This window comes from Elaeis guineensis, chromosome 4 (genome assembly GCF_000442705.2).
Source record: "Elaeis guineensis isolate ETL-2024a chromosome 4, EG11, whole genome shotgun sequence".
NCBI lineage: Eukaryota > Viridiplantae > Streptophyta > Magnoliopsida > Arecales > Arecaceae > Elaeis > Elaeis guineensis.
This window is the reverse complement of record NC_025996.2, coordinates 130,675,775-130,747,863: the sequence shown is the minus strand read 5'-3', so window position 1 is coordinate 130,747,863 and position 72,089 is coordinate 130,675,775. Positions and strand designations below refer to the sequence as shown.

The following is a 72,089-nucleotide window of genomic DNA, read 5'->3' as shown; positions in this document are numbered from 1 at the left end:
GATAGTAAGTAAATTCCATTATTTAATTGTCCAACAAATATTGTAACACCATTCAAAATGATATTGCAAATATTTCCTTTTATTAAAAAATCATAACCGTACATGGCCAAAAGGCCTACAGAAATAATATTTAATAAAAAACTTGGACAATAGTGACATTCACTCAGAATTACATTACGAGAATTGATTACAAGACTCATGATTCCTAAAGCTAGAACTGGAACTTTGCTTCCATCTCCAACATTCAGGAACCTCTCGCCTTCATCAAATCTTCTACTGACCTGCAGACCCTGCATCGAATTACAAATATGATAAGGACTTCCGGTATCCAATACCCAGGCAGTAGTATCACAAATCGAAAAGTTGCAAGGAGTTATCATATAATTACCTTGCTTCTTCTTTGGCCTGTTCGGGTCCAGGGAGGCAATGTATTGAGGACAGTTCCTCTTCCAATGCCCGTGCTTCTTGCAAAAGAAGCACTCCGCCTGGCTCTGGTCATGCTTGCGCTTCTTGGTCTGACCCCGTGCTACTGTCCCAGCATGAGATTGCACCTTCTTATTTTTCTTCTTCTTGTTCTTCTTCCCCTTCCCAAAGGGTTGACGACGAGAAGAAGACCCTCCCACTACATTCACCGACTCCTTATGGAGTTGGTGATCCTTCTCAAAGTTCTGTAGCAACCCCAACAATCCGTGGTAGTTTACTGCAGGCTTTGTCATTCGAAAATGAGTAAAGAATGGGAGGAAGGACTTAGGCAAGGAATTAAGGATCGCATCCTTACCGAGCTGCTCGTGCAGAGGAAATCCCAATTTGCTTAGGCGCTCAATCATCTCGATCATATACAGTACATGATCAGTGACTGAGGCCCCATCCCTCATCCGAGCATTGAAAATAGCACAACTAGTTTTGTGCCTTTCAACGTCGTCAGGCGTGCCAAAGGAGTCATTCAACATTTGAAGCATCTCCTGTGGCTGGGCGTTCTCAAACCTTCGGCTGAACTCGTCATTCATTGCTGCCAGCATAATACATCGAACGGTGGTGCGGTCATTGAGCCACTTCAAGTAAGTGTCTCGGATCGCTTTACTAGCGTTCGGAGCTAGCTCCTCAGGTGCTGGATCCGTTACTACATAAAGGATCCGCTCATGCTCAAGGATGATTTTCAATTTTCGATACCAGCTATCGAAATTGGGTCCCATGAGCTTGTCATTATCTAATAATGACCGGAGCGACAGGGTAGTGGCCATAGCTGCTTAAAGGAAAACGAGACCTCTATTAGTACATAAATTAATACTAAAGACTTGGACTTTAGTCTAAAGTTTTTTCCAATATTTTTACGAACTGGTAGCCTCATCCTCCAATTCGAGAAATTACTTTAATTCCTTAATGGGTACTAGAATCCACACAGACTACACACGAGCCCAACTTTGGTTGGTCAACCCATGTGCATCTATGGGTAGGTTCTTAACCAGTTGTTTCTCTAAACAACTTCTAGTAATTTATTTTGCCCCAGAACCTAATCAGTAGGCTTTGGCCTCCACTGAAAAGATCTGGTTAGGTCCAACCATTAACATGACTTAATTTAGTGAATCGGACCAATAAATGATCAGGCCCGACTTTGGCCGGCCAACCTAACCACCATCAGAAAGACTCAATCAAATTATCATATTATGAATAATAATTCCATTAGCCAATGAGCATCAGGCCTTTGGGCCTCCAATGATCATTGAACTAATGGACTCATTATCATTCACTTAATGGGAGGCTATGACTTAGTTATCATTATAACTTAATCATTTTAGGGACCTAATAATTTTGAGAATTTTATTAAAGAATATTAGAGAAGAAATCATCCAGCCAATTTCAATCCTCCCACTGACTTCACCAAGTCAGATTAAAAAGGATTTAATTTAAGCTGGCATTAGGAGCACCTAAATCAGTCATACTGATTTACCTAATGACATGGGTGAGCTCTAATCACCAAGTGATCTAATCAAAATCTAACTTACCAGACTGGCCAGGTAAGTGAGATCAGTGGTGGGGATTTGCCATTAACTCGTCAATGATCGAATCAATGCGAGTAGCTCCCGCTTAAGAACCACTGGTCAAAACTGCCGAACTTACCTTAGACACCAACCGGTTCATTAGTTTTAATTTTGATCAACTTAGTAAATAGAGCTCCACCGCGTAGCCATGAATTAAGTCCATCTTGGTCTAGTTAAAGACATGGACCCATTCAACTACAACTATTGAAGTTGAGTCTAGAGTATCCTTGACCTAATCTAATTCAACTTTTGATTAGATTTGACCAATTACTCCAATTAGTCCATTTTTTTAAACTAACCTTAGGTCTAACCCAATTATGGACCTAATTCATCTAACCCATTGACCCAAAAGTTTATGCAATTGTCTTAGGTCTTAATTCACAATTCTAGACCTACTAGACAACACTTAATTCTTTTAATTAAGTACTTGGGCTGATGGGTCAGGGTTTGGCATTTCGAAAATAATTTTTAAATTTGAAAGATTTTATTTTCTGTTCACCAAATGTGTTAACTCATTTCACAAACGGGTCAGCACATTTCATAAACAGCAATTCTATTGCTCATTTCATAACAGAAAATAACTCAAAATAAATCATAAATTTTCTTTTAGATCTAATCTAACACATTCATGATAAATTTTTTAATTAAGTCCTTTCGCTGCTTCATCGGCATGGGATATAATTGCATCGGCACCCCTACCGCCATAGGAGACCCCATCGAATGGGAAGAGAGGGCCTTTAAACCCTACTTTTCTCCTATGACCGGACGGCCATGGCAACCAACCCAATTAGATTACTTGCTACTTGGATCAAGTATATCTAAATATACAAATTTCAAAATTTAAATTTTGAATTTCAAATTTCAAATTTCAAATTTTAAATTTTAAAATTCAAATTTGAGATTTCAACCAAATTTCAAATTTCGAATTTTCAATCTTTGAATTTTAAATTTTGAATTTCAAATTTCAAATTTTGAATTTCAAATTTCAAATTTCAAATTTGAGATTTCAACCAAATTTTAAATTTTAAATTTTGAATTTTGAATTTCAAATTTTGAATTTCAAATTTCAAATTTCAAATTTGAGATTTCAACCAAATTTCAAATTTCAAATTTTGAATTTCAAATTTGAAACTTCTAACAAATTTCAAATTTCAAATTTCAAATCTTTTTGAATTTCGAATTTCGAATTTTGAATTTCAAATTTAAACTTATAGATTACACCTTAATCTACTCATGCATATGTATATCATATTCTAGAACTGGCTCTGATACCAATTGTGGCGAAAATTTTAGTACAGGGGCAAAATGGTAATTTTAAAACTTTTTCAAAATTACTATTTTACAGCGGAATTATTAATTAATCTCATTAATTAATACTAATTAACCCTACACTAGGATCTAAATATGATACAACAGCATGCATTTAAATTTGAAATTCAAATTTGAATCAGTAAACGTTTTACAGTATTGTGTTCAGAACACATCACCTTTTGCGGGTAGTCGATCATCGCAATCTGATTACCGTCGGAGGGCTCTGATTGTCACATTGCAGCCACCCAACTGTCTGGCCTCTGCGGATCGTCCACACGAAGCTCCCGTCTGATCAGCTCCTCACGAATGCTAGTTCGTGATTTCACCCTTTTGATAGCAGATGTTGATCGAACTCCTTCGATCGATGTGTGCCGACTTCTCGGATGCTCCGGATCGTCTGCACAGTTACTTGAGAGGCTGATGGATCTCTCTCTGAAATTTGGTGGACTCACGACACTCGTGGCACACCAATCTCACTTCCCGAATCCTAGGTAGAAACCCTAGGGTACACACCAAAAACCCTGCGCCCAATTTTCTCTCTTTTCTTTCTTTTTCTCTCGGAAGGTTTTGGACCTTCACCTTGCGCAAAAGCCTTCCTCATGCCCCAAAGTTTCTCTCCTAATTTTTCTACGCACGTCCCACCTTTCTCCTCTTTTTAAAACAACGTCGAACGTGTCTTATCCGTGTGAGAGGATAAAGACAAGAGGTTACACATTTGAATTCAAATCAAATTTGAATTCAAACGAAAACCAACTTATCCCTATCCTTTTGGGTGTGAGAAGAGAAGGGGCGTGGGTCTTTGTGCGTGGAAAAATTTCACAAGAAACCTTTTCTCGTGTAAGTAATGTGGCGCACAAAATAGATAAGGATGAAAGGGCAAGTGATAAGTTATCCATTCAAATTCAAACATGCTTTGAATTTGAATGGGTAACTAATTAATTTATCCATCTATATGGCGCAAAAATGAGGACGTGGGGAAGGGTTTTACGTGAGAAAAATTTCACGAGAAGTTTCTTCTCGTGAATTCAAATGGGTGCAAGGAAGTTGGGTGACGCAGAGAATTTAAAACAAGGTGGTTTGATTCAAATTGAGCCAACCTAGTTTAAAATAGGTTGAGCACAATTAGACCAAATTAAACCCAACATAATTAGGCTTAATTAGGCTTAATAAAATTCTAATCAAATCAAAAATTAACTAAACCTAACCCCTGATCAAATCAGAGACTAAACCACCTTAGCGATTAGGTCAACATTTAACCTAATCGGGTCAATCCAAACTGAATCCAATTCAATTGGACTTGATCCAAAAATAATTACTCAATCAAATTGAGTTAATTAGTGATTAAATTACTAATTAAACCTCTCATAAATGTTGAGTCCAAATCCGATGGACAATCAGGCATCAGAGATCATCGATATGAAACCCTGATCAAAGAGTTCAAATTTCAAATTCAAAATTTGAAATTCAAAATTTTGACCCCGGTACCCAAAATGTGTGGAACTCATGATTAGAGAATCCTAATTCTCAATCATAGAGTTCCAGATAGATAAGACTCATAATCAACCATCAGATCATAAAGGAACCTCTAATGTGTGTGACCCCGCAGGTTCGAACCTAAGCCGGTAGCACAGGAACCAATTTCTGTACTAATCGAAGTGACCATCTAGCAATGGTACCCGATGATCGGATAGGTCGAATAATCGCAATCGCAACATTCAGAACCTACGTGAATATGGTTACCGTATAATTCATCTCTTTTGACCCCTATGTTTAGGATGACTCAGGGTTAAACTGTCAACCCTGATGATATCATCCAAATCGTGCTCAACTCAATTAGTCCTGTGACTCCTCACTAGGACTACTCTGGCCAACGTTTTGCTAAATTGAAACACGACTATACACAGCTCCTAAACTGGAGTGGTCAATCCCATCTTGACACACGCACCGACAAGTCAAGTACTTGACTACACCCAGCAACCTTCCGTCACTGAATTAGAAATTCAGGTAGTCCAGTACCTAAGTGCAGTGAGTTGCTTGCAAGTCACCGTGGCGGTCTCAGATCGGAGGGACATTTATACCCATATCCCATCGGAGCAAATCTTGACAACAGAAATAGCTCCGGAGTTGGTCACATTCAGTGCAGATGTACCATTACATCTCACCTGTATGCCATACCAGTGTCTCCACACTCTTTGGTTATGAGGACAACCAACCCATATGGCACACAACGACCTATACTCGATAAATATTGTCGTCCTTGGTAACAACGTATCATTTGGTCGCGAACATGTTTAAGGACTAAACGACAAATCCTCCTTTGTCGAGTCTAAATAGTCCTAAGGACTTCACCACAACACAGGAGTTCATTAGAAGATGAAACATTTATGATGAAAAAATATCAAAATAACTTTTATTTATTTATAATTCATGTACTAATACAAAAGGAGCACAACCGTCAACAGGCTGACGATTGGCTTTGGGACACTATTCCCAACAATAAATGTCCCTCCGACCTGAGACCACCATGGTGACTTGCAAGCAACTCACTGCACTTAGGCACTGGACTACCTGAATTTCTAATTCAATGACGGAAGGCTGCTGAGTGTAGTCAAGTACTTGACTTGTCGGTGCGTGTGTCAAGATGGGATTGACCACTCCAGTTTAGGAGCTGTGTATAGTCGTGTTTCAATTTAGCAAAATCTTGATCAGGGTAGTCCTAGTGAGGAGTCACAGGACTAATTGAGTTGAGCACGATTCGGATGATCTCATCAGGGTTGACAGTTTAACCCTGAGTCATCCTAAACACAGGGGTCAAAAGGGATGAATTATACGGTAACCATATTCACGTAGATTCTGAATGTTGCAATTGTGACTATTCAACCTATCCGATCGTCGGGTACCATTGCTAGATGGTCACTTCGATTAGTACAGAAATTGGTTCCTGTGCTACCGGCTTAGGTTCGAACCTGCGGGGTCACACACATTAGAGGTTCCTTTCTGATCTGATGGCTGATTATGAGTCTTATGTGTTTGGAACTCAATGATTGAGAATTAGGATTTTCTGATCATGAGTTCTACACATTTTGGATACCGGGGTCAAAATTTTGAATTTCAAATTTTGAATTTGAAATATGAACTCTTCGATCAAGGTTTCATATTGATGGACTTTGATACCCGATTGCCCATCGGATTTAGACTCAATAATTATGAGAGGTTTTATTAGTGATTTGATCACTAATTAACTCAATTTGATTGAGTAATTATTTTTGGATCAAGTCTAATTGAATTGGATTCAGTTGGGTTTGACCCGATTAGGTTAAGAGTTGACCTAATCGTCGAGATGGTTTGGTCCCTGATTTGATCAGGGGTTGGGCTTAGTCAATTTTTAATTTGATTAGGATTTTATTGAGCCTAATTAAGCTTAATTAAGTTGGGTTTAATTTAGTCTAATTGTGCTTAACCTATTTTGATTAGGTTGATTCAATTAAGATCAAACCACCATTTGAATTTGAATCCCTGCACCACCTTAAATCTCTGCGCCCATTTGAATTCACGAGAAGAAACTTCTCGTGAATTTTTTCTCACGCAAAGCCCTTCTCACGCCCACTCTTGTGCGCCAATATTTGGATAAAGATGATTAGTTAGCCATTCAAATTCAAAGCGTGTTTGAATTTGAATGGATAACTTATCTCTTGCGCATACATGATATTATCCACTTTAGCGCCCCACATCTCACACGAGAAAGAGTTTCTCGTGAAACCTTTCCACGCACAAAATAGACTCGCACCTTCTCTTCTCACACCCAAGTAGATAGGGATGAGTTGGTTTTAGTTTGAATTCAAATTTGGTTTGAATTCAAATGTGTAACCACTTGTCTTTATCCTCTCACGCAGATAAGACACGTTTTGAACTGTTTTAAAAGAGATAGGGAGCTGGGGCGTGCGTAGAAAAATTCTGAGAAAGAAAGTGCGGTGTGAGGAAGCCTTGTGCGTGAGGTGAAGGTCCAAAACCTTCCGAGAGAAAAAGAAAGAAAAGAAAGAAAATTAGGCGCAGGGTTTTTGGTGTGTACCCTAGGGTTTCTACCTAGGGTTCGAGAAGTGAGATTGGTGTGCCACGAGTGTCGTGAGTCCACCAAATTTTAGAAAAAGATCCATCAGCCTCTCAACCAATCGTGCAAATGATCCGGAGCATTCGAGGAGTCGGCACACATCGATCGAAGGAGTTCGATCAACATCAGCCATCAAAAGGGTGAAATCATGAACTAGCATTCGTGAGGAGCCGATCAGACGGGAGCTTCGTGTGGACGATCCGCAGAGGCCAGACACTAGTGTGGATGCGACGTGATGATCAGAGCCCTCCGACGGTAATCAGATTACGGTGATCGACTACCCGCAAAGGGTGATGTGTTCTGAATACAGTACAGTAAAAAGTTTACTGTTTCAAATTTGAATTTCAAATTTAAATACATGCTGTTGTATCATATTTAGATCCTAGTGTAGGGTTAATTAGTATTAATTAATGAGATTAATTAATAATTCTGCTGTAAAATAGTAATTTTGAAAAAATTTTAAAATTACCATTTTGCCCCTGCACTGAATTTTCGCTTCAGACCATATATATTCTGGAGAGAATATAGGGCTCTTACTTTGTAGACACAGAGGCTCAACCTTCATGGGCGCCTGGTAGCCACATCAAAGGATTCGGGAGTATCTTCATGTCGCTGGTTTTTATGGAGTATTTAGAGTATGCGAAATATAGCTAGATTGGGCCCTCATCACAGCCATAGTAAAGCGATGACGTCAGAAGACACACTTTCTACCTCCACATCGGAGAGGCGATGATCACGTTGTAGGATGTTGCTATTCTATGCGGATTATGAATCTATAGGCCTGCCATCATTGGTACAGTGCAGATCATCTAATCGGAGTTGTTTGGGATTAGACCGCTAGAGATAATGTTGTCGAGGTCTTCACTAAGATTTCACTAGCTTCACGACACATTCCACCACTTATCGGATGATAAGATCGTACAGAGACATGCTCGAGCATTCATTCTTTGCCTTATCGATGGTCATCTATTCACCGATAAGTCTGATTCTCACATGCAGTTGTTGTACTTACCTCTGCTACATGGTCTTTATACATGTGGGCAGTTGAGTTGGGCAACGCTACTCTAGCCTTCTTGTATCGTGAGCTCTACAAGGCCAGCAGGCCAGATGCGTGTGAGATAGCTAGGCCATTGGTGTTGCTACAGCTTTAGATATGAAAGCATTTATATATCGGATGGTCAGATAGGGTGCTCCCAAGATAGGAGCCCACCAACCAGCGTTGGTATGTGATGCAGTAGGACATGACCCGTTAGATGAGGATGATGCTAGTTTTGAGGGCCTATTTGACGGGATACAACATGACTAGACTGATCCACTAGGATGCAGGTATGTAACAAGTAGCACTACTTTTTATGATAAATGACTACATATTTTCACACAATAATGTATTAACTTTATTTTGGATAGGTGGAGGACTCGACTAACTAGTGCTAGCAATCCGGTGCCGCACACAGTCATATACTATAGAGATCAGCTTGACCAGCAGTGCAACGATCAGATGGTGTGGGTGCCTTACACATCAGAGATCTTAGCCGCATTGTTCGAGATATGCTGATCAGATCAGTATGTATGGAGGATATATACACCTTTCATTTGCTTCGACATCATGGAGATCTATTGTCTGGAGTGCATGATGCGACAGTTTGGTATGCATCAAGCTGTCTCTCCACTATGAGATACTCGTGATGGCCTCTACAGTCTAGATCGATGAAGGTGGCATCATCATGATTGGGTTCGAGAGTATCGAGAGCATATTGATACATGGGAGCAGCAGGAGGATTTGATTGTGGCTAGTCCACCTATGCTCTCCACTATGGATTATTGTGATCCATATCTAGAGTGATATAGGAGCATCACTAGGTGATTCATATCACCATTGATGCATAAGCAGCTGAGATGAGGTTCCATCCTTGGGGCAGTGTGATGGATATTGTGATAAGCATATTTTATTTTTTATCTCATTTTATTATATTTTTTTATTATACTTATGAATAATATATGTTTATTCTTTGAAACTGATAGTTCAGAAGATCATGTCACTATACTATCGATGATCTTCTCGATACTATATGAGCCATCTCTGCGGATAGACAACTCAGTAGTATACCATCGATGGATGATCCGAGTACCTCATCATGTGTCCAGTATAGCTCATATCTTAGCTTTTCAAACTTTGATCTCCTCATAGATGATGCATCTATATCACAGAGGTTGAGTGAGCTAGAAGATACATCACAGCGACCTGATGAGCAGCACGTCGATCATATACATAGGAGGGCCAGAGGCAGAGGTAGACTCAGGGTTTCTTAAGGCAGACATCAGGCACATGTTGATAGACCGGGCACGACAGCACCTCCCTCCCCATTGGTTGATACCATGCCTAAGCCATCACAATAGCGATCAGAGGTGACACACATCTACGAGAGGCAGATGCGGAGGAGGCCCCAGTACCTTAGCACATATGCCTCCCGATAGTTATAATAGTTGTACATATTTCTTTTTGTTAACAAATTTTGTAATGATCAACTATTGGTTTACAGTATTTTTAAATTAATGTTACAAGTTTTTCTTATTTGGATGCACATGCTAGAATTTTTGTTGGTTCCACAAAAAATCATTTTTGAGCTTGATACAGATTATATGGTTGGAGTTTGGGATTGTCCACCATCTCTGAGATATCTTGCAATGTTAATTATAAATAGATTTTTTAGATGATATATACAAGCTTAGATGGATTTTGATGTCTGCCGCATGCTCAATTTTCTTCTAACAAAAATAAAAGAGTAATGCAGGATTCATTACAACATCAAGAACTACTTCAAGTAAATTGAGCATTTATTGAGCAATTATGTTATTTATATATGATTCATATATAATATTAGACTAATACTGTTGCCTCAAGAATTGATTTTGATGGTTGCAAAATATTTGAGAGAAATACAATTGATTTTTATTTTTGGAGAAGCTTAAGTATATATCTTAAGAGATTCAAGAATTTTTGAAATGATAAAGATGTGTGGAGAAAGCCAAAATTGCAAATTTATCAAGTTAGAGATGAAAATGATGTTGTTCGAAAGCCTCAAGTTCCTTTAACGATGACTTCGGATCATTTGGAGGTAATTTTGGGAGTTTCAAAAACTAAAAGTTGAAAGAAATCCATTTTGGGTGAAAGGGGACGACTCTTAGGTCATCTCATTTTGAAATGGATGCTGGCATACTGAGTTTTGAATTGGCACACAAAAAGGGACAACCCAAGGGACGATCCTTTTAGGGGATGACCAATGGGTGATCTCTATTGTTCCACAGGCTCAAAATAGAAAGTCTATTTTTGCTATCTGCAAAGGAGTGATCCATGGGACGACCTTTTTCTCAGGTGGCACGAGGGAGAGTTTCAAAGTCACTTTATGAGGGGCAACCCAAAGAGTCATCCTACTGTAGGGTGACCCAAAGAGTTGTCTTATCATATGGTGACTTTAGATCGACATTTATCCAAGCTGGCTTTAAGGGTACTGAGTCAGCATTCAAAATCGTCCTATCGTAGGGCAACTTTATTTTGAGCAGTATCTTGATAAATAATTTGAAAAAATATTATTTTAATAATTTATTTTTAAAAAATATTATTTAGATAAAATTGCCCATTAACTCCACTTGAATAAAAGTTTGAATGGAAGATAAACTATCCACTGCAAGAGATTTACTGGTCATCTCACATGATTCTAGAACAAGACACCATCAAACCAGACAATAGATAATGTTCTTCTAGGTATGCCATAGGCAAAATCTATGTTGGAACATCTTCAATATATTAAAATCAAGAAAATCATTATTGCGGCTGATTCTCGGATCACTCCATAGATTTGCAAGGCAACAAAGAGGGTCAGGGAATTTGCCAAATTGGCTCTGACTGAGCTCTCCAAAATTTAAGTCGGAGGGTTTTTGGTGGGAAATGAAGAAGATGGAAAGAATAAGGAGATTAGCAGCAATAGAAATGGCCGTAATAATGTTGATACTAGTGCCACACCTTTCTTATAAGGGTTCGTGGCTTCTTTATAGCTAGGATCCTGAATCTCCTGAGGACCGCCTTCTAATAGTTTAGATTCGCGTTGCAATAAACTCCGGGTCATATTGTAACAACCTGTTGATATGGCATAATAACCCAGAGTCGTGCTATAACCATTTACACATGATGGGATTGATAAAAAACGAGAGGTGCTTCTGGGTGAAGTAATGGAGCTGTCTCTACGATGGAAGAGCTTTGCGCAGTTCGAGTTGGCCATCGAGCTGGTTGGTGGTTCGATTGAGCTACGAGACTTTGATTGTCATGCCAAATGACCTATGACCTTGGAAGTCAGCACCCCTAGTCTACTCATCTCGGCCTTCAAGTTAGCAAGGGTAGTCCCAATCTAATTGCCTTAGAGCATTTAAAGTATATCTGGATTGCCATATTGACTGCATGCTAGATAAGTCTGATCATGCTACATCTTTATGATTATTTATTGCCACATCAATTATCTTCAAATATAAATTCAGATAGCTGTGCTATCGATCAATCTTTGAGTATTTACTCTATCACTATTTTCTGCCCAAGGAACTGCACCAGATTCAGGAAAGTAAGTATTTTTTTTAATTGCTATTTTTAAGCTATCTTAGCAAAAACAACCTTAGGATAGCTCATTAAAATATTTTTTCTATTTCATTTAGTAAATCACCTTATCAAATATTATTTTATTATTCATAAGGAATATTTATGCAAAAATCTCTTAGTGTCATTTTATTCGGAACTTTCTAGGCAGTTTAGTGCCTTATTTTTTTTAATTGGATCTCCACTCTCCCAATCTACTCCATCACCTGCTCTTGATTCAAACAATTGAGACATATACACAATGATCACAAAAAAATTATGCAATACACAAAAGTGAAATTCAGAGCCCTCCAATGATGTTTAAAGTGGGTTTGGAATTCTCCTATGTATAGAGAAAAAATTATATGTACCATGGATAGGAGGGTTCGGAACTCCCCTACGCACTGTAGAAAAACTATGTCTACAGTGAACAGCATCTATACAATCCCTTTGAAAACTACAAAGCACTTCAAATATATAGTAATGATAACTAAAATATAGTACATTGCACCATGTCAGAAATACTGCATCAGCATGGATGCCACGTCAGAGTCAACATGTCACTGTCGTTGCAATGTTAGCCTCTCACACTAGAGCAGCATGTTAGCGTCACAAATTGCCTACTATGCCACATCATTGTTCGTGTCATCATCCATATCAGTAACCCATCAAATCAATAGAAAGAGGCAGAGAGGGCAAAAGGGTTGCATGTGGATCGGGAAGGGGTAGGATAGAAGCACCCCTTACCTCTTTATTAAAGAGCAGAGTCCCATTAGATTTTGTTTTAGTGTAAAGCAAGATATTTTAGTTTTAATAGGATAGTATAACATGGAGGAGCTTAAACGGCAGAGAGGGAAAGCATGGAACAAATGGATTGGTTGTGTCTGAGTCATGTTCGGGATTGGTTTATATATAAGGGTGGTTATAGAGTGGAACACAAAGAGAATAAAGGAACTCAATGGAAGAGGGTATGTTTAGTATATCTTTTTTTCCATCGGTAATTTTTCTTCCTCATTAGTTTATGGGGAGGCTGCTGCTGAGTATGCAAAACCTTCTAATCCTTTAGGCCATTATACGAGAAAAATGTTCCCATTAATAGGTAGAAACACATTATCCGAGGGAGCAATTTAGAAGGATTGTTGCAGATGTAGCAGCAACTGCTCTTAGAAAGCGATCGTCTAAGCGAGAGGTTTGAGAGGGCTATTATTATAGATGCAGCAACTTTCCACTCACATTTAGAAGTTAAAAACAACATATCCTAATGTAAAAAAATGAGGGTTGCTACTGCATATGCAATAGTCTTCCATTCTCATTTAGAGATTAGAAATATAGAAATGAGGAGGATTTCGATGGAAGAGAGGGAAGGAAAAAGTTTAGACAACTAGGGTCGGTAGATTGGGGTTATTGAGTTAATGGATTGATAGAGCCATGTTGATGGATTTTGGGTTATTGGATTGCCGGGTAGGGTTATTGGATTGTGGTTTAATGGGTTGTGGGTTAACGGGTTGCTTGTTGCGGATTATGGGTTAGTGGGTTTGGTTATTGGGTTTTAGGTTAATGAGTTAATGGAATTAGGGTTAATGGTTGGGTTTAGGGTTTGCGTTGGGGTAGGGTTAGGGTTTAGGATTAAGGTCAGGGATTGTGTTAGGATTGGGGTTAGGGTTAGAAATAGGAATTTAAAGAAGGTTGTGGTGAAGGAGACGACAAAAAAGAAAAAAGAAAAATATGGAAGAGGAAGTAAATCAGAGGATTAAATCAAAAAAAGAAAAAAATAAAAGCTAGCGGACTCATCTGGAATTGATCAGTTTGTGGGAGAAAATGGACTAGGGAGAGGAACACAGCGGTCTTAATTCATGAGCTGCCAAAACCTTTACTAGTGAGATCTCTTGAGATCTAAACATTAGTGTGATGCAAGACGTGGGTGGTGAAGGGGATTGGGAAGAGTCATCGAACTAGCTTGGTCCAAGAGATCAGTAGGCAAAGGGGATGATTGGAACAAACATAAGGGCAAGGGATTAGGAAAGAGGTGGTTGACCAACGGGAAGATTGGGGGGAAAGGGGAATAGGATCGGGAGAGAAGGGGATTAGTTGGGGTAAATGTCATCGGACCGCTGTGTTCAAAACCATTTTGCAGGATTTTTACATTGTCAAAACCATGCAATGACTCGTGGACTAAAAGAAAGCCAAAAAGATGAATAAAATTGTGAGAAAAGATACACAGAGACCTGTGGACGTTACAAGTTGGACCCCAAAAGGACAAAATATCAATGATATTTGAGTCATTCACCGTACTGATGTAATTTAAATTTTTTTTTATCAATTTAATATAGATTCCAACTTATTTATTAGAATAATGCAAAACAAAAAAATATCATTTGGAATGGTGTTTTCTATGGATCAAATGCCATTCCAAATGGTATTTATTTAGTCCAATCAGGTCCAGTCACCGACCTACGTGGATCCTAAAAAAAAAAATATCATAATAAAAATACCATTGTGAATGGCGTTTCTAAAAATGCCATTCACAATGGCGTTTATACTATATCTATGTAAATGGCGTTTACACTATATCTATATGAAAAAAAAAATCCTCTTTCTGCGCCACCTCCTTCTTCTCCGACAACATCCCGCACCGCCTCTTTCTTCTCTGATGATGCCGATCCCCGATCCCTTTCAGTAAGCCACCGCGCCTTCCCCGTCTCCCTCTCTTCCCCCCCGCCCCTCTTCCTTCTCTCTCCCCCTCCCCTACTTCCCCTCTTCCTCCCTCGGCCCCCCCACCCCCCCCCACTGGCCCTATCTTCCCTCTCCCTCTGTCCGACCGACCGACTGCCCGACACCCCCTCCTCCCCCCATTCGATACCCCCCACCGACTGTCCCCTCCCCCTTGTCGGCCCTCTCTTCTCTCTCTCTCTGTCTGACCAACCGGCCACCCGATGCCCCCTCCTCCCTCCATCCGACACCCCCTGCCCCTCGCCGGCTGCCCCCTCCCCACCCCCACTGGCCATCTCTTCTCTCTTCCTTTGCCCGATTGGCCGCCCGTCCGACACCCCCTCCCCCCCGCCCCTCTTCCTTCTCTCTCCCCCTCCCCCTCTTCCCCTCTTTCTCCCCCAAACCCCCTGTCAGCCCTCTCTTCTCTCTCTCTGTCCGATCAACTGGCCATCTGACGCCCCCTCCTCCCCCCAATCCAACACCCCTCGTTGCTCCACGCCCCTCTTCCTCCTTCTCTCACTCTTTGCCTGCCGACTACCCCCTCCCCCACCCTCCCAACCCCACGGCCCTGTCTCCCGATGCTGCGCCCCCATTTCCCTAACCCTACAGCTCTGTCTCCCGTCTCTTCCCCCTTTACCCAAACCCCCCCACCACCCACACCGTAGCCCCCCTCTCTCTTCCTTCTCTCTCTCCTTCCGGACTCTTTCAGTCATTTTTTTTTACGAATGTATTCGTTAATTTAATGTATCTGTTAATATATTAATGTTGTTTGTTATATTATTGAAAATAGGTTCGAATATGATTTTTTCTAAAATTATCGAATCTAAGTCTAATCCGAAGTCTGAAAAAAATTTTCAGATCGAGCTCGATTAAGGATAGTGCCTGATCCAGCCTGATCCATTTGTAATACTACTCGATACTATAGTTAATGGTTAATTTAAAAAATTTAAATATATTACATTACATAGAATCATAAATCCATCTCTTGATTAATATACATATTCTACGGCATCCGTACATTTATATATTTTTGTATGGATGGAAGAATTATGTACATTGATTAATTGACTATCTAGTTTGGATAGTTTAGAAATTACAATTAATTCTATAGGTAATTACAGTAATCAAATGATATGCAGAGGATTCGAGAAAAATTTCGGACAGTATTGTTCTTTAGTTTTTCTTTTACATCTTCAGTCTTGTGGGGAGAACTAAGGAGAAATACTGTCGAAATTTCTCTCGAATCTTATTGCGTATCGTTTGATTACTATAATTACGTATAGAATTAATATAATTTCTGATAGGATAGGACCTATCTTTAGCATTAGTTGATGATAGGATGTATTTATTATGTAAGCCATTTTATTAAAATAATATTTTAATTTTAATATTATCAGAATTTTTTGAGAAAATGATTAATGCTCGGGTTCGTCTACTATTGTATTATGATGGCACAATAGAAAATGATGAAGATAGCATACAGTACAGTCAGCCTGCAAGCCAGATGGTTAGACTGTTTTCATCATTATCACGTCAAGAATTATTGGACCATCTATATAGTGGTATTCCTATAGATAAAGAAAAATATGAAATCAAATTGAGATGGAGATCTCCTAATTTATCAAGACAGTTAATGCAGAGTAAGTATATCTTAGTTCCAACTGATGATGATGAAGATATCCAAAAAATGCTGATATTTTTTTTGAAATTTTCAGAATACCGATATATTGAATTGTATATTGAAAAGGAAGATGTACCATCTACTGAAAATACTACTCAAATAATGGTACTGAGGTCTGGATACTTTAATAGGCTTTTAACCCAAGAGGATAATACTCCTGGACCTTCTTCATCTTTCGTAAGTCCAATGGTGCGAACCATTAGTGTTGAGGCCATATTTGCATAACAGCATTCTAATACTATTGGTCCTAGTTGTCTGATTATTTAAAATTCTATAGTGACTTCTCCTATGGTGATTTCTTCTATAGTGACTTCTCCTATGCTGGAAGTAGCAGTAAGTGTGGGATACGACACTCAAATGGAGGACGATGATTGGGTCAGCACTGGAATAAATTCTAATAATCGAGATTTTGAATCAGATGAGAATGAGGCTGATGAAGAATGGCTTGATGAGGACAGTAACAATGATGAAGATGAAGATGGTGATGAAGATAATCAACTCGATATTGTAAGAGAATTTAAACCTCGTTTGCATGAAGATGATAATGTAGGAGAACCTGAACCTCATTTGCATGAACCTCTACAATTTTTTAGCAACTCAAATTTAGATCATGATGGTGGTGTTAGTGCTGGTCGAAGATTGAACTCTGACTATCAATTTTGAAACTCTTCGATGATTGAATTTTCTATAGGTCTGATGTTTCAGAGTAAAAATGAGCTAAAGAGAGTTGTTGATCTTTATCACATTCAAAAGCATTGGACATATAATGTAGTTCAATCATATTCAAAGTTGTGGTCCATACGATGTGCATCATCATATACTGAACAAGAATATAAATAGAGACTTCATGCTGCAATTTTAAAAAAGCATGGATATTTTCAGATTACAAGATATGAGGGTTCTCACACTTGTTTGTTTACGGGATTGAGTTGAGATCATAAACATATCAGTGGAAGGATGATTGGCACACTAGTTTGATATTTGGTTGAGAAAGATCCAGATGTTAAAGTTGAAGCTATTGTGGTTGTCATTAATGAGTAATTTCAATACATAGTGTCATACAGGAAAGCATGGTGTGAAAAATAGAAGGCATTGGTTGATATTTATGAAGAATGGAAGCCGTCTTATGCAAAATTATCCTATTATATAGCTGCACTCCAAAATACAAATCCCGACACTATTGTTTCATGGGATTTCTTCCCAATTAAAAATTTTGATGTGCAGATTTTAAATTATATTTACTGGGCTTTCCAACCATCCATCCAGGGTTGGAGGCACTGCCATCCTATGATCAGTATCGATGACACGTACTTGTCTGGAAAGTTTAAAGGTAAGATGCTAATTGCAATAGGAGTTGATGCAGAGAATGGGATTTATCCTTTAGCATATGCAATTATGGATGAGGAGACGACTGCTAGTTGGAGTTGATTTCTTTTCCGACTCAAGACACATGTCACACAAGATAAAAATGGAATATATCTAATTTCTGATAGACATCCAGATATATTAAATGCCATTGCAGATGAGTCTATTAGATGGAGTTCGCTATGTGCCTATCACCGATACTGCTTAAGATATATCTGCAGCAATTTCAACACTCACTTTAAAAATACACAGCTCAAAAGAGCAGTATGGCAAGCAGAGAACACTCATCAAGTTCGCAAGCTCGACTTTATCATGGGTAGGATCAAGACAGTGAATGTAGAAGCTTAGAGTTGGCTGTCTGAGTTGGAACCAAAGAAGTGGACATTGGCATATGATGTCGGTATGTGCTATGGTGTTTTAACTATAAATTTATCGGAGATTTTTAACAGCATCTTATGAGGAGCTAGAAATATATCAATTATAGTTTATGTTCAACTGACATTTTACCGTCTTGTGAAATATTTTAATACGAGATGTGCCCAAGCTTCAAGATATGTGCAGGAGAACCCAAATAATTTTTTTACTCCTTATGTTGCAATTAAGATTGCAGAAGATCAAGTTAAAGCTAATCAGCATATTGTAATAGCATTCAATATCCAATGAGATATATATGAAGTGCTTATGAGCAAGTGCAGGTTAAGAGGTGGAGAAAATTCTCAAATTGTGACTTTAAATGATAGAAAATATTCTTGTGGAAAGTGGAGTATCTATAGATATCCTTGTTCACACGTTTTAGTTGTGTGCCAAGAAATTACTATACATTTTAATGAATTCATGGATGATGCATACACAGTTGTGGCATATATGAATGCTTGGAGTGACGAATTTTATCCATTATCACATGAAGACTATTGGATGTCCACACATATATTCACATGTATTTCTAATTATCATCGTTTGAGACTTAAGCAGAAAGATAAACCAAAGTCAACAAGACTGCAAAATAAGATGGATGATAGGCAAATAAGAAGCAAGAATCATTGTGGCATTTATAGGAAACAAAGTCATAATCGTCGTTGCTGTCCTAGGTTACTTTCACACACATCAACTTCAAGCAGTGGAAGACATTAAAGCCAGCAGATATATTGCTCTATGTATTTTTAGAGTTATATATTATTTTATGTATTTTTGATAGCTGAACTATTGTGTAATCTATGTCCAGAATTGTGTATTATTCTATCCATTGTTCTATGTATGATTGCAGAGTTATATTTATCATGAAATGAATTAGTATCATATTTCTCATACTCTAATACACTTGGGATATATGTCATTATTTTGGAGTCATAGTGTATTATGGTTTACGAGGGATGGCATCCGGACCCTCGAGACTGCAGTATTCTTATATTGTAGGAGACCCATCGCTCACAGGCCATCTTAGATGGCAATGTAAGCATTCTATTCTTAATCTTACTATTTATATTTTTGTAAAGAGAATCTTGTTTGAGAGATATACATTATCTAATTATTCTATCTTATTGCAGGAGCCCAGACACCTCCGATTACGATGAGCCGATGCTGATATATGAAGGATGGAGGATATCCCAGATAGAGTTATAAATTATTTACGATATCTGAGGTTTTATGGAGCGCATCAGATTGGGTGGATATAGATGGATGTTGGTCTTATTACTGCCTTACTTGAGAGATGGCGCTCAGAGACATATTTCATCTTCCATTCTATGAGGTGACCATCACATTACAGGATGTTAGTGTCCTCACCAGACTATCAGTTGATGGTGAAGCAGTTACAAGATCTGATCCCACTCTTAGTATTCCAGAGTGGCAGGCTATATGCAACTGATTACTAAGATTTCAGCTCGAGGTATAGTTTTTTGATCATTCACGATTGAAGATAGAGTGTTTGGATGATCATTATCGATATTTGCACATTGAAGATGATGTACCAGAGGAGATGGTGCGACAGTATATCAGGAGCTACATACTGTGATTACTAGGGGGTGCTCTTTTGCCTGATATTTTATCTAACAAGGTGAAGTTGATGTTTTTACCATTATTAGAGGATTTAGATTTCACTTGTAGGCTCAGTTGGGACAGTACAGTACTAGCTTGCCTGTATAGGGCTATGTATTGAGGTTCTGTGGCAGACCAGTCAGAGATCGATGGTTATCTTGTATTATTACAAGTATGTGATATATAAATTTTAATTTTTTACATTCTATTGTAGCTCTGATTGGACATGTCATATATGATTTTTTTGGAATTGACAGATTTGGGTATGGAAAAGGATGTCGACTATCAATCCATTGTGGAGACAGTTGTTTGAGATGCCACCAGAGCAGCACGACCCTGATGTTCCATTCAGATTAGACATACCTTGAAGATATAGATACACAAATATTAATTCAATTATTTGCAACTTATTACTGTTTTTAATCTGATGAAATTCAATTAATATGAACATAATGTCAAGCAGATGGAATGTTACATTCAACATTCACCATGTGTCGATAAAGGTGGCAGGAGTTTATAGATGTCAGCTGAATACATTGATTGATACACATAGATGGTTAATTTTAATTTATGTATAAATATCATTTTATAGTATTCATAGTCTATTAAAAAATAAACTTATTAATCCGACTTTATTTTTATCTCTATCAATTTTTGTAAGAGCCATACACAGATCATATATTGTCCATATTATCATAGATTTGTATGGATAGACATGATATATGGACTACTAGGATGCCGCTTATTTATTTTGATGTGGTAGAGTGGCACCTTCTAAATCATGTGCTACGGCAGTTTGGCTGGATTCAGGATATCCCAGAGCAGTTTGATACCAACCAACGACTTCATCGTATTGATCGACGAGAGAGAGCTCATATTAACTAACATATCAGACATGCAGAGTATATCACCATTTGGAATGCACGGCGAAATCATATAGTTCATGGTGATGACATATTGGGAGGTCATCCATATATCAAGGACTACATGGCTTGATTTCTTAGCATTATAATATCGGTCATCGGACAGTCTCGATATGCAGTTCAGGATACGAGGGTGAGTGTTCTACTATGCGCATGCTGGTAAGACTTCAAAAATTATATCTTATGTCAATCTCATATTGAATTTCAATTCATTAAGTCTTCATTTTATTTTTCATTGTTAATGCAAAATATTTTATATAATTACATTATATCTTTGTTTTATGATCTATAATGTATTGCTAATTTTTTTTTATGTAGACTGATCGTTTGTCGGGTCTTATGTTGGACACTCATCGTGCTCTATTTACGATTGATGAGGACGAGCGGATTCAGATACTGCAGGAGATGGAGAGATCATGTTTAGAGACATTGACGACGATTGGAGCATCCTATGCGCTAGATATAAGATGTACATTGTCACCACATTTTCAGATATGCCACCACCATGTATTTCGCAGATATCATTATCACATGCTGCATATATACCATCACTTTTTGATTCACAGATGCCAGAACCTTCATCTTCCTACATGCCCCAGATGATAGCACCAGATTCGAGTTGGCATCATGACTCTTCATCTGAGTGGTCTGATCTTTTTATTACAGACCCATCATTAGATCCAGATGAGAGGGTTGAGGAGATAACTTAGCTAGTAGATGCTGCAGCAGCACCTGTTATTCCTGATATGCATGCTCAAAAGACGTCTACTGATATAGGAGAGGGATCATCATAGATAACAACCATTGCAGATCTTTGTAAGAAGGTCCAAAAGACCACGGGCACCATGACGTCCTTATGGGACTTAGTATTTTATAAATTTATAATACTGTAAATTTTTTTTAATAAATTTTATATTTTTATTCTATCTTATATTATTAATTATTATTTCTATCGAAATTTTAGATATTTTGCTTATTTAATTTCAAATGTTAGGATGCCATATGATTTGTCATGTCCTTCAGATGTGTCTCGAAAAATTAAAAAAATATCATGTTAAAAGAGCTATCTAAATTAGTTTAAAAAATAATATCATGCACCAAAAAGATACAAATAATAATGAAAAATATATCACGTATCTAAAAAAATTAATTTAAAAAATATAAATAAAATATATCATGCACCTAAGATTAAGATGAAGAAAAAAAAATAAAATGATGTTTTTAGAAATGCCATTCGCAATGGCGTTTCTAAAATTGCAATTTGAAAAGCGTCATTCGCAACGGTGCTTTCAAAAGCGCTATTTGAAATAGTATTTTTAGATTTTTTTTTTTTTTTAGAGGGATTCTATTGGGGGTTTGATAGCTGGACCAAAAAAACGTCATTTGAAATGATATTTTTTTAGAAAAAAATATCATTTCAAATAATATTTTTCAATTTTTACATCATTCTGATAAATAAATTAAAACCTGCATTAAATGGATAAAAAAAATTTTAAAATGCATCCGTATGGTACTCTATGATATTTTCCCAAGCAATTTCTGGTTGAATATTACCCATTTACACAGAAAAAGGCAAACTGCAAAACCTATTCTGGAGAAGCGTGATGCTAATAGCACATGCTGCATAACATACAGCAAGCTTTTGTGTCGAGAAAAAGTTATGAACAAATTTGATAAAAGGATTTGCCATCTGCAAAGTCCAGTTTCATTGGAAAATGTTGCAGACTCGTAGATACGGGTCGTCAAAGTTTATATACTTGTTCCAGTAATGTTTGTACTTGGTGATAGCAAGATCCAGCCACGGCTTATAATTCCCATTATAGTGAATGACAGCTGCCTTCTCAATCACTGAGGTACTGATAAGAGGATTGTAACCCAGACCGAGAACATGCCAACTCCAGTCAAGTGAATATGTCAGGCCATAAAATGTTACAAGACCTGCAGGCAGTGTCCCAAGCTTCCACAGATTTCGGAATTCGCCCTACAGTTAAAAAAACGAAACTTGTTGATTATTGGAGATACCTCATGAACAAATTCAACAGAAGTGAGTTGCAACCAAGTAATAGCAGCACAAGAAAAATTTCTTCTGCTACATTGAACTCAACTCCTTACCACCAATTCTGAATGTTCACAAATTTATAGCTGTTTGTTGTGCATGTTATTTCTGTGAAGAAACGAAAACAAATGATAGAAAAGATGACTAAGAGACAACCTAAACCACAACAAGATTTGATGAATGAATCATATATAATAAACAGAATGGCATCCTGCCATGGACCTAATTTGATTTTATTGTCAATGTTTATTATACCAAGGTACATGAGTGAAAGGGACAAATTTTTCACATCAAAGTTGCAATCTCTGAAAGATAATAGAACAACTTTATCCACAAGAGCATTAGAAATTTGACTCAGAAAACCTACAATCTTATCTAGAAGGTGATTTATTAAATTTTGCTAGGGAATGTCTGGTTCTCTGGGAAAGAATGCATTAACCAAATTTGCTCAAAAGAAATAAAATTTTAGCCAAATAATGGTCCATAATGGTTTTCTGGCCATGGATATTATACTACCTTTTAACTGAAAATAAGCTTGAAACAAATCAAACTTTCAGCTAGCCAACATGGCTTCAAGCATCAAACAAATCCAAATGAATGACCTTCCCTTATCCTTTTTACATAATTCATGGGCATTGGTTCACAAAGATCCAAAACTCCTTTTCAGTCTTATACTTTTGTACATGGTACAGATCTTTTTTTAAAATTGTAAAAAAATAACTAATTCAGTTATTTTTGGTTATCTTTTTGGTTATTTTTAGTTATCTTTTTGGTTAAAAAAAAAGATAACTAATTCAGCCTTTTTTTTTTTTAATATATAGGTAACTAATTCTAGCAAACAGGCAAACAATCATTATTTTCTATACACTTGAAGATGGAGTTCGACTCACCTGGAAGGCGTGTTTATACAGAATCACTCAATAATTCAAGAATTTGGAAAACTCCATGGCCTAATGAAGCCAGACACTGACCATTCTTCACCATCTAAATACACATGAAAAAATTAAACTACAAATTCCACATTACAGAGGGAAAGTATCACATGTCTCAGCTAAAATAATTTGATTTCTTGGTGTCAATAGCTCATATCTGGAACTCAAAACGCTACAGTCATTGGAAGATGGCCTTGGGATCGGTTTCACGGCATCTTGCTCCAATTGTACAAATCATTACATAAATCATAAGTTTTATGATTGTACAGAGCCTCAGCACTTCAAAATTTACATAACTTACACACATTATGTGGATTGTCTTCAATAATTTGCCGGTTAATATGTGAGATCTCATGTGGAGCACTCTGAGGTACAACTAAGACTACGTTGGATCATACAGAAAGTTAAAAAAAAAAAAAAAAGAAACGCCACAATTTAAAACTCAATAGTATAGTCCTCAGATAGACAACAAAGGTGAGAAACACTGCAAGGAAGATATATGTGGAAATTTAATACGCATATTTTCATGCCAATAGAAAGAACAATAAACATATTCTAAATTCATGCTTCATATACGTCTTAGCATATTCAAAATCCACTGACATCAAAGTCCAATCAGCTTGATAATTTAGTTGACACCACATCAAATGTGATGTTTTCCTTCTTAGTGTGCGATCATGCTTCATTTGTCAATATAAAAGTTGCTTTCGAACAATAAATTAAAATTATAGACAGTAATGGTAACTTAGCAACTTGAAATATCTTAAATTTCAGAAAACAAGAAAGCGCAACCATGGGAAACTGATAATTATACCTAGAAGTAAAGGACTTAAGGAATGATATCATACATAAAATTGGAAAAAAAACAAAACTAAAAGGATCCTTACCATGTCTTGCCAATAGTGATATATTCCTGAAATATCTCGTTTTTTCCATTCTTTCAAGTCAAATATGTTCATTCCAAATGCCCATCCACAGCTTTTTGGGTCAAATGTATCAGAGATCATTGGGTCTGAGAAGTTGAGATATTTATCAAACCGACCAAAGTTTTCTTTGCAAGTTTCTACAGCACCGTTCACCATCCCTTTCATATCTATAGACCAAAGTGGTGTCAAATCCTTTTGTACAACGACATCATCATCAAGAAACAGTATCTTATCCAGCTTTGGGTATATTTCTGGCATGTAGAACCTTAGATGATTGAGCATAGACAAGTACTTGGGATTTTTGTACTTAAGATTTTTATTGCCAGCAGAAACTGTAGATGGATGATCTCTTGCAGAGTAGTATTGTTTAAGATTCTCCGAATTAATTGGGTGAAGAACTGCACAGTAAGACGAATTCAGCCACTTGAACTCATCAATGTTCTCCACATGTATTGCTGCATCTAAAGGAGGATGGGCAATGAACCACATTTTCATAGCTGCAAAGTTCAGCCTGTCCGTGACAATGTGAAAGACATGTTTCTCCGGTTCCTTGACATGTGATATGGTAGAGTTGACTACAACTGCAGTGGCAAGGACATTATCAGAGAAGATTGCATAATGGTAGAAGGATGGATCTTCGAGTTTGGCCTTATCTGCTAATTCGTTGCGAATATGATCATGTAAGAAGTAATCAGTAGTGAGCTGTAAAGGAAGGCAGTGCAGGGGTTTAGGGACTGTCTTTGTAGCAAAGTGGATCAAGAACTGGCTTTTCTTCTGTTGTGCAATTACTGATTCCTCTGAGGCCTGTATCATGGCTCGTAATTTTCTTGCCACTATAGAACAATCATATAACTGCTCTTTTGCTAATGATAGAACATGAGCCATGGCTTTTGCATGTTTAAGAGCACTGGATAATAGGAGGAAAATTGGGTGTCACATCAGAGTGGGATTTACAGATGGAATAATATCATATAAAAAAAGTTGAGAGATGAAATACTTTTGTTGCAGTTCAGCATCCGAGTTTGCTTCTTTAATAGCATCTTGATTTTGTTTGATATGCTTCAACAAATGCCTGGCAAGATCAAGATTTTTCTTTGAACTAGCAATGCTAGCATATACCTTAGCCATTATGATCTGATCTTTCATCAGTTTCAAAGTGGAATCTTGGAGATGGTTTTGATGTTCTCTCCTCCATATGCTGTGCAGTCCCCTGAGTGTGTTGTTGAAATGCTTTGACCGTTCCATGGCTGCTATTTGCATCTGTAATTCAGCATCTTTGCTTAGCTGAATCATCTCATTAGTTCTGTTCTTCTTCCATTTTTGATGCAGTTGCTGCAGCAAAAGAAACATGATATACCTGAACAACTTTACAGAAATTTACATCAAAAATTAGATAAAAAAGGGAAAAAAACCAAACACAATAGCTTCTTTGAGCTAATCGAGTAAGCTTGTTGATGTTGATCAGCAGAAAACTTATCCATGTCTTGTGACTCCAACTAAGTGTGGTTTAAGTGACCATTCTAGCTTCTCGAAGATGAAGCGTGTTAGCGAAGTTTTTCCATTCTATCTTCTGATGTCTTTCAGAGTTTATCGTATTCTAAGAGATGTTTTCAGAATCTCTCAAACTCAACAAGTTTCAGAATAAACCATTCTTGCCTTAAGAAGTTCGAATTTGTTTCTTTCAAACACAGCAAGTTAAGTCAGAAGGAGTACCAGTCCACCGTTTGGATTTGCATGGGTTTCCTCATCAGAATTCTTCCACTTCAAAGAATCAGATAAGTCCTTTGTGTTTACTTTATGCATTTTACGAGCAACAGAAATGCCTGCATATGTTGTAGTCATCTCAACATCCTGCACAAAAAGTTGTCATAAAGACATGGAGGTAAGTACACTTGCACGAATAGAATATATTTTGGCTTAACTAATTTGTTGATGGGAGTGGTCCAACTGAACAATCAATATGGTGATCATTTTTCTTGTTGGCCAATATTGAGACTCATGCCAGAAAGGACTATATTACGGATCATAAAACTAACTTCAGAGTATCATACTCCGTAATAGATTCTAAATGAAGCTGCCAATCCAGACAAGACAACAATTTTTAAGTAGAAAAAAATTATTCACAAGAATCATGCAGCAATTCTGCTTTCTGAAGACAATTTCACTAGTGACAAAGTCCAGTAAAAATGATTTAGGGATTAATTGATAACATGTCAGGGCCATCCATACATTCTCATATTTCCAACTACAAACAATTTAGGAGATTAAAAGCTACTTCTTTGATTTTGTGTGAAGTCAAATACTAGCTTGTTGTGACAGCCAGTCTGCAGAGGAGAGTGAACAATCTGAAGTTCTACACTCTAACATCTAGGTTCTGACATGAGCTATGGACTATGTAGTTGTCCTTTCTTCTTACCAGTGCTTCATGATCATAAGCCGCCTATTTATCTTTTTGGTAATTCTTTGAGTCTGGTCAGTAATAATTATGTAAATTGATACTCTATTTTGCATTATATCTCCCATTACTAAGCTCGTATTGTAGTAAAGGAGACTAATCTTTATTTTCTCACATCCTGTTATCCTACACCTTCCACTGTCGGATGCAGAATTTGTGCCCTCTCATTGTACTCATTCTCTCTAGTACCAGTGGTTCATTTTCACAAAAAATTCAAAGGTAATCTCAAATAGCATGCTTAAAACAGTTGAAGTAGGGTTAAGGACCATCATTATCATCACTACTCTTCACTCACCAGGGCTTTCTATTTTCACCACGGGATTTGAAGTTTTGAACACTTCACAGTTCATCATATTGACTAACATTAGCAGATGTGATTCCAGCAAGCACTGCAGCGGCTCACTAGCAACTTCATTGGCCCTCTATTTGCCATTTTTGCTGCCTTTGTTACATCTCAAGCTCCTGGAATTTGGACTCTTAGACTACATATTGTATGACATTTGATATGTTTTTGCTCCAAAGTTTACTTCTATGTCTTCTATAACTCAAATTCACACAACATATGGGTTCTTTATCTTGCAACATAGATCTATTCCTCTGTGGCTTGATCTTTACAGTTATTAGAGGCTAAGGGATCTTCTATTTCTTTGCTTTTTGTCATAATTCTAGTCCTCTCAGTTTAATTTCTGGTTGTGTTATCCTGTCTCATTTTCTTCTGTGCAAGACCTTGTATAGAACAAAGGATCGTTACATTATGAAGCCCGGCATTCATATGGAGAGTCTCCATGTATGAGTTTATATTTTTGCTTGGTGCTCGCAGTTTTGGATCTGACTCGACTAAACTTGCATTGGAGCAGCCTAAGCTGTTGCATTTGTCATCACATGCATATGCATATATGTATGTATGAATGTATGCATACGTATATGTATGCATATATATGTGTGTGTGTGTGTGTGTGTGTACACATACACATGCATTCATAGATACATAAGTACGTAAATACATACATATATACACACATATACATACATACATACACACACACACACACACATATATATATGTACATGTGTGTGTTCATGCGTGTATACAAATACACAGACGTGCGCACGCATGCACACAGAAGTGAAGAAAGGAACCAAGGAGAAGGAAATGAGAAAAAGAAGGGAGGGGGAGGGTGGCTAGAGAAGATGCCGACGGTGGCCACAGGCAGGCCGCCAGCATGCTTGGAGGGCCACTAAGGCCTCGACTTCCTCCGCCAAATCGTAGTTAAGAGGGAGAGGGGGGGAAGAAAAAGAGGGAAAGCCAGCGGAGAAGCCACTATGGTCGTCGGACAGTGGAATTGTGGCCTACAGCTCCGCAAGCGTGAAATAGGGGTGATCACCCCCTGTTTCATGTTTTTTTTTTGAAAAAAAACCCCACCACAACCGACAATGGGTAAAAAAGCCGATGAACAGGAGCGGTCACCATGAATCTGCGGGTGTGGGTCCACTCATGCCTTTTCGGCCGTTCGATGGCCACGGCAGCCATCCGACACCCTCTGACAGCCTCTCCGTCTTCTGCACCTCCCTCCAATACCATCGCTCCTCCTCTCTATCTATCTCTCCAATTAAATGCCCTATTGGGCGATATGGAGCTGTGGAGGCCTCCATGGCCCTCCTGCAGCCTCGAGGGGCCATGGTGACCCTCCAACGGCGTCATCCCTTCTTTTTCTTCCCTTCTATCTCTCTCTCTCTTCTTCTCTTTTTCTCTTCCTCATCCAAGATTCCGATTCGGAAGGCTGAACCGTCCTGATTTGCAAATCAATACAGCTCAAAATGCCCTGAATCATCCAATTCAAGATAGTTTGGTGTGTGGTATTCCATACCGACCGGTACACCCGTGCCAACGGAGAGCCGGTCCGATTCAAATCGGATTTTCGAAAAATGGGCCGAATTGGACCGAACCGTTCGGTTCGATATGGTATCGACCCGAACCATCTGATACCAGAAGATTTGGTTCGGTTTGGGGCCGGTTCGATCCAGTTTCTTTTTTTTAGTGCCAATGGTGGGATTTTTTTGATTTTTTATTATCGATATGGTATGACATGGTACGGTACGGTACCGTACTATACCGACCGACAACCGACACGAGTTTCGATATCGATCCGCGAATCTTGATTTGGTGAATGCTGATAATAAGGTTCACTGAGCCGATATTGGAGGGCATACTGACTAGTGATCATTCGGTATGGTACAGATTTGTACCGTGTTGTTCCAAGACGTACTAAAATAGGGAGGGAGGGATAGGGAGGCGAAGAGAGAGAGAGGAAGGATGAGGGAGGATGGAAGAGAGGGGGAGAGAAAACCCTAACCATTTGAAATCATGAATTGGAGATGGGGAGATGAGAGAGGAAGAGATTGGGAGAGGGGGAAGAAGAGATTGAGAAAGAGAGGGTGAGAGAGAAACTCACTTGTGAACTGCATATTGTAGGCCTCGAATCAGGAATGGTAATTGGGAGCCATGGTGGAGGTGACAGAGGAATCCATCAACTTGAGTGGCACTACTTTTCTAGAATGGAGTGGGTCCTAGGTTTGGAGTCTTCACAAGCATCGAGCTCACTGAGAGAAAGAGAGAGAGAGGAGAAGAGCCTTCACATCGAAGTTGAATCATGGGTGAGGGGTGGGAGGTTCTCAAAGCATCAAGTACAAACCATGGAGAACCTTGCAAACAACCCATGAGGTGGGGCTGCGGGTTGGGCTATTAATATTTAATAATAACTTATATTTGTGAACCTAACTGACCTTGCAAACTATTTTGACTTAGCATCGATTTGATTTGGTATGTGCCGAACCATCTCATTCAGGTCGGAGTGGCAAACCATGATTAATAAACTGAGTTATAGTCTCTATTTATACTAGTGAGATCCGTCTTTGCACAATTCAAGCTAGATTCCTCTTTTAGTTGAAAGAGGATACAACTTCCATGAAATAGACATAATTAGTGGAAATAATTATGGAAAAACTAAAATCCTACATGAGGTAGATTTTAACTTTTATATTGACTTTGTCTTTAGCCACTTTGCCTAATTCTTCTTGGATTGGAGGATATGCATAGTCAAAGTCTTTCTTGAAAAGGCTATTTTTGCTTTGACAAGCCATTTTAAAGCCTAAAAACAATGGAATTTGGCTTTGATCACCCAATGCGTGGCAACCTTAAGGGGCGGTGCCACATCATAGAGCTCGAAAAGTTATTCGATTTTTTTTATAAAAAGGAGCACCTTAATGGAACATCATATGGACAAGTTATGGTCTTTAGAAGTTTGACGCATGATTTGTCCTTCCAATATAGTAGAACTCTCTCCTACACCTTGTCTAGTTCTCCCATAGTGGTCAAAGTGGTTCACATCGAGTTTGATAATCTATCTGGATCAATTCTTGTTAAGTATAGCCTTTTGCTATTAAGCTAACCTTATACCTCTCAATGAACCCATATGCCTTGTGCTTAATCTTAAGAACCCACTAGTTCCTAATGGCCTTACACCCAAGCAGGGGATCAACCAAGTCCCAAATATGGTTTACTTTCATTAAATCCATTTCCGTCTTCTATTGTTTTTTTCCATTCTTCCTTGGCAAGGCATGAGAGAGCCTCATCTATACTATTTTTGGGCTCAATTTTAACATGCAGAGCTATACCTTAAAAGCTTTCCCTTCAATCTCAAAATGATGATGAGGGATATTTGTATGGTTGCTTCTATGCAATTAAGGTTCCTATAAAACAAACTAACTAGGTAATGTGTCACTCCCACTAGTGTTAGATGGTCAAGGCAACTCTTCATGAACCTCTATCAATTGATTGGGTGCACCATGGATGTCAAGATATTCCATTTCATAGAGCTAGAAGTTCTTATCAATCTCAATTCTCATCCCTATTATTAAGAATATCAATTTCCAAGAATGTGATATATCGTGATTCAATTTCAAGCACATTGCCATCTGCATGTTCATCAATGAACACATACACTTTTGAGTGTTCAAAGTATCTAATAAAGACATATTTCTTCTCCCTTGAACCTAACTTTCCATATTTATAGGAAGAATTGTGAACATAAGCTATAGATTCCCAACGTTGCAAATGGCTTGGATCAGATTTCCTACCTATCCATAACTCAAAGATGTTAAAGTGACTGATTAAAAGGGCACTCGATTAAGTATGTTGGAGCAGCAGCTAGCATGCATCTTCCTAGTACGATATGGGTAGATTTGCCTGTGCCATTATCGACCTAACCATCTCCAATAGAGTTTTGTTTCTTCTCTCTGCAATATCATTTTGTTGTAAAGTTCTAGATATAGTCAATTCTTAAGTTTTAATAATTCTGTCTAGCTACTTCTCAACAAACTTAATATATCATTGGCAGCAATCTAATGCTTCTAACTTATGGGCAATCAGGTAGAGATGACCAAAACGCATAGAATCATCTATAAATATGATGAAATATGAGGCTCCATGCCTCACCCTCATATTCATCGGACCACAAATGTCAAAGTGTACGAATTGCAATATAATTTCAGTCCTAGTTCCTTTACCAAGTTGTTTTTTAGTTGTTTTTCCAACCAGACAATGTTCATACATGGAAAACAAGTTAAACTAATAGGCCCTCTCTTGCTAGTTTATTTATTCTATCCTATCCAATGTCACCTAATCTAGCATGAGAAGTATTTGCTTCAACATTTACATTACTAAAGGATGCAACTAATGAAAAACAACCATCATTAACATCAACAAATATGCTGTATTCAATATCCAGTACCATAAAACTGTCCAATAAATGACCAGAACCATAACAAAATTGTTCCCAAAAATACATCAACATCACTACCATAGAATTTTAAACTATTACCTACGCCTAGAAGGACCACTGTAGAGACCAAGTCCTATCAAATTTCAAGCGCAAGTAGGACATCATGTAGGAAGAAAGTATGGCCACCTTGCAACTAAAACTTGCAGGTGCCAATTCCCTTAACTTTAACTCTAAAGTTGTTTCCCTCATATATCCATCTTGTGCAGTGTTGGATTCGGCAACACTTCACAAAAGCTTCTCAGTCACTTGCTACATGGTTTTCAGCTCTTGAGTCTGCTTTGGTTTAGTGCATTCACAAGCAAAGTGACTCAACATGCCACAACTGTAGCAATTCATCTTGGTCTTTGTCCTTCTTACGAACATGCTTACACCTCTCATGTTGTTGGGCATTGGCCTTCATGGATGCTTATCCAATCTCCTTTCCCTTTATGAAAAGTTTAGCCTCAAGTCTAATGTGTGTTAATATTTAGCAACATAAGCTTGTCTAGAAGACTTAATTGCCTCTAAGCACTTATCTTCTAGCATTGAAGGACGTGTTATGTCATTGAAGATGATATCAAGGTATGTCGTATTGTCCTAAACTGAGATGTATGGAGTGTGTCGCACCATTCCAATGCCATATCTAGATATTTCTTAAGTAGAAAACATATTTTTCATGACACATTGAAATTTCAATATTTTTCAAAAGAGAATTAAATAACAATAGGCTAAGATGATAATAAATGCAGCATCCCTATTGTGGTTTTGCATTTTTCTAAATTAAAAATAAAATATCTAGATTTTTTTAGTTAAATGTTGAATTACCATAAAAAATTAAAACTAGTTCATTAAATAAAAAATTATAAAAATTTAGTACTATATGTAGTTAATTACCTAAATATCAATTAATATAGAAATGTTTGATATATGTTCGTTTCAATTGCAGGAATGGATATATTTAGGAGTCGGAGTATGACATTAGTTGGGATCACGATGTCATGTTCTAGGGTTAGCACCATTGGAGGTGCAAGTGATGTGACACCAAGTTTAGAGGAGGTAGGGTAGCCAGGCTAAAGCAGCATCTCACTAGTGATAACTCCAACATATCGATGTACTGAAAATATCCCTAGGAGGTTTGACAACTGATGAATAAGTACTTCGCTGATTTCAAAGAAATAAAAGAGAAGTCTACCCAAAAGGGAATGGAGGTGGATCATTGAGCAACAAAGCTACCTTCCTATCATTCCAAGGTGTTAGAGGGCTTCATTCCAAATGATGAGGAAGCAAAGATCGAGGTTGCATCCAAGTGAGTTTGGATGAATACTGGCATCAAAAGGTGGCCAAGCATAGGGCTCGATTTGGGCCCTCACAATATAAATCAAGCTCTTGTTATAGGATTGACAAGGCAAAGCTAGAGTTCATAAGGGCCTCCTCAATTAGAGAGGCCATTAGCAAATATGGGACGAGTATAGCATCAATGTTGGAAGTGCTTGGCAGCAAGGGCTACTAGTCTAGAGAGATACCACAAAGGGCTACTATCCACGATCTTGATCCACATGCCTTCCCCAGCAAGGATGTAAAGCAGCATATAATTGATACCATGTTGGTAAAGGATAAGAAGAAAGACATGTAGAGCTATCATATCTTGGTTCTACTTCACATTCCAGTGAATGCAATAGGAAATACATACTATCGATCTACCATTGCCTTGATATAGAGAGCAGGATAGGGTGTGCATCCTCTCGAATTGAAGGATATCTATGGTGAGCTCCTTAAGAACAACAAGGAGGAGCTCAAGAATTGGATAGCATTATATCAGAGCAAGTGGGGCACCTATGGACTAATAGTGATGTATGATGGGTGGATGAATCCCAATAGATGAAGCATCATCGACTTCCTAACTTATTGTGATATGAAGACCTTCCACAAGTCAACTGATACTTTGGATAAGGTGCACAATGCATAGTACGTTCTGAAATTGATGGAAAACATGATAGATTACATAAGAGAAAAACATCATAAAGGTGGTCACTGATAATAGGCCATAATATAAGACTACTAGTAAGTTGTTGATGGAGAGGCAGCCCTACATTTTTTGGACATCATGTCCTACACATTGCATTGGCCTCATGCTGATGGACATTAAGAAGGTTTGTAGGGTCAAGCAGGTTTTGGAGATAGCCCAGTCTATCATCAAGTTTATCTACAATCACATGGGTCTTGGCTCTAATGAGGAAGTTGATTGTAGGAGCATTATTATGGCTACGTGTTACATAGTCTGCCACTACTTACATTGCAGCTAATAGCCTTCTTGATAGGAAGGCAAGCTGGTGCCAAATGTTTGTCAGTGTCGAGCAGTAGAAGAGTAGATCTGCAAAGGCTTGTACTGAGGAAAGCCACATGAAGGGCTTGGTGGTGAGCCAGCAATTATGTACATGGGCCGAGAGGGTTGTGAAGGCTATCAAGCTTTTATATGCCATGCTTCAAGCGACGAACTATGAGAGGTACCCATAGATGAGCTTCTTTTATCACATGATGATAACGGATTAGGCAGATAGATCTAGCGAATGCCTACGAGCATGTAGACATCATTGAGCAAAGGTCAGACCATCGTATGGGTAGGGAGCTGCATCTAGCATGTAAGAATTTATATTAAAATAGTTATTCATTGCCTATTCTTCTAGTTGGCTATATCGTACTAAAATTTGGCAGCTTACAACTTACGCCCACAACTTCAGTGTTGTGTCCCTAGTATTGCAATGGACAAACTAACCTCTGTCCGCACTACGCAATGTGATATATAAGATGAAGGCTAATCTAGACATCGTAGCATAGTGTCTTGAGAAGATTAGTCAATTTAAGTGGGATATGTCTTTAGTTATTGCTAATTTATTCAACACTTTGTAACATCATGTGCCATATCTTTTGTGCACAGACAAAACTTATTTAGAGAATGTTTCCTCAGCTTCAGTGAATGAAAAGTTATGCTCAACAAGGGCAGTATCATGATAAATCAAGATATATTACATATGAAAAATAGCTACTAATTGACATAATGATATTTTATAATTATTGTCTTATATGTGATTTTGTTCAATGCATTTACAATTTAGTGGTTCCATCTCAGGGAGTCAGGTCGAAATCTTAGGTAGCTTGCTATCCTCTCACAGATGATGTCCTCCAATAGTTGTGAGCACAATTGGTCCACATTCGCCTTGATCCATGGCAAACATAGAAACCATCTCACACAAAAATGTCTCAATGATTTCATTTGCATGCACTACAATCTAAGGTTAAAGTTTAAATGCATCGAGGAGGAAGTGAAGCGAAAGTATAATGATCCACTCTACAACGATTTTGTCCAAGACGATGAGGATCGGATGATTTGCTAACTTGAGGACCAGCAGCAGGAGCTAGAGCTTGACCAGCCTGGGTCACCTCCATGACCAGTCAGCATTGTAGACAGCAAGGCTAAGGTGGATGTGGAGCAATGAGTAGAATATAACACCTCGTGCTCATATCTAGCAAATTGGGCAAAGGGGTCAGTAGGGGGTATCACATAATTCCATGTCTGAGACATCCTTCTAGTGCTTTGATCAAGAAGTGCTCAAACAAGGCCACCTCACTGCCTGATCCAATCAATCAAGAAGGCCCAATCAATCCTTGTGGCAGAGCTACGCAAAGTGGGGCAAGACAAGAAAAAAAATAGCTAGGAAGAAAGGCAAAAGAAAGGACCCATCGGAGAAAGTGGAGGAAGAGTTAGATTTGGATACCAGGAAGCCCTTACAATCACATGGGAGCGGCAGCAATGATGCATCTGGTGGCTAGGGTCGATGTTAGACCACATATGGCTTATAGCTCTAGGATGGTCTTTGATTTATCGGAGAGTCCCAGTTCACTGATGCCATGCAGGATAGGGATGTTAAGATGTTCCACTCCTAACGACGGCTTCTTTGCTTCGAGGGAGAGAAGTACCTTCAAGAACAACGAAATAGAAAGGAAAGTTCTGCTATTGCCGATATTTAATGCAGAAAAATAAGAAATTACAACTCAAGATGCCCCCCTAAAAGATACTCTCCTTATTTATAGCCTAATTACTTGATATCCAAGTTAGCTTAGGGCTCAAGTAACTTAACTCCCAAGTAACTAAAGCCTAAAAAAGGAGACAAATATCTTATTCCCAAGTAACTAAAGCCTAAAAAAAGAGATAAATATCTCATTCCCAAATAACTAAAGCCTAAAAAAAGGAGATAAATATTTTATTCGGATATTGTAGCTACAATACCTATGCTACAGTATCATGCTACAGTACCCACGCTACAATACCATCGGGTATTGTATAAGTTATAACAGTCCCCCCTCCAATTTCACCTTGTCCATAAAGTGCAATGTGAGGGAAGCAAAGTGCCAAGTGATCGTGATCCTCCCATGCGGCTTCTTCACAAGTTCCATCACTCCACCTGACGAGTACTTCAATGTAAAGCTGCCCATTGACTCATTTGCATCGACGTTGAAAAGTTTTCATAGAAATATGGGGCCGATCCTCAATCAGTTCTGATGGCAAGGATATTTGAACATTTGACTCCCCATGGTATGGCTTCAGTTTAGATACATGGAAGACATCATGAATTCACACCCCAATGGGTAGCTCAAGGCGATATGCTGCTGGCCTAATCTTTTCCAACACTTTGAATGGGCCATAAAAATAGGAAGAGAGCTTAGAATAGGTAAAAAGATGCACTATCGTTTGTCGGTATTTAGGAAGTCAAACGAGAACAAAATCACCAACTTAGAACTCCTTTTCCTTTTGCCATCGGTCGTAAACTTGCTTCATCTGATTTTGGCAGCAAGAAGATGCTTCTTTAGTGCTTTCAAATGATCATTTCTCTGCACCAAATCTGCCTCAAGGAGGTCGTCGCCTGTTGTCCCCTTGATATAAGATGGGATGTTTGGCAGAGGACGGCCATATAAAGCTTCAAAAGGTGTGGTCCTAATGGCGGAATGATATGAAGTATTGTATGACTACTTTGCCCATGATAAAAACTTAGCCTAGGACTTTGGCTCATCAGTAGCATAGCATCGCAAGTATGTTTCCAACCCATGATTAAGAACTTCGAACTGCCTATCGATCTGAGGATGATATGTTGTTGCCATGTGAAGCTTAGTTCCCTGTAGCGCAAAGAACTCCTTCCAAAAAGAGGAGGTAAATATTTGATCTCGATCATTACAATGGATCTTGGCATACCATGGAGCTTAGCAACATTCTCCACAAAGATTTCGGCAACTTGCTTGGCAATGAAATGGTGCGCTAGAGGAATAAAGTGGGCATACTTCGTGAAGCAATCAATGACAACAAGAATAACAATCTTCCGCTGCTCTTCGGCAATCCTTCAATGTAGTCCATAGCTAGGTCCTCCCAAACTCGATCAGGGATTGGTGGGGGTTGAAGTGGACCCGAGGGCTTGGCTTCTTCATACTTCATCTTTTGGCATATCTCACATTTAGCCACAAATCTAGTAATGTCCTTCCACATGTTGGGCCAATAGAAGCTCGCTTGTATGCATCGGTGTGTCTTTAGATTACCTCCATGGCTCGCCATAGGATCTTCATCAAAGTGCGCCATGACGGTCTCCTTGAATGGTGAATCTGGATTTAGGTATATGCGGTCCTTGAAGTAAAGGGTGGCCACCAAACATAGCTGGGCATGGATGCTAGATATGCCTCCAGTTTTCTTTGATGCCATCAATCTTAAGATCATCTAAATAGGTAGCTATAATGTCATCAAGAAAAGGAAAAATGGGAGCAAAAAGAGCCGAAAGTTCACCCTTTTGGGGAACTCATGAGAGTGCGTCAGCAGCTAAATTCGCACACCCTTTTTTGTATTGAATTTTCGTAGTCATACCCCAACAATTTGGAAAGCCACCTATGCCGGGCCAGAGCTGCAATTCACTGCTCCAAAATGTATCTAAGAGGATGATGATCGATACAAATAATGAACTTCCATCCAAGTAGATAAGCTACCTTTGGACTACTGATACCAAGGCAAGGAGTTCCTGCTCATAAGTGGATAGGTGTAGATTTTGCCCATGTATTTGCTGAAGAAGGCAATCGGATGCCCATGCTGCATAAGTACAACCCCGATCCCAGAGTCTGATGCATCAGTTTCCACATTAAAAGACTCATCAAAGTTAGATAGAGCCAAAACTGGTGTGGTAGCCATGGCTAATATCAGCTTCTCAAAGGCTTTTGTGGCTGCCTTTGTCCAATGAAAAGAGTCCTTCAAAAGGTCAGTTAATGGCACCACAATTTGTCCATAGCTTCGCACCAAGCATCTATAATAACTGGTAAGACCAAGGAAACCACGAAGTGCTCGCACAATAGTAGGCAGAGGCCAATCAATCATGGCCTGTATTTTCTCTAGATCTGCCTCCATCCCTCGAACTAAAATAATGTGCCCTAAATATGATATGATGGTCATACCAAAGGAACATTTGCTCTCTTTAAGGTACAATTGATTGTCACTAAGGATATGTTGCAAATGCTCTAGGTGTTCCTCCCAAGACTTGCTGTGCACCAATATGTCATCAAAGAATATCAGGACATACCGTTGAAGCAAAGGGTCTAAAGATGTCATTCATGAGACCTTGAAAAGTAGATGGAGCATTGGTCAAGCCAAATGACATGACCAAAAACTCATAGTGCCCATCATGTGTTCAAAAGGCCATCTTCTCAATATCAGCGGGATGTACTCTGATTTGATGATAGCTTGATCTAAGATCCAATTTTGAGAAATAGCAAGCACCCGCCAACTCTTCTAATAGCTCATCAATAACTGGGATAGGGTATTTGTCCTTGACAGTGGTGTTGTTGAGTTGTTGGTAGTCCACATTAAATCGCTAAGATCCATCCTTCTTCTTTACAAGTAGTACTGGTGAAGAATAGGGACTCCGAGAGGGTCAAATGATACTGCTTTCCAACATTGCTTGCACTTGCCTTTCATTTCAACCTTCTACACATGTGGATAGCTGTACGATCTTACATTCGTCAGTAGTGCTCCAGGAACTATAGGGATTCAATGGTCTTGATCCCTTGCTGGCAGAAGGCCCTGAGGCTCGACGAAGAGACCTGTAAATTCAGTTAAAAGTTGTTACAATTTGAACCCTTTTGCTTCATCAATGGGTGGAACACCGGATGCCGATTTGGCCTTGCTGTGTTGCTGCTCTGGAGCTATTATGTAGCCTTCTACAGATGCACAAATGATCTATAGTGCAGCTTTGTTATCTAGCCTACAGATGAGCTCATCTTGGTGCAGGTCAGATGTCGTTTGCTTCACCAAATATGCTGGAAAAGAGTGGAATAGCCGAAGAAATTGATGTAAAATCACTGCATCAGAGGACTGTGGGTCCTCGGGCTTGAAAACACATTTCTTCCAGTCTTTCTCGAAGGTAATCTCCATGCGGCTGAAATTCCAATCTACCTCGTAATCTTCATTTTGAAGCCATGTAAGACCAAGAACAACATCGGATCCCTTGAGGGTGATGACAAATAGATCAACGATGATTTCGGTCCCTTGAACAATTAATGGAATCTCCATGCATTTCCCAGCACATCTTAGCTTTTGCCCATTGCCCACCATCATATCAAAGGACTACTTGATGGCTTCAACCTTTAGCTTTAGGCGCTTAGTGATCCCGGAATTGATGAAACAATGGGTGGAGCCAGAATCCACCAGCACCAACACTGGTTGCTTTTTCAGAAAGGCTGAGCATCGCATAGCCACTGGTTTCTTGGCAACTCTGATGAGACCATGGAAGGAAATAGATGGCTCCGTGGAGACCTCTTCAGGCATGGGTTCTTCGTTATCTGCCAAGTCATCGCCAGCATCTTCATCATCTTGTACTTCCCCTTCTTTAGCCTCTTTTTTTCATAAGGTACTACCACCATAAGATGCAGCTGGCACTCATGTTCTGGGTTCCACTTCTTATCACTGCTGAAGCATATTCCCTTCTTTCGCCGGTCAACAATTTCAGCTTGCGATAGGGTCTTCGAGGCTTCGGATGATGCTGAAGATGTAGTCAGCCATGGGCCCAAAGTCTCTGAAGAGGCCGAAGGTTTTGGAGTTGTGGTTGGCCCCATGACCATACTTCTCTGGATTAGCCGACCACTGTTGGTTGCTGCCCAATTTCTAGTCCAGTTGTATGTCACTGGGGAAGTGAAAAAAAGGCATTGTTCAGCCACCTTCGCCTCATCGAATGCTTCTAGGAGGTTGTCAGGATTGCGAGCAAGGACCTCAACCTGAATCTGAGCCTTAAGACCTCCAATAAAGGTCCCCACGAGTGTCTCCTCCATTAACTCGGGCAACATGTTGTAACGCCGTTCGAATTCTTGCTATTAGTTGGCCACAGAACCATGTTGACTAACTGGACAAGAGGACAGAGTCTCCATGAAGTTTGTCATGCAGTTTGGGCCGAACCTCGACATGATACTACGAGAAAATTCTGCCCAAGATGGTCGCCCCACTCAGGTGAGATACCACTTGTACCATTGAGCGGCATCATCATCAAGGTGGAAAGCCGCCAAGGAAACTTTGTTTGCATTCTCCACCGCCATGGCCTCGAAATATTACTCTGCTCGGAACAATCAATTGGTAGGACCGCCGCCACTGAATTTTAGAAAATCCATATGCACCAGCTCTATCTTGTGGCCACCATGTTGTTGGTCCACCGATGGCTCCTATTGCCAGTGGCTGGCCATAAGGAGGGTGGTAAAAATTACGAAATCTCAGCTTGCATGCTGTCCTAGACGTCCGACAGGGTTGTGGTGTTGCAACTCCTTAGGTGGAATCTTATCAGGAGGTCTATGGTGGGCCGAAATGTTGGTGGCATGCGTCAAAAGTAAATCTTGGGCGAAATCAGCCCCTTCCTGCTCAAGATTTATACCAAACTGGCCAGCCTAATAGGAAAAAACAATCGACCCCAAAGGTATAGTGTAAGGGACGGTATGTCCCAAACGTCATAGACAGCAAAGGAACATAGTTGCAGGGCTAATGCAGTGCTGATTGGTGCTGATGCAGATATCGATTAACCCCAAAAGTATAATTGGAGCCTCCTTAAAGTGGTCGGTTGTAGACTTACGAGCTACTTGTTGTTCGATAGCATGATAATGTGAGTGGACCTCTCCAACAACCTCAACGAGCAAGTTAGAGTGGTTGGTTATTTGGGGTACCACCGTAACGGTTCCCCTCCCTCTGTGGGGGCTGAGCACTTATGAGAAGTTCACCTCCCCTCCTTCGGTAAATATTGAAAGAGGTATGATATTCTCAACTCATTGGACCCCACTCGTCCCATTTCGGATTTTGGGATGAGAGGACTCAGGGAATCCAGCACCATTGTCTCGTATGGGAGCACCGAAGTGTGTTGATGGACACTCTCCTCTTCTCCAGCTAGAAACTTTTCCTTGCAAAGGGTCTCTTCGATACGGTGCATGAACTCCGTCAGGATTTGTATCGCTTTCACCTGATTGGTTTGGCTCGCCATAAAAACTTGGAACATCTCCTTGGGCGACAACTGCTCCACCATGACCAGTTGCCTCCGTCAAATCCTCGATCGCCATAAAGGATTCGATTGATGCATTCATCGGTGAAGATCGCCGGAGTTAGTATCGTGACAATGGAACTAATTTGTTAGAATGTTCCACTCCTAACGACAGCTTCTTTGCTTCAAGGAAGAGAAGTACCTCCAAGAACAATGAAATAGAAAGAAAAATTATGCTATTGCCGATATTTAATGCAGAAAAATAAGAAATTAGAACTCAAGATGCCCCCCCTAAAAGATGACTCCCCTTATTTATAGCCTAGTTACTTGATATCCAAGTTAGATTAGGGCCCAAGTAACTTAACTCCCAAGTAACTAAAGCCCAAAAAAAGGAGATAAATATCTTATTCCTAAGTAACTAGAGCCTAAAAAAAGGGAGATAAATATCTTATTCCCAAGTAACTAAAGCCTAAAAAAAAGGGAGATAAATATTTTCTTCGGATACTGTTGCTATCGTACCATGCTACAGAACCCATGCTACAGTACCATTGGGTACTGTATCAATTATAACAAGGGACCATGGTACTGAGAAACTGTGAGGATACAGACATACAGTTGCATATGGAGATATGGGGTCCTTGAGGACATGATGAATATGAGGCTGCTGTAGATGACAACACATGGGATAGGAATCCTCAAAGTATCACATTAGGAGCTATATGGGATCCTATTGATATGATGTTGGCTACTTCCCTTTTGGATTTGGTGCTTTAGACATGTTATCCTCTAACGGCTACTATTCCTACGCAACCTGAAGCATCTTATGGGTTAGAATTTGCTGCCAATATATTCGAATGGATTGCTCCATAGCTGCAGTATCCAGTAGATGACTCCTCTAGGAGTGACAGCCACCCACAAGATGTACAAGGAGTATTTGGGATATGTATCTTATGGTGGCCTGACGAGCTTACAAGATTGAGGGGACATATGGATAGGGAATTAGGCCAAGCCTACTTGCATACAAAGATGACCCCGATATCTTTTAGAGACATCGCTATTCTATAAGATTTTAAATGTCGGTATGTATTGAAATTAACTTTATGTTCTATATTTTATTAATTTTCTTTATGAATGTAATAATTTCTAGTCTTTTTGTAAACCAAAAACATGCAAAAAAAGAAACAATGCATTAGAGAACATCAAAACACCTCAAAAAACATCAAATTAACATTAAAATTCTTTAGAATCTTCATAAAATGTCATTAAATATCAAAAAATTCATAAACATCATTGTATATCAAAAAAAATTGAAAAATAAAAAATAAAAAAATTGTCTACTAGGTCAAAATCGACTCACTAGGTCGTATTGAGTGACAATAGGATAACAAACATGGTACTAGTTTGTTATCATGCCAAACTAGTGATTGATCTATATGGAGCTCGGTACCAGTTCAACCTACCTTGGATGAGATTGTCCTTTTGCATCATATTGACTTTCATGTGCTCATATAAGGTCGAGACCGGATAGCAACTTGAACTTACTACTTAATAGTTAAGGTGTAACCAATTGCCTTTAGTTCTCTTATCATGTTTGACATGTCCACAATATGCTACCTCATAGTCTAATTTTGGCACTTCTTGTAGATGTCAAACTTATAACAAGTCTACTTAATTTAGTGGCGGATAAATTCTCAAAAAATATGTTTCAAGGCATACTTAATCTCTTAAGCAGTAGGATACTTCCCAAACTCACACATGAGATCATCTTCCATGCCCCTCAGCAACTCGATGCAAGCTATCCTATTCTTCTTTCTCAAGACTTGATTGTCCCTCTTGTGTTGAGCAAAAGCACTTTGTTTAAGCTCAGCCATGGTATGGTTGAGGATCTCTAGTATCTCTTGTTCTTTAGGATGCACTGAACCTCTTGGTGCCAAATGTTATACTTGTCATCATCCAGTTTATCACCCTTATTCAATTCAGCAACTATATTCTTAAAAGCCCATAGCAAGGACAATGTTGACAAGATAGAGACAAAATAGAATGAATAGTAGTGCATTGTATCACATATACCTATTTTGCAGCAAAAACTAACCAAATGAATGATAATTTAACATACGACACCAAATCAAAAGTTTGCTATGCTTCCAATCATCTTCCATATTTAAATATTCAATTATCATAAACCTAGTACTAATTGCGCAATATTTAAGCTCAGGGCAAGGAATCCAATGAATCCTACCAACCTTGGAACTCCCACTCAATATGAGATCCCCAAGCATGTTATATAGATACACAAATCAATTTAATAGAGAAGAAACATGCTTATATGTCAACTTCATTCAATGTTGCACAAATATGAACAAGAGCATAAAGATTCCATCCTTGCATAACAATTAAGATCAAAATATAGACAAACACATTCATTGGAAAATCTAAATGCAAGGACACTCTTTAGTTCTCTTCCATAAGAATAAGTGCAAATGCTGGCAAGTCTTTACTAAGTCATCATGTACCTGATGATTGTATCACTTATTTCAAACACAAGCTCATTACATAGTGCTCTTGAACTCACTCTACGAAACCAAAAATTTCTACTGCTTGCACCAAAACCCAAATGTATTCCATTTCGCAGGTTTGGGAATTAAGGAAAAGCACTAATTATTATCCTGGTTCTCCTCTGCTAGCTCAAGTTCACTTGCAACAATCAGGATTTTATATCCTTATTTTGTGATTTAGTGAGCTTCACAAATTCCCAATAATTCTATGTTTGTTCGAAACAGAGATGCCAGCATTCCCAAGGTCCTGTGACATGTTTCATAAAGACCCTATGTGCTCTTGCATTTTATTGTTTAGGTTCATATAGTCCATAAAGTCTAATAGTGTAACCACATTTTACTACACACGTAGACTAACAATAATAATGAGTGACCATACAATATAAGTCATTATCCAAAAGAGAGACAAATAGCATGGTGCACGTACACAATAATTATTTCGAACCCATAAACACAATATCCATAAAAGAATTATCCATTCAATAAAATTGAATTATATGCAGTGTGCACTGTACAGGAACTCCCACTTGCCCCTATTGGACATCAACCCCAATAAACCACACCAACCAAAAGCCCAAACAAAATTTTGCAACATAAATTTTGCAGAAAAATTATTTTTTTACAATTTTCTATGAATTTTTAAATTAAAATGCAAGAAAAATATAATTGAAAAATAAAGGAGTGAGAAAGGTTCAAACTGTCAACCTCTTGGAAACAAACAAGTGCACTAGCCATCTGTGCCAGCTACTTATGCCTTTTCGATTCTCTTTTTTTTTTAATATTTCTTGTAGTAATCACTATTAAAAAATCCTAAAGTAATATTATGGAGTGCTCTCCTAAGGTTCAAACTTGGGACCTCAGAGCAACTAAAAAACCCACATCCTAGCCAATTACGCCAAAGACCTCATCATGGTGACTTCCTGCTTCATTTTTTTTTCACATATGTGAAGATAATTTAATCCACGTGGTGTGTGTACTTCACATATGCACCTCCAAATTATGATTTCGCATTAGGAAAACTAGGTTTCAAACCATTTTTTAAGACAGATATCCAAGGAATATCAAACCATGCCAAATCGACCGATTCAGGGTCTATCAAATTGGACCGGCTGGTGACCAGCATGATTCCTGCTTGTAAAATGAGATGGGGCCCTGGTTCGTCTAAACCCCCCTCTCCAAGGTCGTTTGGATCATTCCATGTGCATAAAATCATCAACACCAAGCCAGCAAGTTGCATGTGAAATCACAGTATGGAGATCACACTTTTCATTGCTGAAATTCCTTGCCTCACAATCACCACGATGGATGATCCTTTATACAAGGATCAATGGGGGGAGAAAGTGTAAGGGCTGAATCAGCCACAGGTCTCTCATTTATTTTGAATTTAAGTGGGGAAGGGCTGGTAAACACCCCAAAAGTATTCCCCACTTTCTTCTTTTTTATCTCAGCCTTGGCTGGGTCAGGTCAACCCATCGTAGGTGCCCAAATCAGGCCCAATGTGGAGCTACATGGTACATCACAACTCATTTTCTCCGTAAGTTTCAGTTAGTTTTAGCTGTTGTCCTTTGACCACCCTCCATAATTCCAATTTAATATTCATCCAGATCGATGATTGAAACTGATATTAGCATTATGTTCAGAAATAAGGTAAAAATGTCATAGAACAAAAGGCATAAAGGATGCCGACATATTTAAAGTGACAGCTGATACTGTGAACCACTTTTAAGTGAATAATTTACAGGTTCTTGTGATAAAAGAAAAGAATGATTACGGTTTTAAAAGATGATAAAAGCACATCTATAAGTAAAGGAGACACAAGAAATTAATCGATGGAAATTCTCAAAGGAAATGACTTACAATCCTTAAAAAAGAGAAGGCCAAACTAGTAGCAAGAGTCAATCGAGTAATATTATAATGCAATATACATTGTGGAAGAAAATCTGTGAAGAAAATCACAGGGAAAGCTTAAAACCTTTCCGGTAATGCAGTGCAGAGAAACTTGAAGACGCCTATAGCCTTTGGCATCTCCTTGGCTGTAAAAGATATGTTAATGCCACTCCACTAGGGCTGAAGAAAAGCATATCCACAGTAAAATTAAGCCTAAAAGCCTCCACCAAGACAATGTATACAAACAAAGTCTTTATTATACACAAATGATATCTTTAGAACTATGCATAGTTAGAAAGTGCCATTTTCTACATTAGCATTGGCTGAATAAATTGCAAGTCACAAGCAGTGAAAAAAGGGTGTATTCTAGTGCACAAGGCTTTAGACATTATGGGGTTTGGGGAGAGTCAGATATATGCAGCCTTACCACGAGAGTGGAGGGGCTGTTTCCATGTTTGGAACCCAGGATACCTACATCACACTATAGAGTAACTGTACCTTTGAACTAAAGGCCGAGCAATGTAAATGTAAAACCCAAGCAACAGTGGAAATAAATAAATCTAAGCCCAAAATAGATCCTAATACATACCTAAAGATGCATATGCTATGTTTAGCACAATCATCTCATATTATTGTTACATAGAATGATATCACTGTAATGTGATGAAAATAAAATCAAAAAATAAATAAAAAAGCAACTAACAGAATTTTTTTAAAAAAATCGAGGCACTAGCATTTATCATATTTGAATCAACTCTATCAGCTGCTAGCCACTATCAATGATTGAGGAAAGATAATTAAATTACAAAATAAATACCCAGACTTTGAATTCTTCAGTTTTTGGATGACTGAAGTGCTATACACATCATTCGTAGATCAAGCATGTCACAAGACATGTGACGACTAACAAAGAGGACTCTGGCATATCCTGGCCTATATCAAATAGTACAAAAGAAATTTAAAAATCACAATAATGCAAAATAAAATTTCAGTCAAACGTGATTAGACCTTATGAAACAAAAATATTGCTAATTAACTGGACTGTTAGATCAAAGAACTGCAGCTAAGCACAGATGACAGATGTTAATTAGACCGGTGACATGCTCATGTGCCTCAGAAAGGTAGAAGAAATGATTAAGCTAGATGCCTTAATTGAAAATCTTACCTCGTTGGACCATCAGGAACCATTATGGAAACTGTTTCTGATGTCTCTGATTTGACTGGATTGGTAAGGACCCAGACCTGCAAAATTACAAACCAACCATGATATTTATGCTAATAAACTTTTCGGTAAATCAATCTTGGTTTGATCAACTATTTTTCAACTTCTAAGTACATGAGAATTTGATTTATTTAGAAAATTGACAAGAAATAGCTGAACTGCTCATTTAAATATATAGGTCCATTAAATAAGTTAATAATGAACTGTAGTTGTTCACTGCCATTTTCATCTACCAAATTCTCGACTAGAAATAGATGAACAATATGTTAGTGGTTTGAAGGATGGATGAAGTCGATCATCTTAAATGGTGATGAACAGTGTGCCTTACAAAGTGGAGATAAAAGACAGCAATTTACTGGCATGAGCATGACATATTGAAACAACAATGAACCCTTAAAAAGCTACCTTTCACTTGATATGGCTTCAATATGAAACACCAAAGGACAAAACTGCCTGGTATGTTTTGGTAAATAAAGCAAATTACTGCCAAGAGTTACCATATAGGCATTAAATTAGATACATAGTCATTATGATCTACTGTAGCCAACAAAATGATGATCTAGTTGCTTCTTGTAATTTGAGATCCTAGAAGTGTTAGATGCATGATCTGAAAAGTCAATTGTTGACTAACACATTGTATTAATTTCGGAATATATTTTTGTACTTGATTTATTAAAATTAATAAAATGGACAATTATTTACACTCTAGAGTAATGTGTCCTAAATCGTCCAAGGAGTTAATGGTCAATAACACATATTCTAAAGAGTTGAGAATTTAAGATGTGTCATTATACATTAATTTCTAAACTGCTCCCAGTCGATGATCATCATGAGGATGGTGATTGATCCAACAAGATTGGTGCACGGATCGCTTCCCTTTTGGATAGATGGGTCTTGAGTCTACATGTGGGGACACTGGAGCGAGAGTGCAGATGGTTGTTAGAGAACAATGGTACTGAGCATGATCAAGAACGAAAAGTCACTTAGATGTCTACTCACTCGTCAGTGACTATCTCGATGCTGTAGTAGTGTGAGTAGTTCTTTGATCTGCGGTGCCTCAGCTGCTCACAATGAGATTGCTATAGTTTGACAACACATAAATACGGTCCCTAGCCATTCGGAGCCTCACGGTATTCGTTGGCTGCAGTAGGTTCGCAGTAGAAGTAGGAGTGCACTTATAGAGAATCTATCGATCTTAGTAGTTGAGAAGTAATCCTATGCAACCTAAGAAACTAAGTCCTTAAGTCTGTGGCCATAGCAACGTGACAATGGAATAAAGTTTCCATGAGATTCACGATTAGACTCAAACTAATTAAGTCTGACATATGATGGATGCTTAGGATTTAACGAGTTTCCATGACCTGCATCCTGTCAGGATTCTCGATAGAAGAACTTGATCACACAGTAACTATACTTAAGGGTTCAGATTTTTCTATTCTGCTGGATTGCCACTACATACTGCTAGACATCACTGATGGATTGTGAGAACTCATTAGGATTGTTTTTAGATCAACGATCCTTGTTAGGGTGAGTTGGAACTATTCCAACCCATCGAAAGAAATTTCGATGATATTTCGATGATACTGTGATAGAGATCATGGTATGTCTCACTACCAGATAGAATAGAACCTGAGAGATCACACACAAAAAGAGTACGACCTGATCAATAGCTTAGATCATAATCAAATGATCAATCGGATTGATGATTTGAATTAATTTGTAAGAGTTACAAATTTAGTAAATACTAAATTGTTAGCATGAGGGACTTAATTACAAGTGTTGCAATGTCATTGAGCCCGATTAAATTATGGATCAAATTCTAATTAATTTAAATCAGATTTAATTTAATTGGACTTGAATTAATTTAAGACTTATTAGGTTTAATTATCCAAGTAAGACTTGAATTTTAATCTTTTTTGGATCAGGATTGTCAGCCTTTTTGAATTTGATTCAAATCAGACTCGAATTGGATTCGGATTGAATCCAAATTGAACCCAATTAGTATAGACCACCTAAGCCCAGGTTTATTGGGCTTCTCTCTCTGATTTCACGTCAGAAAAAGAGAGGCTGCGTGTGAAGATGCACCCCCTTGGTTGCTTGTGGTGTGTAAATAGATTGGCACCCCATCTCTCTGGGACTCTCTCTCATCTAAATCTCTATCCAAATTTGATTTGAATAGGGATGTTCCTTATCTGGAAGGGAATCAAATCTGATCAGAATTGAGCATTAGGAGTGATTTTTGTGTGACAAATATAAGAAGAGAATAGGTGGTGCGTGAGATATATAGATGCGCTAACTCCTTTCTTGCCACATCTCAATCTCAATGCCACTCCTCCCTCTTTTCTTCCTCTTAACACCCCACCTCCAGATTTGATTTAGAGAGAGAGAGGAAGAGAAGAAGAAAAGGGTTTCTTCATCTCTTCATGGTGTCCTGTTCAAATCCCGTCAGATCAATACGAAGGGTTCGCACTGCAGCTCTCTTCTTCGAGATCTAGAAGAAGAGATCCAGATCTAGATCCAATCCAAGAAGCGAGGCCGGTAAGGTGCTAGCACTCCGATGACCTCGATACTTCGATCAGGCCGTCTCCGTGTGGATACCAGCAGAGGCCGGGCGCTTACGCGGCTACGACGGAAACCCTAAGCATCCATCGGATCCGATCCGACTAAGAAGAAAAGAAAGCAATTAAGGTTATCGTTTTTCCTTTCCTGATTTTATTTTCAGATCTAAAATATTTATTTCATAGCATGTTTCAAACGATCCATAGGTGATTTTAGGATTAGATCCAAGCATGCTTTAGATTAAAATAATTTTAATCTTACCTTTCGGCTGCGTAGTTTCATAAAATGAAAAATCTGCATGCTAATCACCTAGAAATACAATAGTGATATCAGAGCCACGTATTTTTTAACATGCATGAAATAAATTTTAGACCTGATTTCTGTTTTAGATCTGAAAGTTATGATTGATTAAAATCAATTTTGTGCTAATATAAGATTATCCTGATATAGGGTTAACCTCCAATATTGAAAAGATTGTCCTAGCACAAGATTGATTGGCTTTGAAAACAATTTTCGAAACATATAAATCAATAACTTTAGATCTGAAATTAGATGTATGAGATATATCTTATCTGATATTAGATCTGAAATAAAAATAATTAAGATTTGCATAGCAATGAAATAAGATTGTCCTGATATAGGGTTAAACCCCTATACTGAAAAGGTTGTCCTAGTACGATGCAAACGAATTTTTAAAAAATATTTTCAAAATATTTTAATCATTATTTTAGATCTGATTATGCATGTATGTGATATGCGTTATGATTAGTTTTAGATCTGAAAATTATATATGTGATATATATTTCGTAAATTTTAGATCTAAAGCAGCATATATGAGATATGTGACTACTTTAGATCTGAAAATGTTTCGAGATCATAAGCCATTAATTCATACACTTAAAACTAATCTAAAAATTATTTTTAGAATCTGAATTTTAGGTGGTGCATGAGGGTATGGGTTGAACAATTAGGTCTAGTGATTGAACTACAATTAGAATTTTTGATTCGATTAAGTTAGAACCCTTACCGATTTTGAGCAGTTGATCGAATCTAATCAATTGTTTATTAGGATTAGGTCAAAGGAGCTCAACATCGAGTTTAATTGTAGTTGGTCGCATCGATTCATTTTTTTGATGTGAATTGATTGACTCAAGACCTAATTTGGCTTAGTGGATCGAGCCCAAGTAGCTAAGCTGATCTATTCAATTCTAATTGATCAATTGATGTCTAAGACAAGTCTCGACCAGTGGTTTTTAATTGGGAGCATGCTTATCTGGCCATTCCAATGGTGTCTAAGGAAAGCATCGTCTATCCTCCCATCAATCTCACTTATCTGACCAATCTGATCGATTAAGTTTTGAATAGGGCTGTTAACGAATCGGACATGATTGAACACACCGCTGTTCGGGATCGACTGTTTCGAACTACTGTTTAATTCGTGTTCAATTCAGATTTGAATATATTCGAGAGAACTTTATTTGAGATCAGTTTTGCCAAGCTCGTTATATTCGAATTAGGCTCGAGTTCGGCTCGTCTAGAGTAACATGGAAAATAAATATTCGAAGAACATAAAGAAAAAAAAGGAAACAATGCTGACTCTATGCAAGACGACCGTCCATACCTCGCTGGACTTTTTCAATCACTCCATCGAACACCAGATCCTACCGCTGCCGGAATATCCCCTCCCCCGATGCCGATGACTTACGCCTCCTCACCGGAGACACCTCCAAGCCGTCGAACATCATTGAGTCCTCCGCTGTTGGCCCCGTAGAGAAACCCCCACACCGGACTGACCTCGGCACCCGCATCCTCCACGACCTCAACCACGGCAACCTCCACCTCTGCACCGAAAACCACAGCTTCGAGAGCTGCGATGATGGCGGGATCGGGATCAAAGAGATCGGGGGGCGGACGTCGGATCGGAGATTGGAGGCACGATCATGGGGGAGGAGACCGCAGCGGTGGAGGGCGGAGGCGAAGTTCCGACCGTCGCTGTTGTGGCTGGTGGGGCAGGATGGACGGCGGAACCAGTTCATGTGTGTGGTGCGGGAGAACGGTCGGATCGTGCTCATGAAGGTCCGGATCAAGCAGCCGGAGGTCCTCCTATCGCGAAGAGAGGCGGAGAGGTCGAGGGATGAAATGAAATGAAATGAGGCTATCTGAGGGTTAGGGTTTGAGTGTAAAAGAGTATATATAGGCTAGTGTTAATTGATCAATTGATCACCACCGTCGGATCATTGATCCAATGGTGATTAACAATGCCTTCTTCAGTCGCTGGATCAATGATCCAACCATGATTATTAAGGCTTATGTATATAATGCTATAATGTACAATATACATTATATATACTAAAAAATATACTAAAAAATTCATAAAAAATAAATATATTAGTATAATATGTATATAACTATATATAAAATATAAAATATATTTATTTATTTTATCGAGCTTTTATCGATCCGAACATGATCGAACAAAGGCTTGTTCTAGTTTGGATCATTAAGATATCGACTTTAAAAATCCTATTTGTGTTTGGTTCTACAGTTTAACGAGCGAATCGAATACGACTCAAAAATGATTCAAATATTTCGAACAAATCGAACGAGCTAAATTGACAGCCCTAGTTTTGAATAAGGTTGCTTAGTCATTCATGTTCACCCATGCTGACTAGATTGGTCAGACATGAGATTGTGCTAACCTAAACTAGGTTAATCAGATATGAGATGTGCTAAACTAAACCAGGTTAATCAGACATGAGATGTTTTGATCTAAATTAGATTAGTCAGACATGAGATGTGCTGATCTGAACCAAACCAGTCATTTACATGGGATGTATGTGACTATGTAGAAGAGACCTAAATCAAATCTCCTCGCATATATTAAGTCCAGCGATCTTCCACTGTTATAAATGTGTGGGGGTCCTACTAGTGTTGATTGTTCTCGACTGGTCACAGTGATTTAGTTGCATCGAAAAGACTCAACCACTCTATTAGCAAAGAGTTGCTCTAGGATGAGGATGGAGTTGGACCCTATAACTATTAGGTTAGAGTCCCAATGACGGCTTCACATCTGCTTGTAAACAGTGGGTCTAACTTAACTAAAAAGTATGGTCAATAACTATTAGGTGAGCTCATATAATTTAGAGATCGAATCGCTGCATCTTGCTGGAGAAGCATTGGACAAGGGTTGTCCACCTATTGGTTTAGTATGTCACCAATAACTGTTAGGTAATGTGTATGCAAATCAATGGGATCACAGTATCCACTAAGAATCCTAGTTACGTAAGGATTTCTGCATCTCCATGGAGTGTGAGAGATCCGAAAAAATAGTGAAAGCTTTTATTTATTTCTTAAAGTTTCTAAAATAAATAGTGATTAAGTACAAACATCTAATTAGAATCCTCTTCGCTCTTCAGTTAATAACTCAGCTTCAAACCCCTTAGCCCGAATTGTAGGATTCAATCGATTGACCGGGATGAACTACAAATGACTAGCTTAGGAACTTCAGAATAGTTCTGAACTCAGAAAAGGTTAGAGTATGTTCTAGACCAGGATTCCCAATGTTACCAAACCATCTAACCATTGAAACGTTCAGCGCTTGATAAATGGACGGATGACGGCATTAGGTTAGGTGCTATATCTTGGCCTCAAGGCCCAGTATGAAAACATCAAGACTTCAGGACTATGATAACTCACCCACAAGAACTGAATGGTGAGCGGAGCCAGATTACGCTTGGGCAGTTCATCCATGATTATTGTTTGTCAATGATTAAGGACCTGAAAGAGCTTAAGAAGCTTGAGATGACCATGTATAAGGAGCTGCATGTGTATTTGATGCAGCAGTCCTTTAGTAGTTCATTTGGTCAGTTTATTGTAAACTACCATATGAACAAGACTGATAGCACATTACAGAAATTGCTGAACATGTTCGTGATCACTTAAGAGACCTTGAAAAGTTCAAGAGGCTTGTATTCTTGCTGTAGAATGGTATCTGATTCCAAGAGAGAGTCTATTGGAACAAGAGGTCTACGAGAGAAATGAGCCAAAGAAAGATCTTCTCAAGGAGAAGGCATTAAGCAAGGAAAAGTGTTTTCACTGCAGTGCTGACGGCCACTTGGAGAGGAATTATCTTTCTACCTGGATAGCCTAAAGAAGAAGGATGACACACCTTGTGAATGTATGTCAGATCTGTTTGTTTGCATGTTGATGTATTCGAGCAAATAGTGAGTGCCATAGGATCTGAGAGATCTAAAGATGAGATAAACCATGAGTATAGGTGGTACCTCAAGTTAGATTATTTAGGAGAGAATAGGATATAAAAACTGAAAAATAGATCGTTTCCTAAGCTCAGTGAATTCTAAGTCATACCCAGTTTATGAATCCTACCTTCAAAAAAAAATTACCAAACTATCCTTTGTGGGACATGGAGAGAGGACCACTGACATACTTGCCATGGAACACACTGATGTGTGTAGCTCATTTGGTGTGCAGGCCAGGGATGGTAATTTCTACTCCATCCGATGATTATTCATGGTATGGGATACAAAGTCTGAAGTCTTTGAAAAGTTCAAGAAATTCAGACATGAAGTAGAAAATAAATTCAAAAACCTTTTAAGATTCTTCGATTGGATCGAGGAGGTAAATACCTTAATAAGAATTTCAGAATTATCTCATGCAAACGACATAGTCTCACATTGAATTCCTTCAGGTACTAATTGGGTATGGGTATAGGAGGAATTGGATCCTATTAAATATGATCCGATCTATGATGAGGTTCACTCATTAATCCTTATTCTTTAGGAACATACTTTAATTTATTGATTGGAATTCTCTCTAAATCCGTTCCTACCACACTATATGAGATGTGGCATAGTAAAAAACTAAATCTTGATCATCTCAAGATTTGGGATAGTCAATCCATGTCGAAAGACAACAGACAGACAAGTTAGAGGTTAGATTTATAAAGACTCATTTTATAAGGAATCCTAAAAAGTGATTAGGGTACTAATTGTACTTTTCAATGGATTACAATGTAATTGTGACCAGTCATATCACGTTCTTGAAAAATAGTTTATCCAAGATGGTGATAATAGAAAGAAATTGAGCTCGAAGAAAAACTCTCTGAAGAGCAACGAGCTGAAGATCTGACTGAACCCCTTCAATCTGAGCCAGTTAGTATGAGACCTCTTCCACCACAGAGATCGAATAGGATTTCCAATCCCTTTAAAAGATACTTAAAGTTTTCTGATAAAGGAAGTAGAGAAAATGTTCCTCATGGGATATAGAAAATATGAAGATGATCCCAAAACCTACAGTAAGGCAATGTTAGACATCGATTCTGAGAAATGGATGGAAGCAATAAAGTCAAAGGTTGACTTGATGCATTCCAACCAAGTCTGACCTTAGTAATCCACCAAAAGGTATAGTACCTATTGGATGCTTAAGGATCTACAAAAAAAAGATAGGTACAGATGGATAGATAGAGATCTATAAGTGAGTCTTATGATGAAAAATTATAGTCAATGCGAAAGCATTGACAGGAGATTCTTTTACATGTAGCCATGCTAAAATCCATCCAGACACTACTTGATTTTGCGACATACCATGATTATGAATCTGGTAATGGATGTGAAAACTGCCTCCTGAATAGATATCTTAAGGAAGATATCTATATGGAGCAGTCTTTTGGGTTTCACTTCCAGTGATGAAGATCACAAGATAAGAAAGCTGCAAGAGACTGAAACAAGCATCTCGAAATTGAAATATTCGATGTGATCAAATTGTTTGATTTCATCAAAAAAGAGAAGGAATCTTATGTTTATAAGAGGGTCAGTGGGAGGATGAGATTCTTCTGATTGGAAAAGATGTTCCGATACTGACTTCGGTTAAAATATAGTTGTCTAAAGAACTCTCCATGAAAAATCTCAGGAAACATCCTATATCTTTAGGATAAAGGTCTATAGAGACAGATTTGAAAGCATGCTAGGCCTTTCACAGAAAAAGTACATAAAAAAGAGGTGCTTAAGAGGTTCAGCATGAAAACTCCAAAAGATGATTTTTATCTCTTAGGCAAGCATGTATCTCTCCAAGAAGATGTGTCCAATCACATCTGAGGAGATTTAGCTCATGAGCTGGATCCCTTATGCTTCGGCTATAAAGAGCCTCATGAATGCCATGCTATGTACTCGACTTGATATTAGAGCCGTCAAAACGGGCCTTGGCCCGCGGGCCAGCCCATTTAGGCCCTTAAAATAGTAGGGTTGGGCCGGTGTTTTAGCAGCCCGTTTAACAAAAGGGCTTTTTAGCCCGACCCGTTTATGGCCCGACCTGTGAAGGGTTGGCCCGTCTAGCCCGCGGGCCAGCTCGTTTTTTTAAAAAAAATTATTTTAAAATAACTTAACCACTTAAAGTAATCAGTAAATAACCAATTATTTCTAAAATATCTTTTTTCTCATTTCTATGCCTCATTAGTCATTACTTCCATCGTTAATGTCTAATAACTCAAATCACTTTTTTCAAGCCTTAGTCCCTATTCATCTTCCCACTACCCATCTGATCATTATTACTCTCTCCTTTCTTCAAATATCCGTGGTGGTTCTGTATTTCTGCTTCTTTAAGCCCTCAAAGGTATGTCTTATTATCTTGTCCATCTTTTTTTTTTAATTTATTAATGTTTATAATGATTTCATAGAATGAAGTCATGCGAAGGATGCAATTTTTTTTCGATTTTCATGTTTTTTTATGTTTACTTTTGGTGTTTTAAAATTTGATGTAGGGATTGATTTTATTTATTTATTTGATAAAGTATTATATTTGAGAGTTTTTTAATTTATTATAATTTTTAATTTTTATAATTTTTATAATTATTTTATTTTTTTTGGTGAGCTATAAAGGCCGGTCCGTTTAGGCCCTTCACTTATAAGGGCTAGGGCTGGGCCGCCTATTTGATGGCCCGTTTATCAAAAGGGCTTTTTTGGCCCGGCCCTAATGGGCCCGATTTATGAAGGGCCGACCCTCCATGGGCCGGATCAGCCCGTTTTGACGGCTCTACTTGATATAATCTTGTTGTAAGTGTCACGAGCAGATATCAGTCAAATCCAGATGTACGATACTAGATAGCTGTGAAGAACATCCTTAAATACTTAAGAAGCACTAAGAATTTGTTCTTGTTTTTTGAAAGAGAGTTTTAGTTGTGGAGTTTGAGGATACACAGACTCAGATTTTATATCTGATACTGATGGTAGAGAGTTTACATCAGGATGTATGCAATGTGAGAATTGGTAGATTGAAAAAATTCCAAATAACCAATCATCCTATGGAAGCTGAGTTAGTCATCGTTTCCAAAGGTGCTAGGTAAGATCTTCTGATCCAAGTAATCATGTTGCAATTTGATGTCATGAGATGTCATCATAGTGACATTATCGGCACTATAATCCTTAGCTAATGGAGTCTAGATCTCACCAGAATACCAAGCATATGAAAAGGTGACTTCAGATAATACGCGACTACCTCAACATGAAAAATGTCAAGATGAAAAGAGTAGACTCTACGGATAATGTGGTGCACCCACTAATTAAGTCATTTAGCCAGCTAAAGACTGAAGTCCATTATTGAGAAGATGGGATTTAGGTTTGCGAGCAATTGGCTTTAGGTCAAATGGGAGATTGTTAAATGTATGACCTGAAAAATCAATTGTTAGCTGACACATTATATAAATTTCAGAATATTTTTTTACTTGATTTACTGAAATTAATAAAATAGATAATTATTTCCATTTTAGAGTAATATGTCTAAGAATCATCTAAGGAGTTAAAGGTCAATGACACATATTCTCAAGAGTTGAGAATTTAAGACATATGTCATTATAGATTAATTTCTAAACTGCTCCCAGACAATGATCATCACGAGAACGATAATTAATCCGATAAGATTGGTGCACGGATTGCTTTCCTTTTGGATAAACGAGTCTTGAGTCTGCAGTGTGGAGCACTAGAGTGAAAGTGCATGTGGTTATTAGAGAACAATGGTACTGAGCATGATCAAGAATAAGAAATCACTTAGATATCTACTCACTCGTCAGTGACTATCTCGATGCGGTAGTTGTGTGAGTAGTTCTTTGATTTGCGGTGCCTCGACTGCTTACAATGGGGTTGCTATAGTTTGACAACACATAAACATGATCTCTCGCCATTTGAGATCTTGCGGTATTCGTTAGCTGTAGTAGACTTGCTATAGAAGTAAGAATGCACTTATAGAGGATCTACTGACCTTAGTAGTTGAGGAATAATCCTGTGATCTAAAAAACTGAATTCTTAAGTTTGTGGCTATAACAGCGTGATAATGAAAAAGAGTTTCTATGGAATTCATGATTAAACTCCAGCTAATTAAGTCTGGCATATGACGGATGCTTAAGATTTGATGAGTTTCCATGATCTGCATTCTGTCGGGACTCTCAATAGAAGAACTTGATCACACGATAACTACATCTAGGATTTTAGATTTTTCTGTTCCACTAGGTTGCCACTACATGCTACTAGATGTCACTGGTGGATCATAAGAACTCACTAAAATTATTTTCAGATCAACGATCCTTGTTGAGATCAGTTGGAATTGTTCCAAACCATCGAAAGGAGTTTTGATGATACTGTGATGGAGATCATGTTATGTCTCACTACCAGATAGAATAGAACCTGAAGAATCACACACAAAAAGAGCACTACCTGATCAATAGCTTCGATCATAATCAAATTATCAATCGGATTGATGATTTGGATTAATTTGTAAGAGTTACAAATTTAGTAACCGCTAATTATTAGCATAGAGGACTTAATTATAAGTGTTGCAATATAATTGGACCTGATTAAATTCTAGATCAAATCTTAATTAATTTAAATCAGATTTAATTTAATTAAATTTGAATTAATTTAAGGCTTATTGGGTTTAATTATCCAAGTAAGACTTAAATTTCAATCCTGATTGGATCAAGATTGACAGTCTTTTTGAATTTGATTTGAATCGGGCTCGAATTGGATTCGAATTGAACCCAAATTAAACCCAATTAGTATAGACCACCTAAGCCCAGGTTTACTAGGCTTCTCTCTCTGATTTCACACCAAAAAAAGAGAGGGTGTGCGTGAAGACATGCCCCTTTGGTTGCTTGCGTGCGTGAATAGAGAGGGGCGCTTGCGTGCGTGAATAGAGAGGGGCGCCAATATCTCTCTGAGACTCTCTCTCTCATCTAGAACTCTATCCAAATTTGATTTGAATAGGGATGTTCCTTATCTGAAAGGGAATCAAATCTAATCAGAATTAGGTATTAGGAGTAATTTTTGTGTGACAAAAATAAGAAGAGAATAAGTGGGCATGAGATATATAGGTGTGCTAACTCCTTTCTTGCCGCATCTCCATCTCAACGCCACTCCCCCCTCTTTTCTTCCTCTTGATGCCCCACCTCCAAATCTGATTTAGAGAGAGGGTCTAGAGAGAGAGGAAGAGAAAAAAAAGATTTTTTCATCTCTTCATGGTGTCCTGTTCAGATCCTGTCAGATCAGCATGAAGGGTTCGCACCGCAGCCCTCTTCTTCGAGATCTAGAAGCAAAGATCCAGATCCAAGCCAAGGAGCGAGGCCTGCAAGGTGCTAGCATTCTGATGGCCTCGGTGTTTCAATCAGGCCGTCTGCATGTGGATACCAGCAAAGGCCGGACGCTTGCGCGGCTACGACAGAAACCCCAAACATCCGTCCGATCCGATCCGAGTAAGAAGAAAAGACAGCGATTAAGATAATCATTCTTCCTTCCCTGATTTTTATTTTCAGATCTAAAATATTTATTTCATAGCATGTTTACAACGATCCATGGGTGATTTTAGGATTAGATCCAAGCATACTTTAGATTAAAATAGTTTTAATCTTATCTTTCCGCTGCATAGTTTCATAAGATGAAAAATCTACATGTTAATCACCTAGAAATACAACAAGAAGAATTGAAAGCTAAAGGGAGAAAATGGATAATCAGCAACAGTAAAATCCTACAAAATTTGGTGCAAAATTATGCAAAAAAAAAAAAGGATTGCAATTGCAAAGGGCCTAAAAGGTCATGAGAAAATAACCATGGAAAGGAAGCAAACAAAATCACCATTTATGAATGTATACGTATCCTGCAGATATACATATATAAGTACAAACATACATACACAATTGAATGCATGCATATACATATAAATGCATACATAAATACATATATACATACTATTTTTTGGCATGTTTTATGCATGTGCTTTGTTTCGAAACGGGCCTGTTTTCCAAGAAGAAGAATGTTAAACTATTCAAATCAAAACACCATCCAAGTTTGCAGAAGGCTTCAAAGTCCAGCATCATGCTGGACTCGGGACTTTTTCATTATCATATAGTATGTACATACGCATGCATGCACATATGCATGTATTATATATTTATATACACGACTTAGCATTCAAATTGAATCTACACAACATAGATAATGATCTAAAAAGTTTAAATTGCCTAGAAATTATAGGTCCAATCTTTATGTGTGAGAATTTTAAGGAGATTTTAATATCTTAATATGATAATTTTTTATATATGATAAAGTTCTGCCAGATTTTTCAAATGACGAAACAGACTCATGGACTGCCCGGTTTTATTGTGGAACTGCACATTCTCATTTTGTACGCTCCTCGTAAAAGTCAGGTCATAAATTTGGTGAGATCCTAGAAGCAGACCTCAAAGAATTTATAATAAGTGGACTGGCCCAGCTTTGCAAGCATTGCCATCACAGCAACCATCCTAAATTTCTGGATCGTTTCCCAGCCGTACACCACCCCACTCCCCCAGGAGGACACTTTGATTGCAATAACAAATCCATTGTTTTGGAACTCAGAAAAAGAATTGAAGCTTGGTATTTGCAAGGATCCATGGGTTCTTTATTTCCAAAAAAAAAAAAAAAAAGAGAAAAAAAAAAAGAACAGAAATCAATTGAAGTCCTAGTAGTCAGCTTTATTGTCATCTAATATAGAAACATTCTCTGTTCTGAGAATAGCAAACATTTCCTTACTGCAGCTTATCCATAGTAATCCTTAATACTCAACGTCTCTGTCAATCCAGACCTAGAACTCCTCCCACTGTTGAAATGAGAAGAACTAAAAGAAAATTTTAGTGTGCCAGAGAAACTAAAATTTTCTAAAGGACTCCTGTTTCAGCATGCATTGTTTCCCAAGAAAACAAATCAAGAAATGCAACTAATGATGCAAACCTTAGTTCAAGAAGAAGCTGGTATTTAAAGAAGAACAAAGTATCCACAAGTAGCCATTGCAAACAAACAAGTATCTCGATCGGGTAAAACTGAGGGCCGATCAAATCTAAACATTGAAATCATGAGCAATAGTCTAATTTAGATCAACAAAGAAAAAAGAAGAGATCAAAAGTCCCCACAAACGCCTCGCATGACATCATCCAAACCCATCAACACTCCAAGAATCAAGAAAAATACAACCCTAAACAAGGGTCCATTCTTCTCTAAAGCAATTCAAACCCTAAGACTCCAAAACAAGAACAGAATCAAGAAAAGGACATCCAACCCGATAATCGTTCCCCCACTCCAAATCGAAAGATCTCCTCACAATGTGCTCTCAGATATGCCAAAAAGAAACAAAAACAAGAGACACAGAGATCATTGACGAAGAACCTGAAGACCATGAAATCCAAGGCATCGAAGAAGACTACAAAAGAATGGGAGAAGCTCGAAAGAGAAGCAAAAGAAGAGTCGTTCTTGCCTCGACGCAGCAGAGGAGGAGAAGAAATCCGCAGCTGGAGAAGCTTCGGGCACCAATGCACCCCATATCGGCGAGAAGAGAAGAGAGCGAGAGAGGAGGAGGGAGAGAAGAAGAGGGGAAGAGACTGAGAGAAGAAACGAGGATGACGAAGAAAGGGCTCGGGGGAAATATTTATAGGTGCCTCCTCGCTTCACTACCGCTGGCCGAGGGAAGGTTGAGGCTGGCGGGATTCACCGTATCAAATCCGGGGAGGTACCGATGGACGTTCGAGATTGAAAGATGATGGGGGTGGTGAGGTGATCAAATTGGTCCACGAGGACTTAACGATTGTCTCGCTGGATACATCCATTCCGTCCATGTACAAACAAGTTTATGGATTGGCTCCAAGGATTTTACATCAGATTTTTATCCAATCCAAGGCCTGAATCTGGAATTTTGCTTGCTAACAAAAAGGTTATGATCCGTCGAGAAATTATACATGTTAAAAGTAGTTTGGATAAGTTAAAATAAGTGATAGACGTTACTTAAGAATCAAAACCTACATGTAGTATTTAACGCCCGCGTGTAGATGCATATTGCTGCAATTGCATTTGCAATATCAATTATTTTATATCCCGCTGCATATCTGCAATCCATATGCTTCATTAACCAAATCTTGTCCATCTACGCGCGTGTGTGTGGGTATGGAGAGGAGGTCAGACTTAGATAAGGTTAATCAGATTTTGACTCAAATTTGATCGGATTAAAATTGATTATTGGGGTCCTACATCGATGATCATAACTATTAAAAGTGACGAAGCCTGACATCAAATATTAGGAGGGCAAAATAATAATTTATTAATAATTTTTTAAATAAAATATTTTACAATAAATTATAAAATAAAAATATATATAATCAAAATATTATAAAAATATCAATAAATATTTAATTTTATGTATAAATAAAGATAAGTAAAAAATATTATCTTATACTATTTGTAAAATAATTTTAATTGTATAAAGATCTCAATAATCTCTTCCACGTTAAAGGTTGAAAAAAAATAAAAGGTTGACGAATAAATAAAAGGTTAAAGAATAAATAAATAATTATTCTTTCTTTTAAAAATTTATTATTTTTAATAAAAAATTAATATATAAATTAATTATATAATTTTTTTCAAACAGGTGGACTCGTAATGTGTGTAACATTAAAATATTGAAGAACCATAATATATATAAATATATAGATAATAAGTATTTTAAAATTTGGGGAGGGGCAATAGTCCTCTTTGGTCCCTCTCATGCTTCGTCACTGGATATGATTTACTACCTCAAAACTACTTGTATATAAAAAATTATATAATTTGAAGATCTCTGACTTATGCATCAAATAATCAAAAAATATAATTCATTCAATTTTTTTTATGTTGTCTAATTTTTGACTTCTTGATGTATAAGGTATGGATCTCCAAATCATATAAATTTTTATATGCAAACAGCTTTGAAGTAGTAGATCACATTCAATAACTTAGATCATTGATATAGAATCATTCTATTATAGAGTTTTAATCTGATCGAATCTGAGTCCAAAGCCGGTCATATGATTCTAACTTGGCGCTCTCTCTCTCTCTCTTTCTCTTTCTCTCTTTATATGTATAGATAGTTTTTCCTGAGCATAATTATATAAGTAAAAGGGATGGTTTTAAAGCTTCAAAAAAAAAAAATTGGAGCTGCAGAGATTGCGGATACATTTGACACCATGTCATGATGTCATCTCGTTAGCACTGGCTTATCTTCTGTAGTTTAATATACTAAACTTTATTTTTGACATGTTTCTTATCAGTTTTTTTTTTCCCTTATTTATGTTTCTACGGTCATTATCAGCTGAGACACCACCATACATAAGCTAAGAACAAGGCTGCAATTGGAAAATAAATGATTAATTGATTTTTTCCTAGCATCACGAAAGACATGGCCTTCTCCAACTAGCCATCATTTTGTCGACAACAAATCTCTAGTGTCAAGTCTTTGTTTAAGATGGAGCCAGATGAATATTTTATTCATCTCCATCTTGAAAATAGGACGAAGGCCAACTTTATTCAAGAGCATGTAGAAGGACCTCACAAGAACGCAACGATGTTACCTACGCTGGCCATCAAATTGAGATCCGAACAAGACCCTTGTCTTACGGGCATTCAGCATAAGTTCTAGGAAGAGAACACCTAAAGTTTCCCTGAGCGATCGGTCCTCTCAAAATCTAAAAGGATGTTTGGTTGAAAGGAATGGAGATCTAGAATCAGAAGAGAAATTCTTTGTGCACGTGTGTGGTGCAAAACCGCATGTACTACCCGTAACAGTTGGTTCATGTGTAGGATCAAGATGCGACATGCAAAAAAAAAATTCACTGGCCTCATACGGAAATCGATCAACACTGATGGTGCGCATAGTTCTGCACCATCAGCGGTGCACGAAGAATTTCTCAGAATCAGAATAAGAATGGGTGGCTTCCATTTCAATCGTTTAGTTCGAAAGAGTCTCATTCCGATTCTAATTTCATAGTGGAATGGGAATGGCCCAATCTACACAGAATTTAGAGGGTGTTTAGTTCGCAACCGGAATCAAAATAGAAACAAAAATCAAAATGACTTGGAATCGAATTCGGAATGGCCAAATCCTCCGAAACGTTTGCTTCGTGACTGAAATTGAAATCAGAATTGAAATGAAAAATTGAATCCATAGAAGAGAGTAGGGATTTGAGTTCTATATAGATTGAGCCATTTCCATTTCATCCCGAAATCGGAATCAGAATGAGACTCCTCCTAACCAAACGGTTGGAATGGGAGTCATCCATTTCGATTTCGATTCCAGACCCTCACTCTTCTTAATCACACACCCCCTTAATCCCTACTCTCCTCTATGAATTCAAATTTTCATTCCAATATCGATTCCGATCACTCTCCTCTATGAATTCAAATTTTCATTCCAATATCGATTCCGATCACGAACAAGTGCTTTAGAAGATTTGGTTATTTCGATTCCGATTTCAAACCATTCCGATTTCTATTCCGATTTCGATTTCGGTTACGAATCAAACGTCCAAAATGTAGTTCCACCTACCAACGTGAAGGAGAGGCAGCTCCAAAATGGATTCGGGACCTTACAAACATCTCTCCAAACTTAGGATATCACCGAACTATGTTTATTGCAATTAGGCACAAATCTCACTCTTCTGTACGAGCCTGTTTCACAATATATGCCCTTTTACCTCAATATTTGCCAAAAACATCCAACGGAGTTAAATTTGGATAAGGTAGGAACAACCAACCCTCCTTCCTCCTTGTCCTTTGTTGCAAGAATGTCTTTGGCCTCCCTTTCTATAGTATAGCCCTTCAAATTAAGCCAACCCTTTCCACTACCCACTTTAGCGATCTAAACACCAACATTAAGTGCATGTTTGGTTGGGAGGGGTAGAACCCAGAATGGGAATGGCAATGTTAATAAGCCTTCTCATTAATACCAATTATATAGAAAATATCAATATTTAAATAAGATAAAATAAGAATATCCATAATTTCTCAAATATTCGATTCATATTCGTAAGAACAGTTTTTTATGTTAATTATATCTATATTCATATTTATATTCATAAGAACAAATTTGAAAAACTTGTAGTTCAACTTAAGAGCCTTCTTAACTTTGACCATACTTATTTTTTGTAGCTGGCCCAGAATAATGAGCCCATATATAGTCAATATGCTAATGTATAATTCATAATTGGCAGAATATCAAAGTGTCAAAATATAATCCTCAATAGTAGGGTGTCAAAGTACTAATATATATAGTCTCCATTATCAATATATAATCCTTAATTGACATGGTATTGAAGTACTAATGCATAATCCCTAATGATAGGTGTTGATGCACCATTACATAATCCTCATTAGCAAAATATTAAAGTATCAATGCATAACGCTTACTAATAGAGCATCAAATTACTAATGCATAACCCTACGAGCAGAATATCGAAACATAATCAAAATGAAAGTCTAAATTTGGAATATATTATCAAAGTTCTTTTTTACAAAATAATGTAAGACATATTGCAATAAAAATATGCATATTCTATATAAAATCAATCCACCATATGCACAATATTATATAATAAAATATTACTCCAAATACAAATTTATCCCTCATTCAAAGATAGTTTCATAAAATTCATAAATTGCATGTAATTCAATTTATATTGATTTATAATTTATTTGATATCAAAAATTATGTTAATTAATTAAAAATTTATAAAAGAAAGATTGTTACTTATCTTGCAAGTACACAGATAAATCCAAATAATCTTTAAAAAGTCCATCTCAAAAATATCGATTTAAGCGGTACCTCTGGTTGGACTTTTTTCTATCCAGATGATCGTACTTCTATATAGAATTAAGTGTAGTAATTAAAAAGATTTAAAAATTATAAAGGGAGAAAGTGTTGATGGAAGAGAATAGGGCTGGGCTGGCCAGGGTCCACCTAACATGAGAAATAGAGAGAAAGCGGGGGGGTGCTTGAAACATGGTGGAGGAAGGAAGAAGGTGGTGTAGCAATTATGGGCATTGGCTGGAGGTCCAGCTTCCGACAACTATAGCGAGAATGGCAAGCACAGTGGATGACAGCGGTTGGGGTGGAAAGAAGGACAAGACGAGCAACACTAGTTGAAACATTCGATGCTTTGATCGGGCTCGACACTCTCACTAGCGGTCGAGGCTCAGCATGCCGCCAAGGAAAGTCATCGAGAGCTCGGCTGGAAGTCCAGGGTCGCACCGAAACACAGGAATGGAAACAGATGTGAGGGGCGATGCCAGCGGTGGCACCAACACCGATACGGCAGCGAGGGTAGACCAACGGGGACCTCAGAGAGAGAGAGTGTGTGTGTGGTGATCAGGGAAGGATCAGGAAAATAAAATTTTTCCTTTTGCCAATGAGGTGATCGGCGATGAAGCATGAAGGGGGCCGGGGTGAGCTTGAATAAGACTGTAGCCTGCGTTAGCACAATTCGGGCTGGTCCAAATGGACCAAGTCTGACACAAGCCAACTTTATAATAAAGTTTGTTTGTTACATTTAGCATATAATTAGTATTATGTAAAATTTGACATGATTAATCTTTTGAGGTCATGTATCAACATTGGAACTTTGTGAGAAAAAAATGTATGTTATATATATATACATATAAATATATATAGATTTGAAATATATTTTTCTGGATATTTTTGCAATGTTCTAAATACTTGTTACGTGAACATTTCCTAGGAATGCCAATGGGCCAAATCAACGTAAACTTAAAACACCAGGCTTGGAAGAAATCAAGCTTTGTTCCCAACCCTACAAGTATGCATGTATTGGAGTAGCATTTCTTAATTTCTACAATAGGTGTTGAAAGATATTTGATTTTATGATTGTAATGGTGTATTTATAATTATATCGATACTATAGTACAGCCAATTTACCAAAAAATATAAAAAAGAAAGAACAAATTATAAAAAAAATCTTGAGGTTTTCTTTTCTTACATTTTTATCCAATAGTTTGAGAAATCTACAATAACACCCACGAGATATAACGACCTAACTCAAAAAATTTTAGAATTATGAAATGACCATATTACCCTCCATAATAACACTAGTGAAAAAGAAGCAAGTTGATTAATGCTCCTCTTCACCGTCTCTTGTTCTCCTTCTACCACTCCAGCCATCCTCTTTTATCCTATGATTAGGATTTCTAATTAGAAAATCTATCACCATTGAGAAATTATTCCTGTCGAATCATAGAAGTACCTTCAATTGACAAAGCCCTTGCAAGTGACCAAAAGTCGTCTACTTCTTGTTTGAGGTATAGTTTGATTTTTTTATTTTTTTATGTAATTATTGCTTTTTACCATGCGCATCTTTTTTCTCAACTACACGCATGCCATCCTGATATATTGATTGAGAGCTTTCGATTTCTCTTCAATTTTGTTGCTTAGTGATAGAAATATAGTGGGTTTTTAGTTGGAATTCCTTAAAAATAGCTACGGATAGTCTCCTTTCTCATATAATTTTTGCAATTGCCCATTTTAGCTAGATATTTTCTGATTTCTCTTCAATTTTGTTGCTTAGTAATAAAAATGTAGTGGGTTTGCAATTAGATTTCCTTAAAAATTGCCATAGGTGGTCTCCTTTCTATAAAAATATTATTCATAGTCTTCTTCTTCATATATTTTAAATGTAACCTTCTTTCCTCACCTTTTTTAAATGTGAATGGGGGCTGGCCGCTAGCAGGTAATTTATCCCTATGTCCAAAGAAATTTCTGATGTTATGTGATCTAAGAAAAAGCCAATTAAAAAAATAATATCTGGGAGTGGGAAGAATGTATATTCTTCGTCCCCATTGCCATAACTTTACCCCATCCAGCTTCTATCTTGAATATGTCATTTTCTAGTGTTTATGTTTTGTGAATATTGATTTCTAGATTTTAAGTTTTTTGTTATTACTCTTTGTATGCATTAGGATCCCAAAGAGAATGGGATCCCTCGAGGCTGACCCCTGCCAAGTTATAATTTTAAATTGCCACCCACACAAGGGCCATACCTTAATATCTAGTTCCCAATTGTGATAACTAGTAATTCAATGAAATAGTAAGAAAGACAATGGATGTAATATATGAGACAATACGAAAGATAATATGAAATATTGTTGGTGCTTATCCAGTCCCCTTGATCTATTGGTTTTATATAGGAGCTATATACAAAAATATAGTATTTTGATTTTTTTGATCAACTTAAAGTAAATACCTACACATTAAATGGGTGTAATACCATCTTTTTAAATGATACGAAGCATGGTGCAATAGTTTGTTAATGTTTGTAACTGATTCATTCTGAATCTCTGATTGTAATATCATATTTTAAATGGTCCCCTAATAAATACAGTGACTGATTTATATAGGGGTGTAATGGCTTGTAAAACTTTGATTGTACACAATGGGGAATGAGAATATTAGATCGAAAATATAGATAAAGATCTTCATTCATATTTGAAAATAGTGGTTGATTTGTACAAACTCATTAATAAGAGAGATGTGAATCTTTCTATCTAATGTGATAATGGGATTTTAGTTAAGAATGATAATGACATGATCATATATTTAGCACACATCAAGGACTGAAGGAGATACATTTATTTGTTAAAATGATAATTCAGTTCCTTCTATACTTATTCCTTTTAGATGGGATGTAGGTAAAGTTCAAGTTGGAGGTCAAATTAGAAGGAAAGTTGGAGGGGATGTGAGAGGTCAACTTGGAGAGGAAGTTGGAGGGAAACTTAAAGAGGATGTTGAGGTTCAAGTTGGAGGTGAAGTTCAAGTTGGTGGTCAAATTGACGAGCAAAATGATGTGTTTGAGCTGTTGAAGAAGTTTATACTTTTTTCGACTCAAATGATGGTGAGTGAATGATGGAGAAAGAGAAATGATGGAGATAGGAATGATTCAACTGATGGGGGTGAGGATAAGAGATCTGATGATGATGACATGATGATCAGCTAAGTGATGTAAATTATGTTGAATCAGTGGATCGTTTCAATAGTGATGAGGATTTTGATTGTAAGAAAATTAATGAAAAAAACTTCTTCTTATTGAATGTAAAAGATACATCATTTAAGGTTGTAAAGGGAGTGCACATTGACTTTCAGGAAGAGCAGTTATTTATAGATATGAATGAATTTAAGAACACATTAAAAGATTATGCAGTCCTAGGTGGCTATGAACTTAAGAGGAATAAAAATAAATCTAAGAGAGTGACTGCTTATTGCTTAGGTCAAGGATGTATTTGAAGAATTCATGTATCTATTATATCTAATAATAGGACATTCATAATAAAAACTTTATGGCTATATCATATATATATATAAGGCTTATAAAGAACAATAATGCAAACTCTATATGGATAGCTAGGATATCAGAGCCTCACTTAAAGACTGATCCACATATGAGTTATGAGTTAATATATCAAATTTTAGCTAAAAAATATAGTATCGAGCTACACATGATGCAGCTATATAGAGCAAAAAGAAAAGCACTGAAAGAGGTAGAGAAAAAATATAGTGAGTCCTATTCTAAGCTTTCTAGGTATATTAAATTATTTTGGATAAAGAATTATGGTATATTGGTGAAGATTCAATTACATGAAAGGTCTATACAATGTAAAGAGCCTCCCATATTTAAAAGGATCTTTATGTGCTTTGAGAAGGATTATCTAGAAGGGTGCAAACCTTTTTTAAGGTTGGACGGATGCCTTTAAAAGGGCCCTTTGGTAGAGTATTATTGTATACAATTTTCATTGATGGGAATAAGGGACAATTCCCTATAGCTTATGGTGTGGCGGAGATAAAATGCAAGGATAGCTGGAGATTATTTTTGAAGCATTTTTATCTTTGCATTGGTTGTAGCACACTAAACAACACATTAATTATAATGTCTGATAAGTAAAAGGTATCTACTATTTTATACTATATACTATTAAATTTGCTTACAAATTATTTGACAACATAATTTGGATCATGTTATCGAGCTTTGATTACTATTGCTTTGATGCATAAAGGCAATTGCTTTAATTTGCTTTGATTTACATCAAACTTTGAGCTTTGATTGGCTTGAAAATATGTTGCTACCTGCCATCTAAATTGTTCAACTAGCAAATAAATGCTGTCTTAACTAGGAATTGAGGCATAACTCTTAAGTGCCAAATGCTCAGTGAGCATCTTTACACTACAAATAAAATCCTACATATATGATGGCTTTGAGAAAGTTTAGCATTATGCCTTTGGTATGAATACATACAATTATCCAACTTGAATGATAACATTTGTCCTTTATTTTAGAAGTATATGAGATGTAGTCTTGAATGTAGCTCCTTTGACATGCTATGTTTATGCATATGTGAATGTAGTCTTAAATATTTTACTCATGCTGCCTAATCTATGTACAGGGTTTCATAGATGTAGTTTTTAAAACTTTTTCCAATGCCAACCATTGTTTCTATGCTAGGTATTTGTATTGCAATTTTAGATCAAAGTTTTCTAGTTTGATGCTGAGGTTTGACTTTTAGAATGTTGTCAAGATACACTATCATCTGTTGTTTGAGGATGCAATGAAAAGAATGAAAAAGCATAATGCCAAGAATTATCAATGTAGGCAAGGCATGCTTTTTTTTTTAGAAGCTCAGAATGACCATATCACAAACAATATGTGTCTTTTAATTAGTAGGTAGGAAAGTTTAGAAGCAAGTCCATTCTTAGATTGCTTGAGAATATGAGACTAAAATTGATGAGTGGATTATAAAAGAGGTGTGCAAAAGGATGTATTTGGAAGGATAAATTAACTCCATTTGCTAGGTCTAGATTGAATAAAATCATATAAGTCGATACGAGCAAGTTAACAAGAATCCTAAGTACTAGAAGGGACTAAAAAATTTGTTGTTGATTTGAGTAAAAAAAATTGTGCATGTGGTGAGTGGGAGATCACTGGGTTGCCACATAAATATGCTATACTATATGTTGGTTATACAAGATAAGATTTAGAGGATTATGTGATGAATACTATATAGTACCAAAATACTTAAAAGCATATAATTCTGTGATTCATCTGTTACCTAATACTAATCTTGATCCAAAAAATAATGATGAGAACTTACAACCTTCACCTCTTAAAATATTGCCTAGAATGCCAAGAAAAATTAGAGAAAAGAAGAAGGCAAACCTGTTGAGAAGAAGAGGTCTACCACCATGAAGTATAATAATTACTAGAGATTTAGCCATAATCGAAGGATCTGCCAGCATGCTCCTATGGCAAAAAAAGATTTGAATTTATCAAGTTTATTTTTTAACCTTAAAACATCAAATTTCTTATAACATGTTGTTATGATTTTTGCAGAAGAAAGTAGAGACACACCTATTAAGCCAAGTGGATAGATCCCAACATCCCAAGTTAATGATGGAACACATTGAACTGGATCTGCCTTAAGAGGAAGGAGTGGTTCTACTTCAAGGGATCTATTTCAAGGGGTGCATCTTCTTCTAGGATTGGATCTGGCAGAAGGGGGAGATCTCGAGAAGTTGGTAGAGGGAGTGGCGAATCTGGTTCAACAAAGATGATTGCAGATTTATCGCAAGCTAATAAAATAGCATTGGGGGTTCTTAAACTGAGCTGTTTGGATTGGTATTTTTTTGATTTTTTAAGATGTAAAATATGGTTGCTACTTCTGATGCCATATGGACTGTCTGCACTTTGTTTGTGGTACATATTTGATGATTAAGAGTTAGGAATCTTTTACTTTTTGATGTATTAATTAAAGGAAGTATGGGAATATGAAACTTTGATAAGTAAACTATATTTACATTCAATATATTGTAGTACTATTTCAGGTTGGAAAGGATACAAGATCAGAATTATAATTTGGCTATGTGTTATTTGCTGGACCAATGTTCTATTTATGCATGTCTTGGTTTGCTTTAAGTGTTCTCCACTTTTGATGTCAGCTTATGCTTTAAGTGTTCTCCACT

At 37.6% G+C, this 72,089-nt stretch overlaps 1 protein-coding gene and 1 pseudogene across 3 annotated transcripts; one reads left to right on the top strand and one right to left on the bottom strand.

The window, feature by feature from the left end:
- Positions 1-22,296: 22,296 nt before the first annotated feature.
- On the bottom strand, positions 22,297-61,648 carry LOC105042660 (probable galacturonosyltransferase 3). 3 transcript variants are annotated; one of them, XM_073255216.1, is made up of 7 exons: positions 61,524-61,648; positions 47,121-47,197; positions 46,041-46,101; positions 26,419-26,556; positions 25,703-26,037; positions 24,667-25,612; positions 22,297-22,772 (listed from the first exon to the last, which is right to left on the bottom strand). In XM_073255216.1, the coding sequence occupies exons 1-7, from the start codon at positions 61,587-61,589 to the stop codon at positions 22,497-22,499; spliced, it is 1,899 nt and encodes a 632-aa protein (XP_073111317.1). In that variant the 5' UTR covers positions 61,590-61,648; the 3' UTR covers positions 22,297-22,496. The 3 variants fall into 3 exon arrangements, with proteins under 3 accessions (XP_073111317.1, XP_073111318.1, XP_010918254.1); XM_073255217.1 differs by having other exon boundaries at positions 46,041-46,135; positions 61,524-61,580; XM_010919952.4 differs by lacking the exon at positions 46,041-46,101 and having other exon boundaries at positions 61,524-61,582.
- Positions 51,326-51,884, top strand: LOC114914100 (uncharacterized; annotated as a pseudogene).
- Positions 61,649-72,089: the final 10,441 nt, after the last annotated feature.

What these genes read in the sequence shown, in the direction of transcription:
- LOC105042660 (XM_073255216.1), bottom strand. Translation starts at nt 61,589, where the DNA reads ATGGGGTGCATTGGTGCCCGAAGCTTCTCCAGCTGCGGATTTCTTCTC. An exon ending in GTTCCTGATGGTCCAACGAG is followed by an intron (nt 46,102 to 47,120) that starts GTAAGATTTTCA and finishes TATCTTTTACAG; the next exon opens with CCAAGGAGATGCCAAAGGCT. An exon ending in CAAATCCAAACGGTGGACTG is followed by an intron (nt 26,038 to 26,418) that starts GTACTCCTTCTG and finishes CTTTTGCTGCAG; the next exon opens with CAACTGCATCAAAAATGGAA.